At 45.7% G+C, this 71,105-nt stretch overlaps 1 protein-coding gene across 3 annotated transcripts; it reads left to right on the top strand.

Annotated features, from left to right (window-relative positions):
- Window positions 1-17,987: 17,987 nt before the first annotated feature.
- IGF2BP1 (insulin like growth factor 2 mRNA binding protein 1) lies at window positions 17,988-66,372 on the top strand. 3 transcript variants are annotated; one of them, XM_043904264.1, is made up of 16 exons: window positions 17,988-18,449; window positions 19,036-19,545; window positions 20,696-20,756; window positions 43,769-43,817; window positions 44,337-44,388; window positions 50,212-50,275; window positions 51,425-51,706; window positions 52,428-52,562; window positions 53,532-53,654; window positions 54,523-54,658; window positions 55,283-55,405; window positions 55,739-55,858; window positions 56,661-56,735; window positions 57,438-57,569; window positions 57,979-58,092; window positions 59,773-66,372. In XM_043904264.1, the coding sequence occupies exons 2-16, from the start codon at window positions 19,371-19,373 to the stop codon at window positions 59,863-59,865; spliced, it is 1,734 nt and encodes a 577-aa protein (XP_043760199.1). In that variant the 5' UTR covers window positions 17,988-18,449; window positions 19,036-19,370; the 3' UTR covers window positions 59,866-66,372. The 3 variants fall into 3 exon arrangements, with proteins under 3 accessions (XP_043760199.1, XP_043760200.1, XP_043760198.1); XM_043904265.1 differs by having other exon boundaries at window positions 17,988-19,545; window positions 55,742-55,858; XM_043904263.1 differs by having other exon boundaries at window positions 17,988-19,545.
- The last annotated feature ends 4,733 nt before the right edge of the window (window positions 66,373-71,105 follow it).

Below are 71,105 nucleotides of genomic sequence, written 5' to 3'. Positions count from 1 at the left end.
CTTCTGGTACGTTCACGTGTACCATATCACTTCCAAGATTTTGCTTGGCCCAGTCTTCTATACCTTGCTTCTTTCAACGCTGTGAAACGTGTTCCTTCCATGAAGCGTTTTCAGGCACTTCAAATCTGTAAAATCTGCCTGTAAATCTCTGGCTTTTTTGTCTGCTTCTCAGTCACCTGCTTTGTTATGGATCCAACAAAGGTCCGTCTAGTCAAGGCTATGGTTTTTCCAGTGGTCATGTATGGATGTAGAGTTGGACTGTGAAGAAAGCTGAGTGCCGAAGAATTGTTGCTTTTGAACTGTGATGTTGGAAAAGACTCTTGAGAGTCCCTTGGACTGCAAGGAGATCCAACCAGTCCATCCTAAAGGAGATCAGTCCTGGGTGTTCATTGGAAGGATTGATGCTGAAGCTGAAACTTCAATATTTTGGCCACCTCATGCGAAGAGCTGACTCATTGGAAAAGACCCTGATGCTGGGAGGGATTGGGGGCAGGAGGAGAAGGGGACGACAGAGGATGAGATGGCTGGATGGCATCACTGACTCGATGGACATGAATTTGGGTAAACTCTGGGAGCTGATGATGGACAGGGAGGCCTGGCGTGCTGTGGTTCTTGAGGTCGCAAAGAGTCCAACATGACTGAGAAACTGAAATGACTGAACTGATACTTAGAAAATGCATGTTACATTATATCTTGATACATTAGGTATCTTATGCTGTTTATCAAAATACTCCAAATTTTATTAGTTTAAAGCAATGAACATTTATTTCTCACAATTTCTGAGGATCACCGATGTGGGAGAGACTTAGCTGGGTGGTTCTGGCTCAGGGTCTCTCATGTCGACTGAGTTGCAGTCTCAGAAGACTCATCTGGGGCCGAAGGCCACCTTCCAAGTTCACTCCGTGACTGTAGGCTGAAGGCTTTAATTCTTCATCATGTGGATGTCTTCACAAGGCTGCTCACTGTGTGGCTTCTTTCCCCAAGAGGCAGGGCATGCAGCTAAGATGAAAGCCCAAGTGTCTTAAAACCTAAACCTGAAAGCAATATACCACATACCATCAGGTCATCTGTGTGCTATTGGTCACAAGGACCTGCATTAGCACAACGTGGGAGGGACTCCACAAATCCTTGACTAGCAGGAGGCAGGGTCATTGGAGGCCACCTTAGAGACTGGCTATCTTATGCATACTGAAGCAGGCCTTCTTGTCTCTCCTTGCTAGTCTCTGGAACACAGCATTTAGTTGGGTGTACCTTTCCCTTTCTCCCTTGCTTTTCACTTCTCTTCTTTCCACAGCTATTTGTAAAGCCTCTTCAGACAGCCACTTGGCCTTCTTGCATTTCTTTTCTTTGGGATGGTTTTGTTCATTGCCTCCTATGTAATATTACGGACCTCTGTCCACAGTTCTTCAGGCACTCTGTTTACTAGATCTAATCCCTTGAATCTATTGGTCACCTCCAATGCATATTCATAGGGGATATTATTTAAGATGTACCTGACTGGCCTAGTGGTCTCCCCACTTTCTTTAGTTTAAGCCTGAATTTTGCTATGAGGAGCTGATGATCTGCGCCACAGTCAGCTATAGGTCTTGTTTTTGCTGACTGTGTACAGCTTCTCCATTTTTGGCTACAAAGAATGTAATCAATCTGATTTTGATATTGACCATTTGGTGATGTCCATGTGTAAAGTCATCTCTTATATTTTGAAAAAGGGTGTTTGCTGTCACCAGTGTGTTCTCTTGGCAGAATTCTGTTAGCCTTTGCCCTGCTTCATTTTGTACTCCAAGGCCAAACTTGCCTGTTACTCCAGGTATCTCTTGACTTCCTACTTTTGCATTCCAGTCCCCTATGATGAATTTGCTTTTCAGTCACTCAGTCATGTCCAACTCTTTGTGACCTATGGACTGCAACACTCCAGGCCTCCCTGTCCTCACCATCTCCTGGAGTTTACTCAAACTCATGACCATTGAGTTGGTAATGCCATCTAACCATCTCATCCTCTGTCATCCCCTTCTCCTGCCTTCAATCTTCCCCAGCATCAGAGTCTTTTCCAGTAAATCGTCTCTTCACCTCAGGTGGCCCAAGTATTGGAGCTTCAGTTTCAGCATCAGTCCTACCAATTAATATTCAGGGTTGATTTCCTTTAGGATTGACTGGTTTGATCTCCTTGCTATCCAAGGGACTCTCTAGAGTCTTCTCCAGCACCACAGTTCAAAGGCATCAATTCTTCGATGCTCAGCCTTTTTTATTGTCCAACTCTCACAGCCATACATGACTTCTGGAAAAACCATAGCTTCGATTATACGGACCTTTGTAGGCAAAGTAATGTCTCTGCTTTTTAATATGCTGTCTAGTTTTGTCATTGCTTTTCTTCCAAGGAGCAAGTGTCTTTTAATTTCACTGCTGCAGCCACCATCCACTGTGATTGTGGGGACCAAGAATAGGACACCTTTTTTGGTATTAGTTTTTGGAGCTCTTCTAGGTCTTCATAGAACTGATCAACTTCAGCTTCTTCGGCACTGGTGGTTGGGGCATAGACTTGAATTACTGTGATATTGAATGATTTGTCTTGGAAACGAACCAGGATCATTCTGTTGTTTTTAAGGTTGCAGCCAAGTACTGCATTTTGGACTCTTTGATTAATTACGAGGGCTACTCCATTTCTTTTATGTGATTCCTGCCCACAGTAGTAATTATAGTGGTCATCTGAATTAAATTCATCCATTCCCGTCCATTTTAGCTCACTGATTCCTAAGATGTTGATGTTTACACTTGCCATCTCCTGCTTGTAACTGAGGATGGTGACTGCATCCATGAAATTAGAAAACGATTGCTTCTTGGCAGGAAAGCTGTGACAAACCTAGACAGTGTGTTAAAAATCAAAGACATCACTTTGCTGACAAAGGTCTATATAGTCAAGGCTATGGTCTTTCCAGTAGTCGTGTTCTGATATGAGAACTGGACCATAAAGAAGGCAGAGCATCGAAGAATTGATGCTTTCAAACTGTGGTGCTGGAGAAGACTCTTGAGAGTCCCTTGGAAAGCAAGGGGATCAAATCAGTCAATCTTAAAGGAAATCAACCCTGAATACTCTTTGGAAGGACTGATGCTGAAGCTGAAGCTCCAGTACTTTGGCTACCTGATTCGAAAAGCTGACATGTTGGAAAAGACCCTGATGCTGGGAAAGACTGAGGGCAAGAGGGCAAAAGAGGATGAAATGGTTCGACGGCATCACCGATTCAATGGACATGAACTTGGGCAAACTCTGGGAGATGGTGAGGACAGGGAAGCCTGGCGTGCTGCAATCCATGAAGAAGTCAGATATAACTTGGTGACTGAACAACAAGAACATCATATGCATAGTCAGTACTAAAAAAATGTTGACCACCATTGTGGCTGTTATAGAAAATGCTAGATTCATTGTTTCTTTTCTATCATCATAAATTCTGGCTGTTTAATATCTCCTTATCCCTATCTCTCCACTTAACAGAGGACAGATAGCAGAATGAATTGCATTCCAAGAGGGTACTTGCTTGGGTAGGCAGCAAATCCTGCATGGGATGTATTTGCAATAAAAAGTGTTTTAACCTGGTTGTTTATCTGAAATTCAGATTTAACTGAGCATCCTGTGCTGTTACTTGCCAAATGTGGCAACCTGAACTTTCCTAAGATTTTTAAAATCCTAGTGCCTAAATGCCTCAGTGTTCCCAGAGACTCTGTGTGTCATTTGTCTGGAGATTTTTAAAACCTTCTGTTTTGAAATATGTTAAAACTTACAGGGAAGTTGTAAAAATAATATGGAGAACTCCAATATACGCACAGATTCACCAACATTCAACATTTTGCCACTTTTCTTCCATCACTCTATTATCTATCTTTTAAATTGAGAGTGCATTATGCACATTATGCACCTTTACCAGTTAATATTTTCAAGTATATTTCCTACAAACAATGATATTCACTTATCTAACCACAATAAGTACAATTATGGAATGTGAGATATTTAAAGTTGATATAAACATATATCAGTTATTAGAATTTTTTCCAGTTATCCTGCTAACGTCCTTTCAGATATTTCTCCTCCGTTCATAGATCCGGTCCAGGATTGTGTACTGTATTTCATTGTTATGTCTCTTTATTCTTTTAATCAGCTTCTCAGTCTTTGTTTCTTTAATGATACTGACATTTTTAAGAGTATAAATTATGTTATAGACTGTTTCCCCATTTGGTTTTGTCTGGTGTTTCTTCTTCTTTTTTTTTTTCTGATTTCTGATTAGAAAGTGAAGTCGCTCAGTCGTGTCTGACTCTTTGCGACCCCGTGGACTGTAGCCCATCAGGCTCCTCCGTCCATGGGATTCTCCAGGCTAGAATACTTGTCTGGTGTTTCTTCTAGACGAGATTTGGGATATATGTCCTGACCAGAACACTGGAAAATGAAAATGTATGAAAATGAAATGTGTGAAAAGTGAAAATGTTTTTCTCAAGGTATTGCACCTGGAGGAATAAGGTGTCTGCCTTCCCATGACTGATGATAATTTTGATCACCCGAAGTTGGATTTTCCCACTGTACAGTTCCTATTTTTCTCCTTATAACTAATAAGCAATGTACACGGAGACATTTTAGGACAATGCACATACCTGCTTCTTCATCAGAATTCCCCCACCCTCAGACTTATTGAACAACTTTTGATGATTCTTGCATGAACTTATCTCTACTATGATGATGGAAAACGGTTATTTTTCCAATTCACCACTCTTTCCTCAGTGTTGGCATTTTTTTTAACGGCATGGTTGAGGTATAACTGACACATACTTAACCGCACATATTTAAAGTGTACAATGCAGTGTTTTGACATGTGTCTCCTCCCATGAAATCATCACTCCACTTAAGGCAGAGAACATAACTGCTGTCTCCAAAAGTTTCCTTGAGCCCCTCTCTCTTATGACTTACCCCTCCCATCACCAATCTGCTTTCTGTCACTGTAGATTTGTTGGTATTTTCTTGAATTTTATAAGCATGGAATCACACAGTATGTATTCTTTTTGTCTGGCTTGTTTCATTTAGCATACTTGAGATTCAATCACATTGTGGCACAATGTCCATTCTTTTTTATTGCTATGTAATATTCTTCCATCATATGGATATATTAGTTTGTTTATCCATTTATCTGTTGGTGGACATTCAGATTATTTCCAGGTTTTGGCTATTACAAATAAAACTACTGTGAATACCTGTGGACAAGTCTTTGTATGGACATATACTCTTATTTGTATGGACATGTAAAAGAACAATACCTAGGATTGGGGTATATTTGGCTTTTTAAGAAACTGCCAAGATGTTTTTGAAGTGGTTGTAACATTTTGCATTTCTACAAGTTGTATGAAAGTTCTACCATTTTGCCAAAACTGAATTTGGTCAGTTTTAAATTTTAGTCATTTTAATAGATACATTATGATATCTCATTGTGATTTTAATTTGCATTTCTCTAATGGCTGATAATGTTAAGTAGCTTCTTTATGGGTTTATTTGCTATCTGTATATCTACTGTGATGAAAGTGAAGTTGCTCAGTCGTGTCCGACTCTTTGTGACCCCATGGACTAATGTAGCTCACCAGGCTCCTCCATCCATGGGATTCTCCAGGCAAGAATACTGGAATGGGTTGCCATTTCCTTCTCCAGGGGATCTTCCCGACCGAGGGATTGAACCCAGGTCTCTCGCATTGCAGGCAGACGCTTTAACCTCTGAGCCACCAGGGAAGTAATGTCTGCTCAAGTCTTTTGACTATTTGGGAGGAGGGGTGGTTGTTTGTTTCCTTGTTATTGAATTTTGAGAGTTCTTTGGATGCAAATCCTTTGTCAGATATATGATTTACAAAACTTTTCTCTCAGTCTATGATGTGTCTCTTTTTATTTTGCGTTTTTATTTTTCTCTTCCAGTTTAGAGGTATCATTGACATACAGCACTATATATCCAATCAGCACGATGATTGGACTTATACCTACATTGTGAAATTATTACCAGGGTGTTTAGCAGATATCTATGAAAATTTTAAAATGAGAAAAAACATTTTATTATGATGAGACTCTTAGGATTTACTCTCCAAACAACTTTCATATATAGCACACAGCATCGTTGATTATAATATTCATGTTGTACATCATATTCCTAGTGCATATTTACCTTATAACTAGAAGTTTGTAACTTTTGACTGCCTTCACCCTCCCCTCCAATTCACCCTCCCCTCACCCACCATCTCTAGTACTAAAAATCTGACCTTTTTCTATGTTTGTTTGTTCAAAGTATGATTGACCTACAACACTATATTAGTTCCAGGTACACAACATAGTGTTTCTATAGGATAATTACCACTGTGACTTGTCTTTTCATTTTCTTAACAATATCTTTTGAGAAGCAGTTTTTTAAAATTTTGACAAAGGCCACTTTATCAATTAGGCTCTTTTGTGAATTTTGCTTTTAATGTCATACCAAAGCTTTGTCTAACCCAAGGTCACAAAGATTTTTCTCTTAGAAGTCTTATAGTTTTTGGTTTTTCAGTTAATTATATGACTTAAATGATTAGATTTAGGTATATGATTAAGTTAACTTTTGTATATAGGATGGGGTATGAAAGGATATTTATTTTTTGCATATGGATATTTAATTGTTCCAGCATCATTTGTTGAAAAGATTATCCTTTCCCCATTGAGTTTTCTTTACACATTTGTATGAAATACATTGTATGTATACATGGGCTGCATTGGGATTTTTAAAAGCTCCACTGATATAATGGCAAGTGCAAGGACTTATGTCTAAGCATACTTGGGTTAGACTCCTGGTCTATCTGTGGCATAGTTGACCTATAGAATAGAAACAATGATACACCAACCCCAGGGTGTTTACTACATTTTCCATTGTTCTTTCGGCATCTCTTTTTTCCTCTTCTGCTCTCCTCCCAAGCAAAGTACTGGAATTAGGAAAGTTGGTCCTGACTAATGTTTCTCAAATTCTAGAGTCCTCAGATGCAGGACTCTAAGAAGGAAGGAAAGAAGGTGGAATGGGTACAGTGTTATCCATGAGCTATTTTCAGCATGATTCAGTGGGTAAAGAATCTGCCTGCAATGCAGGAGACACAGGAGACATGGGTTCAAACCCTGGGTCGGGAAGATCCTCTGGAGGAGGAAATGGCAACCATTCCAGTATTCTTGCCTGAAAAATCCCAAGGACAGAGGAGCCTTGCGAACTACAATTCAAAAGGTTGCAAAGAGTCAGACATGACTGAGCGACTAAGCATGCATGCACACTAGACATCAAACACAAATTATTCTAGGCACAGCTGTATGGGTAAATTCCAATGCCAAGTCCCTCTGCTTTTGGTGGAAATAGTGTAACCTCTCGCCACTTGTGTAGAAGCTCTGCTTTGTTGTTGAGTCGCTCAGTTGTGTACCGCTCTTTACAACCTTGTGGACTACAGCATGCCAGGCTTCCCTATCCTCCACCATCTTCTGGAGTTTGCTACAACTCGTCCACTGAGTTGATGATGCCATCCAACCATCTCATCCTCTGTTGCCCCCTTCTCCTCATGCCCTCAATCTTTCCCAGCATCAAGGCTTAGCCACTCATTTGTTACCACTTGATCAATGGAATTTTTTGATAAGGCAACATTTTGAAAAATGTCGGGCTTATATATGCAAGCATGTTCAGTCGTGTCTGACTCTTTGCAACCCTGTGGACTATAGCCCCCCCAGACTCCTCTGTCCATGGACTTCTCCAGGAAAGAAAACGAGTGGGTTGCCATTTCCTTCTCCTGGGGATCTTCCCAACCCAGGGATTGAAGCCATGTCTCTTGTGCCTCCTGCATTGCAGGCAGATTCTTTGCTGCTAAGCCACGGGGAATTTCTCAATTGATCAATGGAATTTTTTGATAGGCAAAAGTTTTCAGAATATTGGGCTTATAGGGAAATAATAAAGGAGATCTTAGGTGGTAAAAATAATGAAGCCACTCAGAGAAAGGAAACAACATGGATCCTGCCATGTGGTTTCCAATGTATTGAAGGACATGATCCCTCAGCATAAACTCCCAAGCTAATGAGCAAGAAATAAGCTTCACCCTACGGGTTTCCAGTGATGCAAATGAAATGCATCTGCAAGATCTAGGATAGACTGGGCAGGTGTGAATCTGGGTGCTTGCTTCCTATTATTCACCAGCTGGTCCTAAGTTGCAGCACAGACCATCTCAGTTTATTATGAATACACGTATAATTAATCAGACCTTTAGCTAAAGTCAAGCCACATCCATGATTTGGCTTGTAAAGATATTTTGGGATGATTAGTTTAAATATCCATTTTACTTTTTAAAAAAAGTTTGTTATAAAAATGTAATAGACAGTTGGGAAACCCTGAAAAATATAGCAGAGTAAAGAGAGAGAGAAATGGACAGTGGGGGGAGAGAGAGAAACAGGGAGGGGGAACAGAAAGAAATTCACTGATAGTCTTAAAACCAAAGAGTTATTGTTAGTGGTGATAATATTGAAATGTATAGAAATATCAAATCACTGTGTTCTGCATCAGGAGCTAACATAGCGTTGTAGGTCATTACTTCAAACAAACAAACAAACAGAAACAGAGATCAGATTTGAGGTTACTAGAGATGGGGGCAGTGAGGGGAGGGAGAACTGGATGAAGGTGATCAAAAGTTACCAACTCCAAGTTATCAGATAAATAAGTAGTAGGAATGTAAAGAACAAAATGATTAATATAACACTTCTGTATGTTATATATGACAGTTATTAAGAGAGTAAATTCTGAGTTTTCATCACAAGGAAAAACTATTTATTTCTATTTCTTTAGTTTTGTATCTATATAAGATGATGAATGGTCACTAAACTTACTGTAATCATTTCATGATATACTTAAGTCAACTTATTACACTGTACACAAACTTATATAATGCTGTATATCAACTATAGCTTATTAAAACTGAAAGAAAAAACTATTGTTAACAATAGTTTTCCAAACTTTACTATTAATTTTATTATGAAACATTTATACTTAACAAAAATAATGCAAACTATACACATAGAATTTTAACAATAATAAAACAAATACTTGCAAAGCCATGACTCAGATTAAGAACTAGGACATCCATTCCCAATCTTTGAAGTATCGTATGAGTCTCCCGACATACTGTTTAGTTTTGCATATTTTTTGAACTTAGATAAATGGAACCATAATGTATATATTACTCAGTCTCTGGTTTTTCTTTTTAAAATCAAATTATGAAATTCATCCATGATGACACACATTGCCGAAATTCGTTCATTGTCATTGCTCACTAGTATTCCATTGCATAACTATACCTGGTTTTACTTACCCATTCTCCTATCAGTGAACATTTGTAGGGTTTCTAGGTTTTGTTATTATAAACAATGCTGACGTAAATATTCTTGTACATGTCTCTGGGTCTCCATGTACAAGAGTTTCTGTAAGGTAATTTCTAGTCCTTTATGCACATGCAATTTTTATTTTCAATCATACAGACTACATAAGCACAAATACTGTTTTGCGACATGCATTTTTTTAATAAACTTCCCATAAGTTTTTCTAAACTCTAAACATAATTTTTTTTTGTTTTAACACAAATGTAGTTTTATTTGAATAAGATTTATGCTAGTAACTGAGTTAAGAATTTGTATTCTCAGATAAGATAAAGGAGAAAATTCAAAATTGTAGGACTTATGTATTCAAGGAATGTTATACAAAATACTGACTCCAAATAATCTTCCCAAATTTAACTCTATGACAAATGCTAAAGTATCTCTTTTGGCAGTAAAACTAATATTACTGAGGTTACACTTTGAAATGATATTACCTCTTCTGTACTTAATTAAGGAAACAACATACTCCTGTGGCGTTTCTTTTTTTTTTTTTTTTCTGTGTCGTTTCTTGAGCTGTCTAAGCAGAAAGTACCATGAAGTAGATTTATGCCTCTCTAATCACAGTCATCAGTGATGATCTATGGAATCTCATTTTCATATCACTTAATGAAAAACTGATCAAATAATTTCACAAATTCTTATTTAAAAATTTAGTCTACTTATAACTTTAGTTTTAAACTCAATGTAAATCACAGTTCTCCCTCTACATTGTATGTTCAGGCTTGATCTGGAACTCTTGACAGTTTATTGTGAAGGATGGTAGGAAAGATAAGATATAGGTCAAGCATACAATTTGATAAGCTTTGTCATATGTATAGACGCAGGAAATCACCACCCCAATCAAGAACGTGATTCAGAGTATGTGAGAGCAGGACTTCCCTGGGGGCTCAGATGGTAAGGTGTCTGTCTACAATGCAGGAGACCTGGGTTCGGTCCCTGGGTCGGGAAGAGTCCCTGGAGAAGGAAACGGCAACCCACTCCAGTATTCTTGCCTAGAAAATCCCACGGACGGAGGAACTTGGTGCAGGCTACTGTCCATGGGGTTGCAAAGAGTCGGGCACGACTGAGCGACTTCCCTTTCCTTTCCCTTTAAGAGCAGAGTTGCTGTTTCCAGCACCCTTCCAGTTCTTCCAAACACAAGTCCCACTGGCCTTGTGTGAACATAATTTTTAATGACTACATAATATTTTACTAATAAAGTTACTTGAAGAATTCCGTGTCTTAAAGCATTTATAATATATTGCCAACTGTATTTTCTTGACAGATACGTAACACATCCTTATTCATTACGTTTTTTTTCTTTTTGAAATTTTCATTAAGTTTTTTGCCTTAAAAAATTTTTTTTGGGGGAAGTGGCGCACTGCACAGCATGTGAGATCTTAGTTTCCCACCCAGAGATTGAACCCATGCCCCCTGCAGTGGGAGCAGGGTCCTAACTAGACTGGATCACCAGTCCACTGGACCACCGGGGAATCTACCTTTTTTGCCTTTTTTAATCATGGTAAAATATATATAACATAAAATTTATAATTTTAACCATTTTGTGTAAGATTCAGTGGTATTAAATACATTTACAGTGTTGTCCAATCATTGCACTGTTTGAAGAACTTTCCCGTCCTCTTAAGTTGTAATTCTGCACCCTCAAAACAGTAACTACCCACCTCACCTCCTTCTCCCAAATCTTGGTACTTTCTGTCTCTGAATTCATTCTAGGTATCTCAGGTAAGTGGAGTCATATATTTGTCCTGCTGTATCTGGCTTATTTTATTTAGTGTCATGTTTTTAAGGTTCATCTATATTGTAGCAGTTGTCAGAAATTCATTTCTTTTTAAGGCTGAATAAAACATTTTATATACTGGATTTTTGGTAGTGCAATTTCTTAGTCAAATGGTATGAATTTTTAAAAGTGTTTTTGCTTTAAACTTCTTCTCCTCCACAGTTACATGGAATGTTCTATTTCCCTATATTCTTGCTAGTAAGGAGTATTATAAATTAAAAACCAAAGCATTTTGCTATTTTCATAACTGGCTTAATTTTTTTCTTTAATTCAACCTGCTATTAAAATTTGTTTGCCTTCTCCTTGAGTGTTTATAGTGGTATTGATACCTGTGTGTCCGTGCTCAGTTCTGACTCTTTGCTACCCCATGGACTGTAGTCTGCTAGGCTTCTCTGTCCGTGGAGTTTTTCAGGCAGGAATATTAGAGTGGGTTGAAATTTCCTACTCTAGGAGATCTTTCCTGAACCAGGGATAGAACCTGCATCTCTTGGGTTCTCCCGCATTGGCAGGCAGATTCTTTACCACTGCATCACCTGGGAAGCCTGTATTGATAGCTAGATACTGTACTGATCTGCTATTGTTGGGTGACTATACCAGACTTTCTGAGAATTATCAAGATGGAGGGCTATCCTGGAATGACATTTTTGCTTTGGATGATGGTTAATGGGGAGCCGCCTACATTCCAGAGGAAAGACCCAAAGAGGGATCTTGGCAGGTGTATGTAGATTGGGATTGTCATGCTGGCTGTGTGGCATCAAGGGAGATCAAGATCGTAAAGAGATTGACCAACTCTGTTGGTTGCCAATGACTGCCTGAAACTCTGAGTTGAGAATAACTTCAAGACTATTCCTTTGGCCAGACACGGAAAGAGGATGCTCCACATTGGGCATTGGGCACTGTCATGGCACAAGACTAGGGAGTGAAAAGCCCAGAGATGCCATTTGGTTGCTATTCTTGATGCAGGCCAATCAGTGTTTTGGATGGCTGCATTTACTTGTATTTCAACTGATGACTGTTGAGTATTGTATTTAAAAAAAGAAAAGAGGAGGGGATGGTAGGGGAAATGAAAGGAAGGAAAGAAGGGAGGGAGGAAGGAGGGAGGGAGGGAGGGAGGAAAGAAAGAAAATGCACTTATAAGCTGAATACAGCATTTTATCTGATTACATTGAGTTCATCTTCTCAGGTAGCAGCAAAAGATATATATATATATATATGTCAGACACCTGTTAGCACTGTGTCCCACTCCCTGGGTAATAGTCTTTGCTCTCAAGGATTTGATGCATAAAATGCTAATAACAAAATTAGTTATAAGCAACACAAGACACAGGAAAATGATACAAAGAAGGAAAAGTGTCTAGGGAATGTTCAGACAATATACACTGGGAGTACAGGGGTGAAGGAGCTCTGGGGTCTGAATAACCCTAGAGTTCTCAAAAATTTAACAAGTTTCCCATTTTGGTGTATAAAATAATTCAAGCATCTCTGTGTCCTTCCACTTCACCGGAAATAACAGTTTAAATGACACATCAATGATAGTGGGAGAGGAAGCGGGAAGGAATGAAGAAAAGCATAGAAAGTTTGAATAGGTATACTGATTAAGAAGAGGAAAGGAATGGGTTAAGGGGCAAAAGACTCAGAGAATAATAAAAGGGGGAAGAGAAGTAACAAAGAAAAAAGAAAAATTGAAAAGAGGGTAAAGGTAAAGGGGGAGGAGGAAAGGAATTGGCAGTGTCGGGAGTAGGAGGAAAAATGGAGGAACAAAAGGAGAGGAGGGGGAAGAAAAGGGGGAGGGGTGGGGGGAGGGGCAGGGAGGAAGAGGAAGATAGGAAAAGAGATCCTGAACCTCATTTCAAAGCAATTTAGAAGCAACTCTAATATTTGTTCCCTATACACTTCGTAAGCACATTTTAGAAATGAAAAGAAATTCATAAAAAGTATTCAATCATTTATCACACACATGCTCATCAAATACTTTCAGGTTATGTTTAAAACTGGAAGTTGTGCTAATAATAATTCTTAAAAATTTTTTAGTATTTATGGGAGAAGTGGATGGACCAAAACTCTAGACTGTTAACCCATTAAAACTGAAATAACTTTTAGAACTGTGTCTCAAGTTTAGTTAAACAACCTTTTTTTTTAAAAAAAACAATGTACTGTTAGGCTGGGTCCTTTTTCTTTTATAAAGAAAAAGTTTGTTTTACAAAGACAGATTGAAGTGTTTTTAATGAGTATTTTGCTGATGAACTATCAGTGAAAAGTATATGTATTAATTTTTTCATCTTAAATATATTTTTAAAAGTATCCCTTTTAAGTACTCAGAAATATTTAAACATTCAAAACACCTCCTTAAAAAAAGAGTCCAACTAGAAACAGGAGTAAGGTAAATTAATTTTATCATCAGAAGTAAAATTTTAATGAAGCAAACAAAATTAGTTTGAGTTCCAGATAGAAAAATTCTTTTAGTCTTGAAAAGCATAGAGGTTATGCAGATAAAATCAAATTAACTCCATGCAATTTAATGTTGTAACTTATTCATTTTGAATTAAAATCATTTACTTAGAAGACATGTAGCTTTCAAGTAAAAAATTGTCTTATTACTATTCCCACTTAAATAATATCCATGTATGCATTCCCTCACTTTTGTTGCTTGTTATAATTTGTTTTATTTGGGAAAATAACATTTACCTCAAAAAATAACATTTATTTCCTTGTCTTTTATTCAGTTGTACAATTTTGCCCCAAACATACCAACTATCTATTTGACATTTTGTGCAAAATAAAGACTAAATAAAGTTGTTTATTATCTTTTAACCAAATGATTTTGCAGTAAAAAAAACTTGTGTAATCTGAGGAATGTTATCACCATTTCTTTTACATGTGTGATTAGGGGTTAGTGTGGTGAAGTTTAATTGACTAACAAATTGAATTTGGAAGCATTTATTTTTTAAAAAGTTAATTAAATAAATTATTCTCTCCCTTATCTAAAAGTTTCTACATTGTAAACCTGAGCCAAAACCAAAAGTTAAGCAGTTTTTGTCACACACATTGTGTGACCCACAGAAAATAAATAACTGTTCTTTAAGTTTTTTTCCTCCATGAATCTCTTCTATCTCTGGAATAAACACATTTCTTTTCAAGGCTTTATATACTGAACACTTAAATAATAATTTGACGGAGGGAATCTCCTTTTCTGCTTATAATTCTCTTACATTTTATGAGTTATCTTAATCATATAATTATCCTTATTGACAGGAGAAAATGCTGAATGTGCTTTAATATTGGGACAAATTTACACTTTTTCAAAGTTTGTAGGCATTTAAAAGAACCACACTAAAACTTTAAGTTGCAGGAAGAAATAAAATATCTCAAGACAATAACAATGAAAAACAAGCAAACAACAACAAAATAAACAAAAACCAAGCAAACAAAAGACAAATTCTTTCAAAAACTTTTAAGTCAAAGTGGCCATATGTCAGGAAATGTGCAGTCTTCTTTTTCTGTATTTCATAGAAACCATAAGTTTATTTCAATATTGATCATGATTCATTAGAAAACAAAAATTGTAAAAATACTATTTTAATGTATTTTCCTTTTAAGTGCTTTCCAATTTGTGTCCTCTTTTTTGCTAAGCATGTGAAGTTTTCGAAATAGAAAGCCATTGACAACTTTTAGATTTAAAATGCAATACACATTCTGGGGATTTATCCAAAGGAGTTAATTTAAAAGAGGAAAAAGTTATATGCCCTCAAATACCTAGTCAGCAACACAAACAAAAGTAAAAGATTTGATGTAACTTATACACCTAAGAATAATGATTCATGATTAACACATCTATTAGGCTGAATATAACATTTTGGCTAAAAATGGTCATTATCAAAGCTTGGAAGCAGCATGAGAAAATACTTATGGTGCAAGAGTGAGTAAAAAATCAAGATATACAAATAAGATGACAAAATAAAAAATATAAAACTATTACAAATAAAAAACTATAAAGAAATATTAAAATTAATTTGTGGAAATGCTCATTTTTTCACTTTATATTTAAAATTTTTAAGCTGTATTATCCTCTTAAATTTTTTTTTTTTCTCTCTGCAAGTATTTGTATGTTCGCACTGAAGGAAAATGGATTAGAACCCCCATCTTTAAGATGGAGTCAAGTTTCAGTATTTCTGAATTCAGAAAACTGAATTATGTAACTAGACCAAACACTTCTTCAGGAAAAATAAAGAAGGAGGAAGAGGAGGAGGAGAACAAAAAGTATGGTAATACTTTTAAAAATCATTATTCTTAAAACAATTTACCCTGCAGCTATACTTTTAACTCTCACAAAGTAAATTTAACTTTGTATTGAAGATTAAATTTTCCCATAGAAGTGATGTAGAAAACAAAATGTAACAAATACAATGTTTACTAGTTGTCTTTATTTTTTAAAAAAGCCCAGGAAAAGAATGATGACAAATTATGGCATCCCAAGTCTTCCCACCCCTATTCCTAACCTGGGAGTGAGTCTTGACAAGAAATAACCCCTCTCTCAGGTTAATTTTAGAGCTAGACTCACTCAGAGGGAAGAGATGAAGCACCAATCAACATCATTCAGTCCCCCCAACCTCAGCCTAAAATAGCCAGGTCACTGAGGCAAAACTGATTTGGGGGGCTAAAAAGGTCTGCATCTCACCCAGCTGTCTCTTTCCCCCAGTGTTCTTGCAGCCTCTGACTACACACACAAGCTCTTGGTGGTGGGGGGTGGGGGAGGGTTAGAATTCAGTGAAACAGCTGATTTTTAAAAAGTACCAATCAGTTTACGAGCAGTTGGTAAATTTTTTGTTTAATACATTCATACTTTTTCCTTTGTCATTTGAAAACATCTGAAAAAACTGAGTAATTTCAGCTAACCTTTACACTTCTATTATATTTTTAAATGGAAAAATCAAGCTAAAAGCAAACTGAATAATGTTCAATTATTAACTTAAATTTGTTTCCCTTTGAATTTAGGATAGGAAAATGTGGGTTGCATTTTACAGGCGTTTAGAGAGCTGAATGGAGATTTTTGTGGGGTGTAACTTGCCTTTGTTTTAGGAATAAAGAGATAGAGCAGTGGATATGTTCCCCAGGGAGAAAACCTGAGAGGTGCTTCTATTAATTCCTGAAGATTTAAATTAAATGAGGGAAACAGCACTTAAGGTTTCTGGGACCTGGAATGCCCCTCCAAGTACCCTCTTCCTTGTTCCCCAATATACAGAAAAGGTTTCAGGAAGCTGGGTTCCTATTTAGGGAAAGGCCAAGGAACACAACAGCCTTTCTGAGACCATCTTTTAGCCCTTTCAAAAGTAAACACACAGCACCAAGAAGAGTCCCCGGGCAACAGACCCACACATTCTGGCCAAGATAATTTTTTTCCCCTAGCCTCCTAATTTTCCTCTTAATTTTCTTCGCTCTACAGCTTGTATTAGCTTGCTTTTCACTTAAGAGAAATTATTTATTGAATGCCTACTATGTGGCAGGCAGTGGAAACTCGTTGGTTTGTTTAAAATTGTTTATGTCAAGAGCCAAGTATTAAGAGTCTGAAACGGGTAGGGTCGGAGGAATTGGGGGGTGGAATACAGATATTGCCCACCTTCTTGGATAGAAAACATTTTTTGTCTACTCAGCAACTGATGGCTTATAGTATTCAGATTTCTGTATCCATGGAAAGAAAAAAAAATCACAGAAGTAAAAATTCTACAAACACGTGGCTGGCAAGAACAAAACGCGGATTTGGAGGGTGGGTTTGGAAGGTGGTGGAGATGGAGAAACCGAGTTGGAAGCCCTCCCCCACCCCATTTCTTTTCAGTGCGCGGGGAAAACGGGGTGGGGGACAAAGGTGCAGCGTGCGGTCCTTTAACTCCCGACTTTTGAACGGTGGAAAATCGTCTGCCAGAAGGGCGGTGCGCCGAAGTCGGAGCCGGCTCACTGACTCTGCAAACACCAAATAATAACAAGGAAAAAAAAAAAAAAAAAAAACCCAAGGCATTCATATCGGTGCAGCTAACACGTGTTGCGGAGTCGGCCCGGGCCGCCGGCGACTGAGACAATGGGGTCGGAGACCGGGAAAGGGAGAGTGACCCCCTTCCTCACCTGCCCTCGCAGCACGCGTGCCCCCGACAAAATTATTTCTCCCTCTCGCAGAACCAGGGGCAAACCCCCAGCTTCCGCCCAGTTCGGGGAGACTCTGGCATTACTGGGGGTCCAGCCCCCCTCTTTGCCCTGGTTCGCTGGGTATAGGGGCTCCAGGGTCCCCGCGCCGCGCTCTCCACCACCCGCTGGCGCCGTCCCAGCCCCCGCCGCTGGAAACTCGTTGGCCTCGCTCGCCCCTCGGCCTGGGATCCCGGCTGCGCGTGGACCGCACGCCCGGCTCTGCGCCGCGCACCCGGGACTCCGAGACGCGCGGCCAACCGCCCCCTCCCCCACCGCCGAGACGGGGTGCGACCGCCCACGTGTCGCCCCTCGCCCAGTCGGGTCCGTCCCTCGGGCTCCCGGGGCCAGAGGATCCGGAACGAGTTGGTCAAAGGCGAGGGAAGGGACCAGGGCGGATCCGCTTCCCCCTCCCCAGGCGGGCGGGGGAGGGGCCGCCGCCCCCTCCTCCGAGCTGAGCTCCCGCCCCTCGCTTCCCCGAGCGCCGAGCGGAAATTACCCCCTCCCCCCTCGGGCCTGACCTGGGGACGTGGGCGGGGCTTAGCGCTCGGCGCCCCCGGCCCTCGGCCCTTCTCCCGCCTTCCAGCCAGGATCCAAATCCCGCACCCCAAAAAAGTTCCGAGACCCGAACCCGGAGCTGGGAAAGCTGCCGTCGCTGTCGCGAGAGGGACGGGCGGAGGGGACTCCACCTGTCTGCCCCCGCGTCTGGGAGCGAGAAGGGGATCCTTCGGATCTCCACCCTGTCACTCCCTCCCAGAGACCTCCCCCTTCGGTTAGCCCGGGTCCGCTCGTGCGACCACTCCTCTTCCTTCTCTCCACCCCTCCTTCTCTCTCGGGGTCATCTTGGGCCGGAGCCGCGCTTTCCCCCAGGACCCCGAGACGTTAGAGTTCAACAGCCGAACCCCGGGTGTGAGCCATCCTTTCTCCCGAGGGAATCCCGAAACACGCTTTTCTGCGAATCCCTGGTTTCCAGCCGCGATTCCCCGTGTTTTCCGGCTTCCCAGTCCCGCGCTCGCGGGGCCCCTCAGTCCCGGATTCCCCGAGGCGAGGGAGTCTCCTAGAGCTGGGGTAGGGGAGGCCAAGGACCCCCCAACACACACTTAAAAGATCTAGGGGAAAAGCGCCTTTCTTTTGAAATCACGGGCTCGCGCGACCCCCTCCTGAAGACCCCAGAGTCCTCGTTCTCTTTGTCTCTCTCGGCCGTCCCCCGCCTGTCAGTCGCTAGCAGTTAGCTGGGGTAGGGTGGGCAAACTCCCCCTCACCCCCGACCACTCGAATAAAAAATAACCGCACATTTTACCCAACCTCGTAAGAGGAGGGAGATTTTGGGCTGGACCACCCTCCCCCAGCTAGGGCCGGGGTAGGGGGATGGGTGGGGGGCGGGGCGCCTCCCTAGGGGCCAGATTCTTGCAAAGGGGAGGGGGCAAGTAGAGCTACACGACAGCAGCCCCCTCCTACCCAGCTTACCCGGGGGGTGAGTTGAGAGCCCACCCCACCCCACCCCACCCCGCCCCGGGTGGGAGTTTGGTGGGCTGGGCTGGATTGGAGGGCCCAAGGGCCCTGAGGCGTCGGGGGTCTTCCCCTGCAGGGTGGGTGGGGGCTTTCACCACGTGGCTTTGCCTTTTTTTTTTTTTCCGCTCCATTTTTTTTCAAGTCGATTTTATTTAGAGGCGGCGCCAGGGCGGCCGCGGAGAAACGTGACACACCAGCCCGCTCGGAGGGGTTTCGGACAGAAGGGAAGGAGCCGCGCCGCGTCGTCCGCCTCCCAGCGCGCCGCGGGCACTTCTCCCGGGCCTCCCCGAACTCTCCCGCGACCTCTGCGCGCCCTCCGGCCGCCCTCCCCGCCCCGGCTCCGGACAACTTCAGGGGTGGGGTGCAAAGAAAGTTTGTGTCTGCTGCCGCCGCCTCCCGCCTCGGCCTAGGAGGCTCGCCGCCCGCGCCTGTCAGCTCGGCCTTGCCCGGGACCGTGTCCTGCCCGAGACCGCCACCATGAACAAGCTGTACATCGGCAATCTCAACGAGAGCGTGACCCCCGCGGACTTGGAGAAAGTGTTTGCGGAGCACAAGATCTCCTACAGCGGCCAGTTCTTGGTCAAATCCGGCTATGCCTTCGTGGACTGCCCCGACGAGCACTGGGCGATGAAGGCCATCGAAACTTTCTCGGGTAAGAGTCCACCCCCTCCCCGGAGAAAGCACCGCCTGAACAACGGGGACCTGCTCCTCCTCTTCCCCTGCCCGCCAACTCCTCTCCGCTCCCGGCCTGCGGGGCTCGGCCTGGGTACCGACTTCCACCCACCTCCTCCGACGCCCGCTCGGTCCCCCCTTTGACCCCCTCGTTGGTCCCTCCCAGCCGGAGATGAAGAGCTGGAGGTTTTAGTGAGGTGATCCCCTTACCCCCCCACCGACGGGGCGGGAACCCCCGTTGGCAGAAGGGGGGGAACTCGGCACCAAGACGACCCCCGCGTGGGCGTCCTTCTAAGTCAGGCCCTCGATGTCCGAGGCTGGACGCCCCCCTCCACCCCCCCGCCAGCACTCCCTCCCCTTCCTCCGCCCTAGGCCTTTCCGGGCGGGGAAGGGTCCTCGCTCGGCTCCCGATCTCCAGGGTTTCCGTGGGGACTGCAGCTTTCGGGTTCGACCTGAGAGCAGCGGGGTCCCGCCTCCCGCCCAGGGCCCGGGGCTTGAGCCATTTTGATTTGAAAGTGGGGCGTGAGCTGGGTGGCGCGGCGGCGGCGGCGGGTCGCCATGCTGCTTCCCGAGACCCAGGCTGGGCCGAGAGGCGCGCGCCGCGGCCGCCGGGGACCCTTCCGCGGGGCCCCGCTCCGCTCCCCCGGGCCTCGCCTCCCGGGCCGGTCCCGACAGGTGACCGCCCCGCCACCCGAAGCCCTTCTCCCTGGCTAGGCAGGAAAATAAAGTTTCATTCTGCACCCCACCCCCCACCCCCCGCCACACACTTTAGGAGAAACGGGGAGCCCTTTCTCGGCTCCCTCTCTCCACATCTGGGAGCTGTAAAGGTAGCCGGCCCACCCGGACGCCCTCGCATCTCTCCCAAATCTGGCTCCCAGAGCCGTTCACTAGTCAGCTAGCTTCAGTGAGAGAACAAAACACAAATTCAGAAAACACGATAATGAATTTATAGAGTCCACCATTCCTCCAGCGACCTTCTCATATCCGGCTGCGGAACCCACTACCTGGATTCCTAGGAAGATCTCAAATCCCAGTAACCCCTGAATCACCCTAGTGTCTTTCTCCTTCCTTTTCCCGCCCCCTATCCCCTATCCAAGCCCTCATATTGTCTTTTTCAATTTAATCTGTAGGGAAAGTGGAGCTGCAAGGAAAACGCCTAGAGATTGAACACTCCGTCCCCAAAAAACAAAGGTAGGAACGAGCTGTTCTCTGGGGAGGGGTCAGCCTGGGGACGCTGAGAGGCTGTGTTCAGGGGTCCATCGTGTCTCCAGGGGAAGAAACCCTTTACTGGCCTTCCCACCCCCAACTCCGGATGTTGGGGGCTGGGAGGGAACATTGGCTAAGATCTTGTAATGGGTGGTTTACAGCTTGTAAAAAAAAAAAGCTGAGGCTGGGGTGGACTAGGAGATGTTACTTGGAGAAGTAAAGGGAAAAAAAGATCAATAGGGGAGAAACCTTGTGGAGTTTATTCAAGGTGTGTGGGGCTATTTTTGTAGGGAAGCTAAAAATCTTTTTAAAAGAGTTTAGACTCATGGACATTCAACAACTTTCTAGCAGGCCTGTTTTTTCCACCCTTCTCTCACCATAATTCTTAAGTGAATTGGGAGAGGGGTCCCCTTTGACTTCCTAGGGGAAGTGGAATGAGTTCCTGCCCCCTAAAGAATTCTGTGCTTGTGCTTTATTTATATTTCTGCAACAGGCAAAGGCATAATTTTTTTTCACAGACCCCTACCTCTAGTCCCTCCCCTCAGACATCCACCCCTTCCAACTGGATTTTGCAAATACGCTTTGGCTGTACTATCCTTTCCGAGCCCCCCACCCCCACTCCTTCAGTCCATTGTTACAAGGGGACCATCTGGGGTGAGAGCTTTGTGTTCAGGCTGTGAGCTGGGGCTCTTTGGAGGGTCTAGAACTCCCTGGATGAATGGGGGTGTGTGTGTGTGTGTGTGTGTAAGTGTGTAAGAGAGAGACTGTTCAAATACCTTCCCGTCCTCTCTTTAGCAAAGGGGGTACCTCTCTCATGTTATACCCAAAACTGATTCATGGTTCATATCTTTCATTGAACTCTGGCTGGGAAGTATAAAGGCAGAGTCTTTCTGCAAACCTCACTTTAAACGTGTTGACAGTGCAGAATTTTCTCTCCTGTTGCAGTCCCCAGTAAATCTTTGATCCTTTTCCCCCCTCATTTCAACTGGAAACTTGCTGCATTTCAGGATACTCCCTGGCTTTTTCTGGGTGGGAGGGTGGAGGTGGGTGACTGTGCTTTTTTAGGGCAGTTAAGAGGATCTACCAAGTTTAATGTGAGAAAAATCTGTTCAGTGCTTTAGCTTGAGATATTTAAGTAACAGGGACCTATTGTATCTATAGATGATCAATATGACTTGTAACTATGTTTATAGAGCTTGTGATTTAACCTCCAGTGCTTGAAATACACTGTTATTGGAAAGGCAATTAGGGTTAAGGAATAAAGAGGCAATAAAATCAGAAGAAAGAAAAAAACGTATTATTTATTATTTGGAAGCATTTCATGGAGATGGGAATAAGAGAAGTATGTACACTGACATCAGTAGATTTACTGAGAAGATAGTGGATTTTTGAACTGAAAGCTGAGTGTTTGAAACTTGTTGATGGGAAATAACCAGAATAACTGGAATTCTGAAATATGTGGATTTTTTTTTTTCCTTTTGCTCTAAAGGATGGTTTAAATTTTAAAGGGAATGAAGTGAAAAGCAAGAAAAATAGCAAAATGTGATGAAATGGAACCCAAAACATTTATATTTTAATTTTCATCATGCTCTGTATATTATGGATCTTTTCCCCTAAGCCATCTGCTTGCTTTAAAGCCATTTTTAGGCTGCTGCTTGTTCCCTCCAAAATGTATTACTGAGGGCTTCTTTGAGTTGGGCAAGGGTGGGGTTTGTGAGGACTGGGTACAAAATCTTCCTTTCCACACCCCTGTTCAAACTTTTGTGTATTCTCCCCCTTCCTGAAACAATTTTTGAGCACAAACATTGAGTCAGTTGTGTTTTGTTTCTCTGAGTGGTGGTAAGGCACTTCATTTTTCTAGAATGAATCAATTTTTGAAGTTTTAGGATTTAAAAAAGGCTTGTTTTCCTGAAGTTGGTTTGCTCTATCATTTTGTGTTCTTTGAGGAAGCATGTTGTGGTATGTGTTTTCAGTCTGTCTGAAAAGTATTTCTTCAGTTGGTTTGTTACTGACTTTTTTAGTTTTGTGGATGTACAGAACAGGAACTAGTTAATTAACTATGACTAATGTATTCTAAGCAAAATGAACAATGGTGCATATATATGTGTATATATGTGTATATATATATATATATATATATATATATATATATATATATATGTGGGATGTGTGTGTGTGTATATTGTTTTCACTGTTTAAAAATAGAGGAGAACTCTTCTTGATGTACTGTGTTCCAAATGAACTATGGCTTTAAAGATTTCCAAGAGATTCATAAAAACCTCCCAACCTAGTTCCTGGGGTGTTTTTGTTTTTAGAAGGTGGGGGGTTAGCAAGCAAAAGATACAATATTTTTTAGCAGTTCCCTCTGAGTAACTGATTCTGAAGTATTAGTATATTTTGTTTTAACCTTGTATCTATTTGAGAAATTGTTTGTTCCTTTTTAAGAACTCAAGAGAATGAACACTATACATTTAAACTGAAAACATTAAATTAAATTTTTTAGATGAGTGGCATTAAATTTCTCTTGAGATCACCTTTCCAAATACCCTCTTAGTCAGTGTTGGAATTTTAGTCAAGAGTTTCAGCTTACTGTTGAGAATTTATCAGCTTACTGTTGAGAATTTATATAAATTTACTGTCATGTGTTAAGACAAAGGCGGGAAAGCAAAAGCATTTTAGAAACAATTGTGGAAAGCAATTGTATTTATTTATTATTAAATCTGAGACACTTAAGTAGTGAAGGTAAAAGGGTATCATCCTAATGAGACTTGGGTATTTTGGAAGAAAATTCCTTAAAAGGGAATTAAATTTTTGTTTCATTGACCACTGTGTGTGACTTTTTCTAGAGGAATGTAGCCTAAAGATAGCATACCTCCTGTCAACTGGTGTCATCAAAATAAAAGGTGTTGTTAAGGGACAAAAAAGGAAAGATGTACTCCATTTCTCTAGGTGAAATGTGTTCAAGATGAAGACTTTGATTTTCTTAGGCAGGTTAGTGTTGTTTTCTCTGACTTAAAATGAGGTGGGCTAATTGAACACTTTTTCCCTTGTATTTCTAACTATCAAAAAACACACAAAAAATGGTCTTCCAGCCATATGAAGTGTGAGAACTCTCAGAAGAGTATGTATTAAAACTTTATTCTGATTTTAGGGTTTAATTTTTCAAAGTTGGTTGCTTTAAAAATCTCTATAAAGGGATGGCTTGTGTATAGCAACAAATATTTTTAAGTGATTTGTGGAGACACTAAAGAAATAATTGGATCACTGAATGTATTCAAAACAAGACAAAAATTTTGCCTTCAGGAATGGGTTTGCCTTTAAGGAAAATTGTTCTCATGGGCTTAAATGAATTATAAGAACCAAGGGAATGTCTTAAAAAAAAAAAAAAAACTTCAAAGGAAGAAAAGTACTAGAGTCTTTGCAGGCACTTTTGCCTTAGTGGTTATAGCTGAAAGGTACATTTGACCAGGTCTTCAACAAGTAAGTTGATAGTAGTAATAGTTTGAAACTTCTAGTAAAAAGGTTTTCTTAACTAATAGAAGTTTTTTTTGAGTTTTAAATAAGTTGAAAAAAATCAGTTGATTCTTAATTTTTCTGCACTGTTTGGAGGAAAGGTGGGAATCAATTCACTCTTTCCATTTTAATTGTCACCTAGAAAGTAAATGTTTGTAAATTAATTTTTTTCACTGCTAGAGAAATCTTTAACTTAGCATTTAGTGCTCAGTATTTGAAGATGACTTTCCTAAAGACAGTGGTATAAGACTGTCCTTTGGAAGAGCTGTAGGTTTCCAGAATCCTTGGCTTTCTAACCCAAAGTAGATGAAATTTTATTCCAGTGGTTTCCCAGATGGAGAACTTTTGCGTAAAGAGGTGGAAGAATTGTAATTCCCATCACTAATTTATTCAAAGTATAGTTAACTGCTCCAAATGTAAAATTGTAATGGCATAGACTTTGCTGGAACAAGAGCAAAACATTCTTGTAATTATGTTTTAGAGGTGAAATACATGATGTTAACCATTGGAAGAATCTTGATTCAAAGCTTCAGAGCATCTAATCTTTTAAAATTACCTTAATATATGTCATTTGAATCATACTTTGTGTGTTTGGGTACTTTTAAGCCTTGTTGTTTTGAGCTTATTTATTCCATAATGTGTAACAGTCAGTTGACAAAGATCCCACTGAGATAGGCTTTTGAGTATAAAAAGAATTTTTTAGTATAAAATTTTTGAACCCTAAATTTTTTTTTCAGATCTGATTTAAAGTGAAAAAAGGGAGACCTAAGTGCTATTTGTAGACGTTTAAGGGTTTTTATGATGAAAGATATATATTGGTCATAGGTGTGTTGATTTGTGTGTGTGTAGGGGGGGTGGTGTTGGTGTTGGTCATGTTGTCATTAGAATAAATGTATGAACCAAAGGCGTTTGAAGAACAGACATTTTGCCAACTGTTAGAATTTAAATTACGTCTTGTTCGTTCCCCATCCTCTTAAAAGATTCTTAAATGTGGCTAATGCCTTCCAGAAAGTGCAGCTTAGATTTTGGGATGGGAATGTTTGGGAGAGAAAAGGGGAGGAAAAAAGCAGCAGGGGAGACTGGAAAAATCAGACGAGTTAGTCCTGGGTTGGAAATTCCAGACGGGGAAAAAAAAGAAAGAGAGATGGGGGTTGGGGTGGATTGCCCGCTTCCCTTTTAAAGAGGAGCGGCCGGAGGCGCACAGCGACCGACGGGAGAGGGGCTCTCAGACACCAGGTTTAGAAGACGGTGTTAGATTCAGCCCAGGGCAAGGCGATTTTTGCTTTCGGAGTTGCCTGCCTTCCCTTCGCTTTTTCAAAAAAGCAGAGAAAGTCGAGGCGGCGCTGGAGGCGCTTCCTGGAGAGCCCGCGCCGGCCCCGCTGCCCTAACCCTTCCCCGCCCGCCGCAGCCCCAGCCCAGCCCCGGCCTCGCAATCTCTGCCCGCTCCGCGCAGGGGCCCCCGCCTGCCTCTGAGCCAGCCCCTGCCCGGGAACAGCCGCAGGCCTGGGTCTCCGAGGAGGGCTTCCTTTCCCAGGGTCCCCGAGACCCCTGGCTGCGACGCGTCGGCCCACAGCCTCGTCTTGGTCCTGGGAGCCCCCAGATCCCAAACCTCGCCGCGGCTTACCCGGCCTTCCACACTAAGAGAGGTCCCAGGCCCCATGGTGCAGACCTTCCAGCGCCCGCGCTGCCTCAAGACATTTCCATTCTAAGGCAAAAGCTAAAGGCTGGTGGGTGAATGTGGAGTGAAGAGGCAGAGGAGACAGGAAAAGAGCGGGTCAGGGGAAAGTAAGAGGATGAGAGAGGTGGAGAGAAAATGGAAGTGCCTCTAGCTGCTGCCCTATCCCATAGACCTGAGGCCCTTAGCCATGGGGCATAGAACCTTGGAGAGTTAACAGGGTGGGATAATATTTAATCTTTAGTAGATGGACTGTGTGTCCCCACGTCCCAAAGGCTGACTGAAACAATAACAAAGGGGGTAATAGTAACCAGAGGGTCTACCATGGGTTTTATTCAGTTGTAAATGATTGACAACAGGTCTTTCAGTCGGCCACTGGCGAGGCTGTGGAGATCTTTCTCAGGGTCTCCACCAGTGTTTGACTCCATGTTAACGTCAGATTTGCATACCATTTCCACCTGTGTCCAGTCCACACCTTTTTAAATGTCTGTCAAAAGAAATAAGAAAAGGTCTGTCCTTGAAAAAAGGTGGAATTAAAATGTATGCTTTTTTTTGGTAATTGATTTGATTTGGCTGAAAAACAATCATCCAGGAGAGCGCCTGTGATGGCAGCACAAACAGGGAGATATCCAGTCCTCGGTTTGTTAACTGCGTTCTAGTAGAAGAACCTGGAGTTTGTTCACAGGGGCTCTGTACTTTTTAGTAGGTCCAAGGGGTCATCCTAGTATTGAACAAGCAGAGTCAGCTTTGGAAGACCTGCTTCTCCTTTGCAGCCAGTAGGTTTGCAATAAAGAGGCATGGAGTGAAGGAAGAAGAGGCTTGAACAAGCTTTCACCCTAAATGCAGACTGCTGAAATAAGATGTGTGTTGATTATGGGTAAATCACAGGAGAAGAGTAGGTCTGGACCTCATCATTTTAATATAGTTGGAGAAAACTTGATTGCGAAACGCTGAAATGTAACTGTATACAGAACAAACACCACCAGAAACGCAGTCCTAGTGCAGAAGTCCAGGCTTCCAGAATCTGATGTTCTGGTCATGTGGCAGAGAGCAGAGAGCATGGTGAGCCACCAGCAAACTGCTTTTGTATGAAATACAGAGCAAATAACTGGAAGAGTACAAAAAGAATTTTTCACTAGATTGTCCAGATATTTTCAAAACCCCTAAGGACAAGTCTGATTTATTAGACAAGTGGCATTTTGGTGGCTAAAGGCATATATAAGTGACTGGTCAGGATGGGTGGGAACTTTGTTCATAGTTTGGCCGGGGGGTTGTGGAGAACACCTCTGTTAGAGAGGAGACGGAAGAAGTGAAGGATCCCTTTTCATTTTCTCTTTTCCCTCTACACCATATCTGTTTTGTGGATGTTAGTCAATCCTCTCAACATTTCCTTAGGAAAAGTGGGTTAAGGAAGACTTCATTTTTACTCATTTTGAGTTAGTTTCAGTTTTTAAAAATTAGTTTTTCATCCAGATGTTTTGGCCACTTGGAATGGAAAATGTTAAGTTTGAGTGAAGTTTGATTGGATGGTTTAATTTAGTTAATTGGATATAGTTAGAATCTTTAAGAGGAGAAATGAGAGAATTTAGAAATTTTTAAAAGATTGTTTTGTGTAAAGGTTGTTTATGGAGTCTGAGTTCTTTGGCAACAGGAGCAGGGAGGACAGGAATCATTTTCTCGAGGCTCAAGGAGAGAGGAAGCACTATTATTAGGTCAGAGACTCATGACCTTCCCTAGGTCCCTACTTCAGTCCTACAGGAGTGTGGACACCTTTCCAGGTGTCTCCAGAGATCTTTGAAGAGTTTTGGAGTCAGGCAATGACTGGGAAACTGGAAACGTTAATTAATCTCCTTGAGCCACCATTACCTTAACTGTAAACTGGTGCTACCACACATGAGCTGTTCCTATTCTTTGTTTTCGATATGGACTTGTGCCTCCTGTCTTTGGACTGGGTGAAACCATTGGGCTATTTTCCTAAGGCAGTAGGTAGGGTGTTCAAGTCCACTTCTGTGAATATGGTGTGCATTTTATGTGGAACAATGATGGATAGGCATATTGAAGGGGATTTGTGTGTAGGATGCTTTTGATAACCTGTGTGCTAAAAGGAAAGGCCACCTTTTGGGAGATAGAGATGAAGCTCACCAGGGCAACTGCCAAGAACCCCTAGATATGGGCCCTACCATTGTCTCTTAGCTATCCTTTTAGGAGAATAGAGCATATTTTCCATTGTTGGTGCCCTCAGCCTGGACCAGGTTCCTCACTGAAATTTTACTCTGGTGCTACTGTCAAAGGTGCTTGTAGGTAGGGAAACTGGTGAGGGGAGAGCTCCCCTAATTCTGCAGATGAGGTAGGTGCTGTGAGAATTCCAGGTGAAGGGGACTCTTAAGTCCTCTAGAAGGTCTGAGGAAGGAAGAAATAAGCAGCTTCCCCTCCCTGGTAGGAGATGGGCATGTTTGTCTGCTCTTACTTACGCTAACAAAGTAGGCATTCAGGAGCTGGGGGTCCCTTGGGTTCAGAGGTAGTGACTGCATCCATGGCTCCCCTCTGTGTGCCCGCTTAGATGGCAAAGCCGTGGTGGTCTCAGTTTGTTTCCCTGGTCTGGAAATAGTCTCCAAAGGTGTACTCCGGATCCACCTTCTTGTCCACTTCCTTTCTTCAGACCTTTCTGCTCAAAAGGTACAAACATACTTACCCACAGACTTAGAGCGCCTTTCCACATCTCAGTCCAGAGAGTGAGGATTGACTCTTCTCTTAGTGGGGTGGGGAGGGGTAGGGCTTTAAATCCGGATGTGGTTTTTGGCCATTTAACAGACTTGTGACTTTAATCAGTTAATATAAAGGGTTTTACAATTAGTTTATGTGGAATGATGTGTGTTGCCTCTTTTCTGGAGTGGCATTTGGGATTGCTTGGGGCTTGTCAACTTTCCATTAGGTACTCTTGAGGAGGAGAAAATGAGGGGAGACAGGAACTAAAGTGGGGGCTGTTGGGTGGAGTAAACTTGTTGGGGCTATCTATTCAGAATTAGACATTTATGCCACTTCCTCCTCCAGGTCTCTAAGTTGCTTGGGAGGAGAAGTCCAACTGTAATAGAGAGCAGTTGCCTTGGCAGGATTTGGAGACGGAACCCTAAATTAAAGGGCAAAGACGATCCTTCACAGACGTGGCTGTTGGTGGCTGCAGCCAGTTTGTTCTGAGCGAGGACTGGATGTAAATAAGATGTTGGCTGGGGAGACAGCAGGGTTCAGAAGAATAATCTTTTCACTTCTTTTCTGGAGTGTCCACTCCAGCAACTTTTTATTTAATGTGGAAGAAGGGAAAATCTAGCTGGCTGAAGTTTCATTTTGTATAGAGGGGTTTCCTCCCAATGTTTATTACCATTTTGATTCAAAGCTGCTTCTGCTGACTTTTTAGAATAGGCTGGAATGATATAAGTCTAGAATAAGCTGTGGGAGGCAGGAGGGGGGATAAAATGATTTCACAAACCTCACAACCTTACAGATCTCTCTGATCATCTTTGTTTCACTTTCCCACCCTTGCCCCTGACCATCTTGGGTAGTTTTCTTTAAACTTCTTTTTTTTGGCTGTGCCCCTTGGTGTGTGGGATCTTAGTTCCTTAACCAGGGATGGAACACCTGCCCTGTGCATCGAAAGTGTAGAGTCTTAACCACTGGACCTCTAGGGAATTCCCTGAAATTTTAACTAGAAGAAGAATAATGCCTGTCTAGGCCCAAGTTCCTCTCTTCTCCTCTGAAACACCACACGGTCAGCCACTTTAGTCTGAGTGTGTGGGGGTCTTGCCACTCGGTCATCAGCCATTTTAGGGGATGAAGTGGGGTGTAATTTTAAAAATACATACTTACAACTAAATCATATAAGAAAATATTTAACTAGACATCTGATGTTTGCATATTGCTCCAAAGCTTGGTAACTCTATTCATGCAAGTATGCATGCATGCACTTATTTTTATCTATTCAGAGCTGCTATTGACATGCCCTCTGCCAGGTACCAGAAATACAAAGAACAAGATGTAATACAAAGACAGACCTTAGTCTTTAGTGTGGAGATGCAAGGAAATGCACTTTATCAGATCATTTTTCTCCTGGAGCTTTTAGGTTTCCTCCTCTATCCTTGTTTTTTTTTTTTTTTTGATAAGCTGTGTGGCATAGTAAAAATAATTAACTTTAAATTTAAAAATTAAATCTTTATATTAAAAATTAAAATTAGTAAGCAATAATTAAAACAATTTCATGAAGTAAAATATATAGAGCATAAAATTGCGCATTTTTAAGTGCACAGTACAGGTGTACTACGAATATTCACATTGGTGTGCAGCCATCCTCTCCACTTATCTCTAGAAATCCTTTCATCTTGCAAGATTGAAACTCTGTACCCCATAAACAGTAACACCCCATTCCTACCTCCCTCCAGCCGTATTTGCATCATCGGTTTTGATTTTCTTACATGGTGGCCACCTCCCCATTTTATATAAAATGGGAGTCTTTGCCTGACCCTTCTCCTGAATTAAACATTTGATTATTCATTGGTTTTTATCTAGCATTATTTGGTCTTTTTCAGGGCAGGGAATGGAGACATAGGGAGAAGGAGCTGCACAAAAAAGGTGCAAGATAACATTCCTGCCCCCCAGCATTTTCACTTTAGATCCAAGAAAAGCTGTGGGACCACAGAAGCCAAGAGACTGCAATGGGAGGCACACAACCTCAGGAACTAGCAGGAGGTAGGCTTTGAGTGAGTGTAAGCTGTGTTTCGGAGGATGGGCAGAAAAAATAAGAGTGGATTTGGGAGAAAACTGTGGGCAGGCAGCGAGATGTTTGTGGGGTGATAACTCTTTTGGAAGACAGTGGTGGTATCCCAGTGGGGAGAGCAGAGCCCCCCTCCAGGTAGATACTGAATATGTCACTGTTATTTCTCCTATTGAACATCTTTGTGCTGTAGCTCAAAAGATGAGTGCCTTTTGCAATGATAAGCATTTATTGAATATCTACTCAGATGTAGGCATTGTTCCTTCATTGACTTCTAAGAACCCTGCAGGCATTAGTCTTCACGCCACAGAAGGAGCTGAACCTCTAAGTGGTTATGGTAGCTTAGCCAAGGCAGTACCTTGAATATGGAGTGCTGGGATTCAAACGTAGACCTTTGTACCTTCAAGGCTGAGCTCTCTTAGAAGGTGGGAGCAGCTGATCCTTTAAGAGAAGTTGAATGTTTTTTGGGGGGAGAGCATAAGGTTAGCGAATAAAAACATGCCTGACATTTTTTCCCGTGTTCTGAGCCTCCTGACTCTGTAGATGTTTTATACCTGCTTTACATTGTATTTTCATCATTGGGATTTTCAGGCAATCTTGACTGGTTGAGGAAAACTAAGAACGTTCTCCCTATGTCTGGGCAGCTGTGATAGGAAGTGGGAATTCTTCTCTGAATGAAAAACCTACGGAAAGGGAGCCAAATGAATTGGAGAAGGACTTGAGTGGTTTAGGGTTCAGATGTCCATCTCAGCTTGCCCTCTGGCCAGATGTGGGTACACTTTGGGATCTGGGGTCAGTATGTTCTTGGGCCTCCTGCCATCTGAAACCTTCCCATCTCCAAACCCTGAAAATAAACTGGGTTTGTATGTAAGTTCTAAGAGCTCCCATCCTTTGGCATTCTTGGAGGTGCCAGGACTGGAGCTTTGGGCTGATGTTTTTTTTTTTTTTTTCCCTTTCCTTTTTTTTTTTTTTTTTAAGTTTCTATAAGAAATATTTATAGACTCCATGGTCAGAATAATATTTGTACCCCTTTGTATCAGAGTTGCTGCTGCTGCTAAGTCGCTTCAGTCGTGTCTGACTGTGCGACCCCATGGACTGCAGCCCACCAGGCCCCTCCGTCCGTGGGATTTTCCAAGCAAGAGTACTGGAGTGGGTTGCCATTGCCTTCTCCGTCCCTTTCCTTTTTTTTCTTTCCCTTTTCCTTTTGTTTAGGTTCAAACCTGGGGAAAATGGGAGGCTGGGGGGAAGGGCAGGGCCCAAGTGGCTTCCCCTCCCACCCTGCCTCCTCCTAGCAGGAAAGGACAAAGAGTTCACCTTTGTTACAAGCCTACAGAATCATAATTCATAGCTCATACACGTTTTTGAGGAGCGAGAACCCAGTTACCTTTTCCTGATGAGCAGGAGCAGGCTTCATGGTGTGGTGACACTTGCGGGCCAGTGTCAACTTGGGACTAGGCACTTAACCTCTGAGCCTGTTTTTGAGCTGCAGAATGAAAATAAAAATATTCTCAATATTCTGTCATTTAGAGGCTCAAATCAACCTCTTGTGTTCTAGGCTCATAGGAGAGTGTGGATTGTAAACCTTACAGTGTTAGTGGATCAGTTGTGTCCGCCTCTTTGCTAAAGTACTGTGTAAACGTGAGTTATTAATAAGACTATCATTAACTGATGACACCCCAAGAGGGCGGACAAAAGAATGTCATTCGCACCCCTAGACAAATGCTCTACTCTGCATGGAGGTGTGACTCTTTGATTATAAATTTTCTATAGTGGCTCCCAGAACGCCCTGGGAGGAGGGTCTTTTTTTCTCGAGGCCCGGAAGGCCTCTTGGTTCCGCGCCCCCAGCCCACCCCACTCCCAGGCCTCAGTTCCTGCCTTCTCAGTGGGAGGCCTCCCGGCCCGGGTCCTGCCTCCTCCCACAGCCCAGCCGAGGTCTCTAAGGAATGCCGCCTCCCGGGCCATTTTCTCCCCTCCTGCTTCTGCGGCCCCACTTCCAGCCCCCTACCCCCAACCGGTTCCCACTTAAATGCTTGCAGGCCTGTTTGCAGGCGGGAAGCCCCCTCCCCCACAGGACCACCTCAGTCACAGCCCTGACCACAGGGAGGTCGGGTCTGGATTTACTAAAGGACCCCAGAGGGGGAGCCTGCCCCTCGCTGGCTGCCTGGCTCGCTGATGGGGTCGGGTTTCGGCCGGTGGCTCTGGAGAGAGAGACAAAGGGCAAAGTCCTGGTCCCCACCCCCACCCGGCAGCCCCCGGCGGCTGTCCCCTCCCCCTCCGGGCCCTGCGCGGGGAGCCCGGGGCCCCCTGGGCCGGGTGGGACCGGCTGTGGCGAGTCGGGAAGCCGAGGGGGTTCTGGCGGCAGAACGTTCTAGACCGCGGGCCCCCGCGGGCCCCGGGCACACCCTCTGTCCCCCTCCTTGTGCTCTGCCAACTCGGCCCACCCAGCAGCCGGGTTGGGGGGCTGAGCGCTCGGCTTCCCCCGGGTGAGGTGAGAGGGGCTGGGGGAAGGGGCCGGCCCACGTGGGGCACAGGCCCGGCGACGCCAGCCCGGCCGCTCAGCTGCTCGGCCCTTCTCAATTGCCCGTTCATGAGGACTCCCCTCCTCCCCCCCAGCTGCTGCCAGCCCTCCCCCACCCTCAGCTGCTGCCGCCCTTCCCAGGCACCTCTTTCTCCATTGCCTTGCCGCGCCTGCTCCCCGTTGTCCTCACCGCCCTGGGTCCCTTGGGCTCTTAGAGCCCTTGCCCCTGCTCCTGGCCCAGGATGAGGAGAACCATCTCGCATGACGCTGATGGGACGCCCTGGCAGAGTCTGGGACTGGGGAGAAAGGCCTTTGCAGAGAGGGCATGTGGCTCCCGCACAAGCCGGGGCAGAGGAGAATTGTTTTGATGCACTACCCACTAGGAAGAAACAAACAGCAGTTCCTGAAGTTTTTGACCACCAACAGGTCTGTGTTGGCAGCTGGAGGAGAGAATTCCTTGAGATTGTTAACCTCCTGTTGGAGGAACACAACCAGAGCGCCTTCCCACCAACAGGGTGAATTGTATTTTTCAACGTCCACTGGCATACATTCCCATCCTTTCACAGGAACACTAGCAATTCCAAGAAGCACCCGAGTGACACCAAGGTCTTTCTTTCTCAGTGCAAACTGTGAGTTGCAGAAGAAGAGAAGAAGGTTTCTCTTAAGACTGGTCTAGTTTCCATTTCTTTGCTTCTCTGCCTCAAAATCTTAGCCTGGAGCTTTGCTTCAGAGCTTGCTGGTCCCTCATGAGGGGAGGACCCCCCTGCCGTCCCCTTGTTTCATTTCTAAGGCACACCCTGGCAGTGCTTTCCCCTGAGTGGCAGCTCCACCTTCAGCCAGGTCTCTGGCCCTTGAGGCCAGACCTTTTGGCTCTGAAGCTACTTGGAGAGATGCTGGTATCTCCACTGAGGGGATGAAAGCTAAATCAATCTCCATGAGGTCTTTCTAGCCTCCTCTACCTTTCCCTCAGTCAGAGTGTATTAGCCTCCGCCACTCTGAGGGAAGATCCTGGAAACACTTCCCGCTACCAGCCAGAGAATGAAGGTGTGCAGTGTCCCCAGTGGTTCATTTCTTACCCACAGCGTCGCTCCCTCCACCCGCAGGGACGCGCTGCTTCCAATGGGCACCTCTCCTGCTTGTCTCCATGCATTCGGCTTAGTGCATGGCTCCTTCACACCTCACACTTCACACTGTAGAGCTGAGGAGGCCAACTCTGGCTCTAGGTAGCCCTCAGGTGAAAGAGCATGGATTCTAGGCAGAGAGAGCACTGTGGAGGGGGGGAGTGGCACTTGGCCCAGGCCGACTTGGAATTTGTCTCGAAAGAGCTCCACTGTCTCAGCTTCTGTTTTGGCTTCCTCTGGCGCTGCCCAGATGGGCAAGGAAAAAAAAAAAGTGGGCTCTCTAGTCAAACCATGTATTTCCGAGATGAGTAAATTGAGCAAAGGATTTATTTCTCCTTTGCCTGCTCTCCAACACCAGGTAGCGCCTTCCCAACTGCCTGTCACCTTTGCACTCCTGCCTATCCCAAACCAAAATGAAATTTTGTAAGACAATATTTGGTGACTATACTTTTTCTCTGCTAACAAATCTCTCTGACAATCATCCAGCCGTATTATAGTGTAGTTAGCTCTTCTGCAAGTTAAATCCTGTGCCCAAATTGGAGCCGCATGCAATAAAAGCCAGTTGGCACGCACTTAGCCATACAGAATATGGGCATTTTTCCTGCTGCTGACATTGGGGCTATACAAGCTTCTGCTGTGTTAACACTTCTTGTCAGAGAGAAAGAACCGAAGTTTGGTGAGATGAGCAGAAACCAGCCTGGGAGGAGAGCTGAGTTCTAGTCCTACCTCAGTTTCCAAGTCTCTTTCCTTTTCCTGTGCCTTGGTTTCTCCTATAAAATGAGGGTGACTATTTAGGATTCTGTTAGACCTCAGTGTCTACATCTGATTTCCTCTGTGTAGGAATCTGATTTTCTTCAACTGGGACTTCCTGTTGCTGGGTTAATGATGTGTGTGTGTCCTTGGTCATCTGAGAAGCCTGATGAATCCCTGTCGTCTTCCCTGATTCCATGCAGACCAGGAGCACTTTAAACAAAGCACAAGAGCCTTCCAAAGAGGGAATACGATTCGTCCCAGAGTTTCTCCCCAGAATTTGCTTCCTTTCCTCAGCATTAGCTCAGGAGCACACACGGAGCACGCGGGCCGGTGTGTGCGCTGCATACCTTTAAAAGACCATGCTGGAGGGACCAGGGGTACGTTCCAGTGCTGTCCCTGCTGTCCAGTTCCCCCAATACTTTGACCCCTTGGTGGTGGCATCTGCTCTGCCTGGTCCTGCATCTTCCAGCAGGTCCGTGTTTTCCTCTCCAGCCCCTACCCTGCCCGTCAACCCACCCGGCTGCCTGCCTGTCTGGCTGCCCTACCTCTGGATCAGCCTGGCACAGAGCCCTGGGCATTGGGCCAGCTTCTCCTCCCCTCCCCAGCCCCGCCCCCTTTCTCAGCTACTGCCATCCTTGGAGCGTGCCAGGTCCGCCCCCTTCAGAAGCTTTCCTCCACAATTATTTTTTTCTCCACCTCTCCACTCTACAGGGATAAGGAGGCAGGGTGGGGAGGAAGGACTGGGTCAATGGTGATCTTATGGAAGGGGCAGAGGTTGGCACATTAGGACATCTTTTATGTGTGATTTTTCAGTTGGGCAAAGCAACTGGGATGGAAGCCAGCTTTGGGAGGGGGGCGGTCCCTCTTCTCTGGTGTCAGCTGCATGGGACTCTCTTGTTGAGGAGTCGACAATATCACCCACTTCTGAAGGGTTACTGTGCCCAGTCCACCTCCTCAACGCAGTTAACCTCGTCTGTTCCCTTCTCCCATCCCTAACCAAGCTAGGGTGTCCTGCTGGACTGTAAACTGAAAGCAGAAGGCTTGCCTAGCTTCCTCATCCCTCCATGCCCTGTACTGCAGTACCCTGCCTTGCACTGTCCAATAGAAATGTGAGGCAAGGCACATATGTAAGTGTAAATTTTCTAATAGCCACATTGAGAAGAAACTGAAAAAAAAAATTAAATTTATTTTTGGCTCTGCCGGGTCTTCATTGCTTTTCCAGGGCTTCCTCATTTCGGTGGCTTCTCTTGTGTGTAACATGGCCTCACTGGTTGTGGTTCACGGGCTTAGTTGCTCCGAGTAGTGAGGAATCCGCCTGGACAGGGATCGAACTCACGTCCCGTGCATTGGCAGGTGTTGAGCTCATATCCCCTGCATTGGCAGGTGGATTCTTAACCACTGGAACAGCAGGGAAGTTCAAAAAAGTTAAATTAATGTAGAAGGTTAACTCAACAATTATTTTTAAAATTTATTCAAAGATTATTGTCAGCATGCAATCTGTATAAACTTACTTTTACTGCTTTATTATTAATTTTTGGGGATACTACCTTCCCTGGTTGCTTGGCAGTGAAGAATCCACCTGCAATGCAGGAGACCCCGATTTGGTCCCTGGGTCAGGAAGATCCCCTGGAGAAGGAAATGGCAACCCACCCCAGTATTCTTTGCTTGGGAAATCCTATGGACAGAGGGGTCTGCTGGGTTGCAGGGTCAGAAAGAGTCAGACATGACTGAGTGACTGATCATGATGAGCATGAAGTCTTAGGAACCCAATGTGTAATTTATTTTCCTGTGAGAGCCTGTTCCAATTCATATGATAAGTTTTCATTGGACGCATTTGATCTGTATTTAGAGTTCATAAAATTTAGAGAAGAAAAAGTTAAATTATATAAAACCTTTATTTTAAAGAAAAAATTCAGTTGCTAATTTGAAGTGCTCAGTTAGCCACATGTGATTAGACTAATGGCTACTGCAGTGTGGACAACACAGGTTCAGTGCATAGCAGGTGCCAAGAAAGTCTGGAATGAATGACTCCAGCAGCTGGACACCAGAAACCTTAAGAAAGTGGTAGTGACCTTGACTGCTGATTAGAATGAAAAGAATATGGTGTCACTGCAAGTTTGAAAAATCTTAATTAGTTGCTCACTCTTCTAAAATAGCCAATAACCCCAACCGCATCACCAGGCAAGCTTCGTTTTCTAATTGCCTTGGGCTTGTTTCTTCCCACGTTTTGGAGGAGGTGCCTGGAGGCTGGAGTGAATGTGGGTATCACTGGGGATGAAGTTAAGTGTGGGTGTGTGGGAGAGTGTCTTAACTTTGGGCTATGGATGGATTCCAAAGCTTTCATTAACCCATGAAATCTTTAAATTGTGTGCAGAAAGTTTGCATCTTTCTGGTGAAGAGTGTTCTTACCTTTTATCATATTTCCTAATGGGAATCTCCAGGGGAAAAATTGGTTCACAACCACTTATGTAGACCATTAAGACACAGAAAATCACTCTTATAATTAAAAAAGTGTAGGAACTTTTAAAATTAGTGGTCCAGTGGTTAGAACTTCATGCTCCCAGTGCAGAGTGGCCTGGGTTTGATCCCTGATCAGGGAACTAAGATCCCGCCTTCCACCGCAAAGATGCCACAGTGAAGATCCTGCACGCCACAACTAAATAAATATTTGGCACAGCCAAATACATTTTAAAAAAAGAAAGTGTATTACTGTAGGTGGACAGGGTTGATCTCTTATCTGGGAACACAAGATCCAGGTTTGGATCCCAGATTTGGCCCCTGGACCAAATAAAATAAAGTAAAATAAATTACACATTGGGTTCCTAAGACTTCATGCTCATCATGATCAGTCACTCAGTCATGTCTGACTCTTTCTGACCCTGCAACCCAGCAGACCCCTCTGTCCGTAGGATTTCCCAGGCAAAGAATACTGGGGTGGGTTGCCATTTCCTTCTCCAGGGGATCTTCCTGACCCGGGGACCAAATCCGGGATCCCTATGGACTGGTAAGTGGGGACCAAATCTCTGATCCAAATCTGGATCAGACCAAATGGACTGATCCTAACCCTTGTTTCTGTGATGTGAGGCACTGAGGTCTGGAGAGTTGCAGGCCTGACTTGCTCAAGAGCATGCAGCCTGCTAGTCAGAGAACCATGACCTGGGGGAGAGGTGGAGATGAGGGTCTAATCTGGAGAATCTGACTTAATCCTAGTTCTCTGGAGAGATGAAAGCCTTGGTTTGATTCTGATAGGAGGCTCTGGGGGTTGGGGCCCCAAGCCTGAACAGTTTTCCAAAACCTATTATTGCCTCTTTCCCCACAACTGGCTTGCTCCACCTTGGTGTAAAGGGAGGCTTTTCTCTAGGGCAAGATGAGGTCTCGAGCATAATTGAAGGTGGCATCCTACTCTCTGCAAATGGGGGTGGAAGGAGGAAGGAGGTGGTTTGTCTGCAGGGGTTAGAACAAGAACACTTCCCGGGGCAGGCAGCTTTTAGCTGTTCTCCCGAAGACCCAAAGACTTCCCAGGGCGTGTTCTGTCCAGGTGTGCATCCTGCCGTCTGGGGAGGCCCCCTTCTGAAAGGGTCCTACGTGTGCATCTGCCTGTCTCTCTACTGGACCTCAGCCCCGTCCTCCCTGCCCCCATGAGGCAGCTCACCAGGGCCTGGATTCTTGCTAATAAAAACAAAAGAAGAAAACTTCATTGGCTTCGACTCATTAATTTTGAATCTGTGATGACATTAAAATTGGGTGAGCTAGAATTACCTTTTTTTAAAAAGTTTTTGTTATGGAAAAAAATATTTTGAAAAGTAGAAAGGATAATTAAATAATTCCCCCGCGTACCCATCACCAAAAATTACCAAATCATATTCAATCTGTATTAATTTTCCCCCTGGTTACTTTAAAGTGAACCTAGACATGACATCTTATCTGTAACTATTTCAGTATGTATTTCTGAAAAATCAGTATTCTATCATTTTGGCCATGCCCTGAGGCTTGTGGAATCTTAGCTCCCCTACCAGGGATTGAACCCTTGACCTCTGCTGAGTCCTAACTGCTGGTGTGAGTGTCTGACTCTTTGCCACCCCATGGGCTGTGGCCCGCCAGGCTTCTCTGTCCATGGGATTTTCCAGGCAAGAATACTGGAGTGGGTTGCTATATCCTACTCCAGGGGATCTTCCCAACCCGGGGATTGAACCTGTGTCTCTTGCATCTCCTGCATTGGCAGGTGAAATCTTTACCATTTTGCCATCTGGAAACCCTCTAGCCACTGGACTGCCAGGGAATTCCCTGACTTTTTTTTTAAGAATCTAATTTTTATCTCATTTTTTTTTTAAATGGTACAAATGAACCTATATATGAAACAAATAGACTCACAGATACCAAAAACAAACAAATGGTTACCAAAGCCTGTTATAATATTATCAAATATATAGTCAGTGTTCAAAAACCATAGAATCACTTTTCAACTAGCTATGGAAATATGTGTCTTAAGAAGTTACAGGAGTTGGAATAGGAGCTTGCTCCGTCCACTCCACGCATCGACCTGGTATTGAAGTACTTCCAGGAATGGTGTACTCCCCCCCTTCGGGGGGGAATAAAAAAAAAAAAGAAGTTACAGGTGGGGTGTTTTGGCTTCCTGGAGAGCAGTACCCACTCAGCATGTCTGCTCTTCACTCTGATGCTTGAACTCTATGAGTATTTTAAATGTGTCCTCAAGCCAAACCTTTCCTGTATTTTGGCAAAGACTTTTGTTTCCTTTCTGTCATCAAAAAGGCAGCACAAGGGGGCAAGCCTGGAAGAGCCTGGAACCAGACAGCCCCTGTGTTTCAGTACTGACTCTGACTCTGGGTATCTGACTTGGCAGATACTTAACCCCTCAATCTCAGGGCCTTGGTCTGTAAAGTGGAGCCATGGTTACCATGGGCATGGATAGTGGGAGGCTTCTTGGAGGTGTAGAATCTGCACCTGGCGTCTGGTAAGCTCTCCTTAAATGTTAGTGTCTTCCTTAATGAACTGTTTTCCTTCCCATTCAAGGTCAATGACATGGGACCAGAGCTCCCTGCCCTGGGGGAGCTTCCAGTCATACTTCCCGGTGCCCAGCTCCTGTTATTCCCAAATCTCTTGTTTTCCTACTTATCTCCTTAGCTGTTGCTCAGATGCGCTCTCCCTCTTGTCTCTCCTGGAATCTCCCCTGGGCTCAAATGAGGTCACTTGATCCCTGTGGCCCTCCTGTCCCCTGCTTGCCCCTAACCACATCAGAAAGGAACATCCCCTATGATTGCTCTGTGTCTGGGGAGCTGCTCCGGGCCCTGCTGGCTAGGGCAGGCAGAGAGGGTGAGAAGCCACAGGGTGTTGGCATCCAGGGAAATAATTTGACTTGTGCAACCATTGCCTTCATCGCCAGGGGCTGGAGGCTTCACTCTTTCACCTCACAGGTGTATCAGCTCCAGGATGGGTGGTGGCTCTTGAACCTCTGGGAGTTCTCTTGCTTTTCTGAACCGTGGGTATTGGGTATTAGGGGCCTGCTCAGTGTGCGGTGCCCCGTGGCCTGTAGTGAGAGGCTCCCCTCTAAGCTAGTGGAAGCCTGTCTCTCAGTGGAGCGCTGGATTGGGGCCCTTGGTTGTCACAGGAGGTGGGGGTGTGGGCTGCGGTATTTCCCGCTAGTTTCCCATCAGCGCAGAAGCCTAACCATTTTACTATCACAGGTAGCCACTCCGTGTCAGACTTGCAACCTCTTCCCAGGCTGGTCTCCTGGGGACTGGAACTGGGGCTGGGACTGAGCACCCAGACTGCGCACCATGACTTAGCAGGCCCTGCCCATTCCAGGTCCTCACAGAAGCCCTGGCTGTTTTCCATAGGAGGACACTAAGGTACTGAGTAAAGAAGTCAGGGCTTCTTAGCTTCCATCCTGACCCTCCAAGCCCTCAGCACCCTGCCCTGGCCCAGCTTGTACTGGGCAACCGGAAATGCCTGTAGGGTGAACGAGTTAGCCATGGGTTCCTGGAGGGGGGTTGAGTACTGGGTCCAGTTCTCAACATGGCCCCATGTGCTTTGGGCCGGAAAGAAATTAGGTGGCACCATACGTAATACAAACCAGGCCAAGGGCTTAAAAGACAAAAGTTCTTGATCTCTGTGTTTTTGTCAAGGTTTGCCTTGCTGGCCAGGTTCGAAGGCCAGAAGTGGCCTGGCGTGGGTTCCCAGGATTGGGTGTGTGTGCCCTGCAGAGGTGGGTGAGCCGCGCCTGTTGGGGGTGGGGGAGGGCTGCAGGATGTCTTTTCTTTCATTGGTTGGGTATCCCTGCCCTCCTCCCCCCTCCTTCTCCTGGAACATTCCAGACATTCCAGACTGCCATTGCTTTCAGGATATGGATTAACATCCCAAACTGAGATTTGATTTCACCTCCCCATCCCCTCCCAACTCTTCCCTACCCTGAAAAGAAAGCCCCTAAAAGAGGGAGTTTGAAGTAAGAAGAGGGTATTTTTTTTTTTTTTGAAGAGGGTATTTTTGACCCTTGACCTGAGATTATAGTAAGGGACCGTCCTGAAAGAGTGCTCTTCAAACTAAACTTCCGTAGGGGGCTGCTTTAAGCCCTTACTGGTTTGAATTTCAGGCTGGCAGCCGCCCATCCCCTTGTGGTCCTTCCAGAAGCATTTGCTTGAGGGAGGTCATCCCTCAGCTTGGGTGACCCCTGTCACTAGCATTAAGGTAGATCAGTGTTCTCAGTCTTCTCATGGTGTAAATCACCTCTTCAGTTTGCCAAGAGTTTGATTTTCCTCTTGTGAAGGCTCCTGCTTTTTCTTTGCCCATTTCATCACAAAATGAGTTGTTTATGGGAAATCCCATATGGCGTGTCATGCAGATACCATGAAGCTCACTCTTGGCCATTGAATTGGATCCCAAGAAGCTGGCCTGGTGTGGGACCCGAGGACCTGGAAGTGGAATTGTTTCTGATGCTTGTTCTTTTCTCCTACTATGATCTAACCTCCTTAGATCAGGTTCATGAACCAAACCAAAGTAAAGAGCCATTATGTCACATTTCCCTTAAGTTATTTCAACCCCAGAAGAGATTTCATTAATATGTTTCATTGATAAAGACTCTCTACCCTAAAAACTGCAGAACTAGAAGGGCTCTTAAAGATACTTCTGTTTCTGTTCTACGTCTAAAGACTTGGTCACGGGTGAAATGAGTGAACTGGCAGAGAGCCAAGATCAAAACATTTACAGTTAAGAGTTTAGCATCCCTTCCCTTGCTGTCATGTGTGTGTAGGGTTTTGTTTTTTTATATTTTCTTGGCCATGCCACATGGCACGTGGGATCTTCATTCCCCCACCAGGGATGGAACCCATGCCCCTTGCATTGGAAGCATGGAGTCTGGACCACCAAGGAAGTCCCGCTCTCCTGTGTTTTGAGCATGCTTTCCCCCTAACTTGGCAAGAACTGACTTGGCCCTTTTGCATGTCAGCCAGGAACACGGGGCCTAAAGCTTGAGTGGCTTAGTCAGGACAGCCAGTCAGGGGCAGTTGAAGGGCTAGAACTGGACTTTCTTGCTTCCTGCTCTCATTTTTCCCTCGTGCCCCCAGAATTTCGTTGGACCTTGTCCCAAAACTGAGAGTTTTGTAATCGAGGATACACAAAGACAAGTGACAATTGACCAATGCAGATCAAGTCAATTGAAATGTTTTAAGCCCGGGGATTAGGGCATTGATTTGGGTGGTGAGCAATTAATTGCCCTGGGAATCAACCTCGAACCTGAAAGCCTTCCTCAGGGAAAATTACATTTTTAAGAGGCATTTGAAAGATGGGAAGAAGGAACTATAATAACCTGGGAGGAGGGAAGGGGGTGGTCACGATGCTGGATTGTGTGTGTGTGTGTTAATCACTTCACCTTAGTATCTACACGTGTGTCTATTATTACATTTTAAGTACGATGCTTACTCCAAACCCTTTGCTAAGCTCTTGATAATATTATCTAACATCACTTTATACCTCCCCGTGAATAGGTATTATCCCTGTTTTACAAAGGAGAAAACTGAGCCTCCAGTTAAATAACCTTTTAAAGATCAGTGCTAAGTGGAGCACAAGTTTAAATCTGTATCTGCACAAAGAAAGAGCTTAGCTACTGCCAACTCTCGTACTGTAATTTGTTTGTGTATGTTTCCCCTAATAAATTGTGAGCAGCTTGAGGCCAGGCACTTTGTTTTGTTTATCAGTTGTGTCCCCAGCATGTAGAACAAAGTCATCCAGCATGAAGTAGACACCGATTAAAAAGGTATCAGGTGAATGATTCAGGTAATAATTCGCGTAGCTAGCTCTGTTTTCCTAGAGTCTGAAACACAGTGGGTGGTAACGGATGGTTACTGAGTACAATATAACTAGTGAGGAACCTAAGAGAGATGAACAAAGCAGATATGATTGGGGGGAATTTTGTTATCCTAGTGCTTAGGGCACCTGGTTTTGGCTTTCCTATCTGTGGTCGCACTGTATTTCACTCTCTAAAAAGGCCAAATTTCCATTCCCAAAGGTTATCATTCTTAGACTCCAAGGCTTTGGTGTTGAGTAGAAGGTAGGAAGATAGACTGGAACGAGGACTAAAACCTGCAAGATCACAGGCCCCTAAAGTATCCAGAGCTGTCACTGATGTTTTCTCTCTAATTTCAGGAGTCGAAAAATACAGATCCGAAATATTCCACCCCAGCTTCGATGGGAAGTAAGTGATTAGGGGAAACTGTTAGTGGGGTCATGGAGACTGGGAGGGAAGTCTTGGTTAGCCTGAGGTGGCAGAGATGACTGGGAGGGTCCTGGGGGCTTGGTGCTAGGCCAGAGATGCTGGGGGAGGGGCTGGGGGGGGGTGGGCAGTTGGATTGCATCCTCAACCTAAGACTTCCAGCATGAGTTCTTGGGCATTCCCTCTGGTGAGAGGCAACAGGGAGGCGGGAAAGGGTATCCCCTGAACCCCAAGCTTAGTGATGACAGAGGACTGGCTGGAGACCCAGGTGCCACAGGTCTGCTTCCAAAAAGGACCTTAAGTTCTTTTTTGAGCTGAAGTACATTCTGTGAAGAAATTCTGATGGATTACCACCAGCATTAGTACCTGAGAAAGGGCAGACCAAGCAGGTAACATGTTCAGTCCCCACCGGAGGCTTTCCCAGTGCTTTGGGGTGAGTGGTGTGCCCAGTGATGACTTGGGGTACTCAGGGCAGCCGTACTCACTCCCTCCTACTCTCAGGTACTGGACAGCTTGCTGGCTCAGTATGGTACAGTGGAGAACTGCGAGCAAGGTAAGAGTGGATAGGGGCGGCGGGGCAGTGGGGTAGGGGTAGATGGATGTTGGAGGAGTTGCGGGGTGGGGCGGAAGGACGGAAATCTGCTCTGCTTCGTTTTCTGGTACCACATCTCTCTGGAGCACCAAACAAAGACAGCCAGAGGGTACTGTGAAGGGAGGTAAGGTGGAGTGTCCCAGTTTTGGCTCTGCTACTTCTCTGGAACTGGCTTCTCCTCTGGTTAATAAGAGAATCAACAAAGTCACTCGTTCCCAGAATGGGGTCTCCCTGGCCCAGCCAAGGTAGTAACAGGTTCCCAAGATTTTAGAAATAGGTTCAGAATGGAAGCTTTGCATGCAAGCTAAGTAAATCTGTAGCCATTTTACTTAAAAAGCTTCATAACTCTTGGTTTTTGTCTGAAATAATCAACAGGTTGTGTTTTTTGAGGGGAGGGTGGGCGGATGTCTTTGGTTAATATAAAAAAAAAAAAAAACTTTTGCACATATTGATGGGCAGGCAAAATCTTTCTCAAGACTGCGCCCACGGGAACTTCCGTGGTGGTCCAGTGGCTAAGACTCCGTCTCCCAATGCAGGGGGCTTGGGTTCGATCCCTAGTTGAGGAACTAGATCCCACATGCCACAGATTACACCTGGCGCAGCCAAAAAAAAAAATAGTAGGCCTACAGAAGGAGAAATGATAAAAAGAATTCTAGATCATGAAAAGTTTGCTATGATTTTTGAAGTTTCTCCATTGGTTAAGATTATAAGTTATTTTCAGAGGAAATGAGCTAAAATAAAATTTGGAGGACTTCCCTGGTGGTCCAGTGGTTAAAGAGTCCACCTGCCAATGCAGGGAATGTGGGTTTCATCTGGTCTGGGAAGAGGGAAGATGCCACATGCCATGGGGCATGGTGCAGCAAAGCCCCAGGTGCCACAAATGCTGAAGCTGGCTGTCTAGAGCCCTTGAGCTGCAACTACTGAAGCCCTTGCGCCTCTGGCCCATGCTCTGCAACAAAAGGAGCCACAGCAGTGAGAAGCCCACCTACTGTAATGGAGAGTAGTCCCTTTTCGATGCAATTAGAAAAAAGCCCGTGTGTAGCAGTGAAGACCCGGCTCAGCCAAAAGTAAATGAATGAATGAATAAAAATTTGAAGTGGTTTGGGCTGGAGATAAAGTAGAGCTTGGTCATTAGGCAGACAAAATGGTTTGAGTTTGCAGATCTTTAAGAAACCTGGACGAGACAAAATATTCATCTCCAAATTCTTTGTGGAAAGGGGCAAGCTGTAAATCATTACAAATGATTAAAATCCTCGCCTGCACAAAGATCTGAGGTGCTGAATCAGTCGAACAGGTTCTCTTCTGCTCTGACTCTGGAGTTTGTTTTTATTATAAGCACCAGGACATACCCGGAAGCACTGATAGCCATTGCTCAGTCCCTGATAACCATTGTCCAGTCCTGCTTACGTCTTAGACTGATGACTCAGTTACTCCTGGACAGACAGCAGTGGCTTGGGAGCACATTGGAGAGCTCACTGGGGGTGCCCAGCAGGGGTCACTGCTAGTTCAGAGGCTCAGCAGAGAACCATAACACACCGAATCTGGGGGCGATGCCTGCTCCCTGGAGAAAACAGAATGGGAAATGTTTGCTTTTGTAACAATAAACTCTTCGTCTGCGCAAATGCCACTTACTAAGCAATGCCCTTTCTGTCCACCCTACGAGAAATTATACCCCTAACCACCACCTCCTTTTCCCTGATTTGTATTTCTCCATAGCACTCAACCCCTTCTGCTTTTTTTCAGGGAGAACATGAATTTATCTTTTTTTATTGAAGTATGGTTGTTTTATAATAGTTTCAGTTACACACCATAGTGATTCAGTATTTTTCAGGATTATACTCCATTCAATGTTGTTACAAGATAATGTCTATAATTCCCTGTGCTATGCAATATATTTTTGTCCTTTGACTGCTTTGTTTACTTATTTATTTATTGGCTTGTGGGATCTTAGTTTCCTGACCAGAGATCCAACCCAGTCCCTTGGCAGTGAAAGTGCTGGGTCCCAACCTCAGGATTGCCAGGGAATTCCTATCATTTTACTTTATACATAGTAGTTTGTATCTGTCAGTTCCGTACCCCCTACCCCCATACCCTTGATGTCCCTCCCTCCTTTTTAGTAATCACTAGTTTGTCTTCTGTATCTGTGTTTCTGTTTTGCATGTATATTCGTCTGTATTTTTTAGATTTCCTATATGGGTGATATCACACAGTATTTGTCTTTTTTTGACATTCCACTAAGCATAATGTGCTCTTGGTCCATTCACATCTCTGAAAATGGCAAGATTTAATTTTTTTTCATGGTTGAGTAATGGTCCATCACTTCATGGCAAATAGATGGGGAAACAGTGGAAACAGTGGCTGACTTGATTTTTCCTGGGCTCCAAAATCACTGCAGATGGTGATTGCAGCCATGAAATTAAAAGATGCTTACTCCTTGGAAGGAAAGTTATGACCAACCTAGATAGCATGTTAAAAAGCAGAGACATAACTTTGCCAACAAAGGTCCATCTAGTCAAGGCTATGGTTTTTCCAGTGGTCATATATGGATGTGAGTGCTGGACTATAAAGAAAGCTGAGTGCCGAAGAATTGATGCTTTTGAACTGTGGTGTTGGAGAAGACTCTTGAGAGTCCCTTGGACTGCGAGGAGATCCAACCAGTCCATCCTAAAAGAGATCAGTCCTGGGTATTCATTGGAAGGACTGATGTTGAAGCTGAAACTCCAGTACTTTGGCCACCTGATGCGAAGAGCTGACTCATTGGAAAAGAACCTGATGCTGGGAAAGATTGAGAGCAGGAGGAGGAAGGGACGACAGAGGATGAGATGGTTGGATGGCATCACCGACTCAGTGAACATGGGTTTGGGTAAACTCTGAGAGTTGGTGATGGACAGGGAGGCCTGGCATGCTGCGGTTCATGGGGTCGCAAAGAGTAGGACACGACTGAGTGACTGAACTGAACTGAATAGTCCATTATCTTAGCATCTTTTCACAGTCTTTGCTTATTATACTTTTTGCTTTCTCTTCTTACTAGTATGTTTAAGCTCCATGAGAGCAGAGGTTTTGTTGGTTTGATTCACTCCTGTATTTCCACTTAACTGGTAGAAGATTCTTGCAGAATCTTCCTCTCCATTGGGATGGGAGAGCTCTACTGACAGGCCAGAGGGGCTGAGAGTGGTCTGCACTGCAGTTTTGTGGCGATGAGTGCCTTTGGTGTTGTGGGGGGAGGGGTGGATTTTTTTTTTTTTTTGTCCAAGTCCCCCATGCCAGGGCTGAGCAGGTCTCAGTTCAGTCCAGTTGCTCAATCTTGTCAGACTCTTTGTGACCCCATGGACTGCAGCACGCCAGGCTTCCCTGTCCATCACCAACTCCCAGAACTTGCTCAAACTCATGTCCAGCGAGTCCGTGATGCCATCCAACCATCTCATCCTCTATTGTCCCCTTTTCCTCCTGCCTTCAATCTTTCCCAGCATCAGGCTCTTTTCCAATGAGTCAGTTCTTCATATCAGGTGGCCAAAGTATTGGAGCTTCAGCATCAGTCCTTCCAATGAATATTTAGAACTGATTTCCTTTAGGTTTGACTGGTTTGATCTCCTTGCAGTCCAAGGGACTTTCAAGAGTCTTCTCCAACACCGCAATTCAAAAACATCAATTCTTCGGTGCTCAGGTTTCTTTATGGTCCACCTCTCACATCCATACATGACCACTGGAAAAACCATAGCTTTGACTAGACGGACCTTTGTTGGCAAAGTAATGTCTCTGCTTTTTAATATGCTATCTAGGTTGGTCATAGCTTTTTTCCCAAGGGGCATGCGTCTTTGAATTTCATGGGTGCAGTCACCATCTGCAGTGATTTTTAAGCCTAAGAAAGAGCCCTGCTTTCTTGAGCACGTCTGCTGCTGCTGCTAAGTCGCTTCAGTTGTGTCTGATGCTGTGCGACCCCGTAGACGGCAGCCTAACAGGCTCCCGTGTCCCTGGGATTCTCCAGGCAAGACCACTGGAGTGGGTTGCCATTTCCTCCTCCAATGCGTGAAAGTGAAGTCACTCAGTCGTGTCCAACTCCTAGCGACCCCATGGACTGCAGCCCAGCAGGCTCCTCCATCCATGGGATTCTCTAGGCACGTCTGAAAGTTTAGTCGCTCAGTTGTGTCCAACTCTTTGCGACCCCATGGACTGTAGCCCACCAGGCTCCTCCGTCCATGGGATTTTCCAGGCAAGAGTACTGGAATGGGTTGCCATTTCCTTCTCCAGAGGATATTCCTGACCCAGGAATCGAACCCAGGTCTCCCACATTGTAGGCAGACGCTTTACTGTCTGAGCTACCAGGGTACTTGGTTCAGCTCAGTCGCTCGGTTCAGTTCAGTTCAGTTCAGTTGCTCAGTCGTGTCCGACTCTTTGCAACCCCATGAACCGCAGCGCGCCAGGCCTCCCTGTCCATCACCAACTCCCGGAGTTTACTCAAACTCATGTCGATTGAGTCGGTGATGCCATCCAACCATCTCATCCTGTGTTGTCCCCTTCTCCTGCTCTCAATCTTTCCCAGCATCAGGGTCTTTTCCAGTGAGTCAGCTCTTCGCATCAGGTGGCCAAAGTACTGGAGTTTCAGCTTCAACATCAGTCCTTCCAATGAATACCCAGGACTGATCTCTTTTAGGATGGACTGGTTGGATCTCCTCGCAGTCCAAGGGACTCTCAAGAGTCTTCTCCAACACCACAGTTCAAAAGCATCAACTTTTCGGCGCTCAGCTTTCCTGGCGCTCAGCTTTCCAGCTCTCATATCCATACATGACCACTGGAAAAACCATAGCCTTGACTAGACGGACCTTTGTTGGCAAAGTAATGTATCTGCTTTTTTTTTTTTCCATTTATTTTTATTAGTTGGAGGCTAATTACTTTGCATTTTCTTTTATGTCTTGCTTTTTAATATGCTGTCTAGGTTGGTCATAACTTTCCTTCCAAGGAGTAAGCATCTTTTAATTTCATGGCTGCAATCACCATCTGCAGTGATTTTGGAGCCCAAAAAACAAAGTCTGACACTGTTTCCACTGTTTCCCATCTATTTCCCATAAAGTGATGGGACCAGATGCCATGATCTTAGTTTTCTGAATGTCTAGGGGACCCAAAAATCACAAGACATTGACACATAAAGCAGAGGTTAATTTTATTAATTGAAAATGGGGGAAGAGTATGTGGCCAGATCACATGGAACTCTTAACATCCAACCCAAGTCCGTTCCCAGAACCTGCCCCCCAGACTCCATGGCAGCCGCTCCTGTCAGCTTCCTCAGCTCGGTGCTGACATACTTGCATTTGATCAGTGAATCCTCTCGGGCGCTGTAAAGTGGGTACAGGTGTTTTCTCAGGTCTCTTCAGGGAGGTCCTTACAGACGTTTTCTTGGCCTGATCTCACTCTGTGTGTGATTTTTAACTAGTTTAAATTTCTTTCTAAGAATAAATTTATTTCCAGATTCGGGTGTGTGTGAATGTGTGTTCTCTCTGCTGCATAACTGCTGATATGTTGACTGCACATCCGTTTGTATGCCTGGCTCTCTTGAGGGCTGGCAGGGAAATCGAAGGAAGGCATATTAAAGTTAAAGGAAAATGATAGGCTAATGTCAATTTTCCAGGAGTTGTGATGAAAGGGGCCTGTAGGGGAAATGTTCTGCTTTGTCTTTCAAGGATTTCCTTCCTGACTGCATGGCCCTCAAAGATGAGCCTTTAAAGAACATCATTGGTGCCATCTCCAGGACTCACTGCTCTAACCCTGATCTCTGGTTTGCTCCCCCAGTGAACACCGAGAGCGAGACGGCAGTGGTCAATGTCACCTATTCCAACCGGGAACAGACCAGGCAGTGAGTGGACCCAGAAGTGGGATAGGGAGGGTCTTTGTGGTTGTTGGGAGCCAGGTGCCCCTGCTTTGACAAGGATGGGGTGTGGATGGGCCCCAGTCCCCGCCTAACCTCTCATTTTGTTGCAACCAGTGCCAGACTCTTTGTCTTTTGGTTCAGGAATCTCAAAGGTTCAGAAACCTCCCTGGGATTGATAGGATAAGCTTTGAAGGGAGAGACCCATAGAAGTCCCCTGAGAAGGTGGGAAATCCTCTTTAGAAGATGCTGACTTTTGATAGGTCTCTGGTTGCAGAACCATAGGGTCCTTTGCTGTGTTGATGGCGCCATCTAGTGGTGATGAGAAGGAACTGAGACCTAAAAGATTTGTGATGTGGCAGAAGCAGACATTTTATTAATGTCTCAGGAATCACCTTGAGTCCCATCACATCCACAATTTCTGGCTCCCTAGCTGTTTGGTTGAGTCACCCTGCCCCACCCCATTGGTACTGATAGACTTCATTTATATTCTGTTATGGGCCTTTTGCCACATTTTGCTTTCGATGGTTTTCTTGTTCCTTCAACATGTTGCCTCTATCCCATTTGTTTTCTCCAACCTAGTTTAGAACTGTACCACTTTCTCAAACCTTCGGTTTTCTTTCAGGTGTCTGCTGTGCTCAGAATTTTCTGGAGGTCCCTGCGGCCAATCTATGGGCCTTAACTTGGTTTTAAGTCCACACTTGCTTACTTCCTAATGCATATTGTTGGTCTGTTAACATTTCTAACCAGCATCAGCCCAGGGAATGGATGGCGCATGGCCCCTCCCTTCGGTGTTCACTAGTCCTGGTTTGCAGACATTCCAGATAGACTTAAACTTGTGCAAGCCATTCTGTTTCCACTTCTTCTATTTCCATGGAGTTTACTTGGAAACTTGAAATTAACAAGCCAATCCCCAAATTCAACGGAATTAGCTTATTTTTGCTATACTACCTTATTTGATGTCTTATTTAGACAGGTGGTGTCTCTAAGGTGGAGGTGGGAATGTGGGCAGGAGGTCATGTCCCTTTCTTCTGGAATGTTCCATGTTGTAACCCAACTGAGTGCTTTATACCTGGAGAGCATTTGGTGTGATTGGCATGGATTGGAGTGACCGGTAGATTTTCTGTCTGTCCTCAGAGCCATCTTGAAGCTGAATGGCCACCAGCTAGAGAACCACGCCTTGAAGGTCTCCTACATTCCTGATGAGCAGATCACACAGGGTCCTGAGAACGGGCGCCGAGGAGGCTTTGGCTCTCGGGGTCAGCCCCGCCAGGGCTCCCCTGTGGCAGCTGGGGCCCCAGCCAAACAGCAGCAAGTGGACATCCCCCTGCGGCTCCTGGTGCCCACCCAATATGTGGGCGCCATCATTGGCAAGGAGGGGGCCACCATCCGCAACATCACAAAACAGACCCAGTCCAAGTGAGTCTTGGCCGCAGGGGAGGTAGAGGTGGGGCCAGGAAACAGTGGTTGGTGCCCAGGAGGCGAGGTCCCTCCTAGAAACACACGGAGGGGGTTTCAGCTCAACTTTACCTCTTAGGAAATGTTGGGAGATAGAATAAGCCTGGGATGTGCCATTTGGTGGCAATGGCTGGGCCACACACTAGTTGTAAGAAGCGTTTCTTTGTAGAACTTTTCATGGAGCAAAACTAGTCTTGGGAAGAAAGCCTCTCCTTGGTGCTCTGTGACCTCAACACTGATTATCGGTGGCAGCAGGACAGGCCAGTCAGGGACCTCAGTGAGAGGGCGTAGTCCTGACCTGTCTCCCATTGCACACAGCCACTGCTCTTCTCTAATCTTTATAGCCGATCTGTGGAACAGAGCAGGTCATTTTGTGTTCTGATTCATAATGCACCCTTTTATCATTTGCTTTTAATTTGACACAGTGTACCTTCCCTTTATAGTGGTTTCAAGGGGGAAACGCAGCTTCAGAGCTGAGGGCTGTTGATCCCCAGCCCTGGATTCCCGAGAGATGCCATCGTTCTCGGCTGCCGCCTCCTGACTGAGACAGAATCCATAGCAACAGGCTGCCCTTCTCTTGCCTGTCTCAGTTCCGCACTTGGCCTTGTTCCAAGAAGAGCAGGCCTGTACTTTGGGTTGAGGAGCTTCACCAGGGACAGCTAACCATCCATGTGCTTGTTAGGATCGACGTGCACAGGAAGGAGAATGCCGGTGCTGCCGAGAAGGCCATCAGTGTCCACTCGACCCCTGAGGGCTGCTCTTCTGCTTGTAAGATGATCCTGGAGATTATGCACAAGGAGGCCAAGGACACCAAAACGTAAGGCGCTAGCTTCTCTGGGCACTGCCGCCTCCTCAACTCCTAACACAGACAAATAGGGGACACAGAAATTGTACAACAGGGTGAAAGCTGAAAAATGAATCCTCCTCCTGGTAAATAAGGCCCCATGTATCCTAGCAGTGCTGTGCCCTCGTAGGCACGTGCACATGTATGTATATGCATGTGTTTTAGCACAAATAGGATCATCATGAACATGCTGTTGTACAGTCTGTTTTTTTCATTGTCGTGCATCAGTACACAGGCTCACCTTGTTCTTTATTAGCTGCATAGAACTCTGTGAAAGAAATTGCACAAACGTGTCTGACTCTTTGCCGTCCCATGGACTGTAGCCTGCCAGGCTCCTCTGTTCTTGGGATTCTCCAGGCAAGACTACTGGAGTGGGTTGCCATTCCCTTCTCCAGGGGCTCTTCCCGACCCTGGGATCAAAACCGGATCCTCCTGCATTGCAGGTAGATTCTTTACCAACTGAGCCACTAACCCAAAGGTACATAGAATTCTATGAAAGTGAAAGTTGCTCAGTCATGTCCAACTCTTTGCGACCGCATGGACTATACAGTCCGTGTAATTCTCTAGACCAGAATACTGGAGTGGGTAGCCTTTCCCTTCTCCAGCAGATCTTCCTGACCCAGGAATCAAACCAGGGTCTCCTGCATTGCAGGCATATTCTTTACCAACTGAGCTAAATTCTATAGTATGCCCCCTTGAGAGTATACACTTGGATGAGTTTTTAATACGAGTATATTTACAGAAACCATCACCAGTTAAGGAACACACCCATCACCCATAGTGACCTTGAGCCTTTGCCATCTGTCGCTACTTCCCATTTCTCTCCCACTGATCTTCATGGTTTTGTTTGAAAACACGATTTGGTTCTGGCGTTTGTCCCGGAAACCCCCATCTGCAGCGGCCTGCCATCTAAGGAGCTCTTGTCCCTCACTTCTTCCCAAGGGCTGACGAGGTTCCCCTGAAGATCCTGGCCCATAATAACTTTGTTGGGCGTCTCATTGGCAAGGAAGGGCGCAACCTGAAGAAGGTGGAGCAGGACACAGAGACAAAAATCACCATTTCCTCGTAAGGCACTTTCCTCTCCCTCTGCGAGTGGGATACCTGGGCCCCCAGGGTGGCATAGTTCATTATCCATCCTTAGCACCTGCCCCATAAGTCGGATACAGTTTCTGCTTATTGAAGGATAGATAAAGCAGCGATGAAGAGTATTTATCTGTAAGGGCTGGAGTCCTTCCATCACCGCTGTGGGAGGGAGGGCTGTGGTTAGGGTGTTGCCTCTTCAGTCCTCGGCAGCTGCATCCTGTCTCTCTCGCTCTGCATCTTGGGGAGAGAGCCTGCTGCCAGGGGCCAGTACGGGGGAGTGTTCCCGGCACACTGCCAGGCCACGGGGAGAGGACGGACCCAGATCCTTTCCTGAGCCTTGAGCAGGTGCTCTGTGTGATGGCCTGCTTCTCAGGACGGATCCGTTAGCCCTTCTGTGAACACTGTGTCTCTTGACTTTGTGAAGAGACTTAGTTAAGTCGCTCAGTCGTGTCTGACTCTTTGCGATCCCATGGACTGCAGCCCACCAGGCTCCTCCGTCCGTGGGATTCTCCAGGCAAGAACACTGGAGTAGGTTGCCATTTCCCTCTCCCTGTGAGCAAATTACCTGCTCTGCTTCAGAAAGGCACAGAAGATGGATTGTCTAGCACCACTGGGGAAGTTTCCAGTCAGGAGCACCCTCCTTGCTTACCAGTCTGTGCCGAATGTCCTCACCTCCCTGTAGGGAAACCTTGCCCTAGGGACGAGCTGAAGGCCAGAGACAGAGCTATTCATATTTGCCCCAAACTAAACATCATGTGGAAACAGCGTGGCTGTGATGTCCTCAGCCAGGCTCTTTTCCTGGTCCTGGCCTGTCAGCGGAAGCTTGATGCTGCTCTGCTCCCTGCCCCAGGCTGCAGGATCTCACCCTCTATAACCCCGAGAGGACCATCACTGTGAAGGGCGCCATCGAGAACTGCTGCAGGGCCGAGCAGGAGATCATGAAGAAAGTGCGGGAAGCCTATGAGAATGACGTGGCTGCCATGAGCGTGAGTGTCAGAAGCCTCTGAGCCGGAGCCGTAGCAGAAGTGGGTCTCCAAGTGGATGGGTGTTCACATGCTGGGGTCGTGGGAACATTGACTTTGCTTTTGGACCTCAAGATTGATCAGTCCTTTTAGCACTGAATTAATAGGGGTTTTTCATTTGATTCCTGGGTGCAAGTGGGGATCCAGTCTTGGGCTTTGAGGTCTGTGGTTCCCTCTGTAAACTTCGTGTTTATGTACACTTTAGTGGGGGAGAGGGTTCCTAGTTTTCATCTGGTTTTTAAAGATGAGTGAGGATGTGGGTCACATGACCAAAAATGTGAGTCCTAGAAGTCAGAGACCCATCTTCCCCACCTTGTCGCCTGAGGTCTGCCTCCATCAGAGGGGAGGGACTGCTGGAGAAGAAGGACGTCTGAGGGTCTAAAACGGTGTCCCTTCACCTCAGAGGTGGGAACCCTCGTGTTCATGTGAGAGTTGTGAATACCAGAGGGGCAGGCAGGTTTGGGGCAAAAGCATGCCATTCTCCTGTTTTGGCCCATTCACCCTCCTGTTCAGCCAGCACCATGGACAGGAGCTACCAGGCCCCATCCGAATGAGCCAACCTCTTTCTCTTTGTCTTCTTTTCCTCAGCTGCAGTCACATCTCATCCCCGGCCTGAACCTGGCCGCTGTAGGTCTTTTTCCAGCCTCCTCCAGTGCAGTGCCACCGCCTCCCAGCAGCGTCACCGGAGCTGCGCCTTACAGCTCCTTTATGGTAGGTGCAGGGGACCCTGAGCTGTCCGTGAGCTCACTTCGGGCCCAGCTCCTTGTGGGAGCCTGATACTTGGCAATTTACAGGGCGAGGGACGGGCTCCCAGCCACTAGCGCTAGCTGTCCGGAGCAGTGCCGGCAGCACTCTTCCTCTTCGTCTGGCCCAGCTTCCGTTTGTCCCTGTGGGGCATGGGGAGAGCTGCAGAGCATGTCGCCCAGGCTGGTGTCTGGGTGCTGCACCCCTTCCTCATTGACGGTGCAGGGCAGGGCCACGGAGGGGCTTCTGGGCTGTGCCCCGTGACTGGAGCTGCATTAATGACATACCCTGTCTTGGCAGCAGGCTCCAGAGCAGGAGATGGTGCAGGTGTTCATTCCCGCCCAGGCGGTGGGCGCCATCATCGGCAAGAAGGGGCAGCACATCAAACAGCTCTCCCGCTTCGCCAGCGCCTCCATTAAGGTGACCAGCTCTGTTCTCCTTCTGGTTCCCGGGGTGTGAGGGCGCTCTGCTCCCATCACCCTCTCCTTTGGTTCTCAGACACCCCATCTGCCTAGTGTTAGGGCTCTCTCCTGTGGGGTCCCAGTTCCTTTTGCTTTCGACTTCGCTTTCAGACTAAGAGAGGAAGTGGTATCATAGCACAGGAGAGCTTCAGTTCAGGCAAGACTGACTGGGTTCAGTCGCAGTTTTTGAGCTATAGTACCCGAGCCTTCCTTTCCCCGTCAGCATAGTAGTGATCAGAATACTCTGAAATGATGCAGCCAAAGCCCCCAGCTCAGTGCTTGAGGCACAGTGGTTGCTCGGTAAATTTTAGCCATCTTTCCACCTTCCCTGGTCAGGGAGAACCTGTCACAGTGAAGGAATGCTTTGTTAAATTTCACAAATCTAAAGCCATTGGTTTCAGTGGTCTGAAAGGTTTTGGTCAAATGCAGTGTATGTTCCCTGGTGAATAAGGGCTCCCAGAAATTCTCTGGGAGGCCAGTCCATTCCCCTCTACCACCACCACCACCAGTGGTCCCTCTTGGCAGGACTCAACTAAACTCTCCTGGGTGGTGAGCAGGGAGTCCCTACTTAGAACACGTCAAGAAACAAAGGCACTTGTGTCCTCGTAAGATTTTTGGCACAGGGGCGATAGCCTTGGGTCCGGGGTCTTTGTTCTTCACCCCCCAGGCCATCAGAAGTGGGGAGTGGAAGCAGGGTATTGGTAGGGTTCTGGAGGAGGGGGCGATAGAGCGCTTATCTGTGACCAGTGTTTGCTTTGTAGATTGCTCCTCCTGAAACTCCAGACTCCAAAGTTCGTATGGTCATCATCACTGGACCCCCAGAAGCCCAATTCAAGGTTCTGGTCTTTATTGTTTTTTCGAGTAGGACCCAGGGGAATCAATCAAGTTTGTGTCAGAGTGCAAATCTGCATCAGATTTTAAGCTTCCCTGTAAATTCGGGGCTGCCCAGCTGCTTTCAGACTGACATTTAACTTGCATTCTAACGCCTTCCCCCTCTGCTTCCTGAAAGTGAATAGGCACACGGAAAAGAAGGCCATCTCCTTGCCCTCTGCTGTAGTGACTAAGGAAGGCTCTTCTCTCCTTTATGTCCCTACTACGTTCCTAGGTTCTCGGACTTCTGACAGACAGCTAAAGAGCTGATAGAGTAGCTTATTCTGATCTAGGGAGGGCTGGAGACGGGGGACAGCCCTAGGCTGCGTGCAGTGACAGCAGCCTGCCGCTGAGTGACCCTCCAACCGCCACTCAGGCCATTCCCTACTTGTCCGAGTCCATGCAAGCCTCCCAGACCCCTTAGGTCTGGTTTGTAGTTTAGGTACTGTATTCGTCTGGGGAGTTACGTATTCATATTCAGTTACTTTGCCCAGGCCTCCCAGTGTTACAAGTGAGCAGAAGGAGTGTTGACAGGTTAGTGCTGTGGACCTTTCCTGTCACCTGTCCTAGGTGGTGATCCACCCCGCACGAGGGGGTGGGGCTTGGGGAGCTTCCCTTTTGTCACATATATGTGTACTGCCAATGTAACAATGACCTCCTTTTCTCAGGCTCAGGGAAGAATTTATGGAAAACTCAAGGAGGAGAACTTTTTTGGTCCCAAGGAAGAAGTAAAGCTGGAGACCCATATCCGGGTGCCAGCGTCAGCAGCCGGCCGGGTCATTGGCAAAGGTGGCAAGACGGTGAGCCATGAGGGTCAGGCTGAAAGCTCTGGATGTTGGTCCCTGAACCTGACAGCTCTGCCCTGGCCCCCTACTTCCCCACCCTGAGTGATCTCTGAGTGTGAATCACTTAGTTGTGACTGACTCTCTGCAACCCCATGTAGCCTGCCAGGCTCCTCTGTCCATGAGATTCTCCAGACAAAGACTGCTGGAGTGGGTAGCCATTCCACTTCCAGGGATGCTCAACCTTAGTACTTGCACTTTGCCCCTTTACTTGATTCTGCTCTCCAAGCTCAGCTCCTGAATCCTCCAGTTTCTACCAGCTAGTGACTAAACCTCTTGCCCCTCCCTCCACTGCCATCCGTGTTTGACACTGTCAGCACCCAAGCACCTCTCTGACCTGTCCTCCTGCTCCCACCCCTGCCCCCAGGTGAATGAGCTACAAAATTTGACAGCAGCTGAGGTGGTGGTGCCAAGAGACCAGACTCCTGATGAGAATGACCAGGTCATCGTCAAGATCATCGGGCATTTCTATGCCAGCCAGGTACATATGGCACTCCCCCATCACAGGAGGGTGGCAGGAACCTGGGGATCAGAGGAGCAGGATTCTGCCTGCCTCTGGCCTGGGTCACTCTTCTCTTCCAGGTGTAGGGTGTGATGTGTAGATATCTTATTCCCTCTTAAGACTGTAAGGACAGTGATTTGACTTACTTTCGTAGGTATATGTTATGTACAGTGACTATTAATGTTACGTGCTGTATGTGATATGTTGATAGTCTTCACTGTCGTCTAATCACAGTCCTTCTCTTTTGCACTGGAGAAGAGAAATGTGTCTTGGCCACTGCCCAGTCTGGTTTGTGGGGTAACACCATGGGTTGCCCTTTTCCAGTGCATTTCCTTCCTCTTTCCCAGAACCACTGCTCCATCCTGCTTCCAGTTCTTCCAGCCTCCTGGTCTCATCCTGGCACTCACCGTCCATTTCTGTGCTGCTTCCAGTGAGCCCGTCAGCAGTGCCCAGCATTGGGACTGACCCCATAGTCTAGAAAGGAGGGCAAATATCAGATTCAGATTACAGGGTGATTGAAACGACTGGGGTTTTCCTAAAACCTCCGATTGTTGAAGCTGGAAGGCTGTGAAGGCTATTGGATACCACCCCTTCCATTCCCAGAGGATAAGCCTGTCACAGCAGGTTTTGGCCCATCTGAGGCTGCTCATGAAATCAAGGGCCAAACAGGAACCCAGACCCCAGTGTGGCATGGCGGCTTTCTCTGACAGTCCTTTGGGAACAATTAATAGCCACAAAAACTATCTTAAGATTTGTGGGTGCTCCTGCTACACCAAGCACCATTCTATGTGGTGTCTCTTAACTCATGTCGTCCTCATAACAACCTCATGGTACAAATGAGGAACATGAGGTTAAGAGAGTAAATGATGTATTCAGGGATGCAGAAGAGCCAGGATGTATTAAATACTGAAGGGGGGGTATGTTTTGTTGGTTAGAATGAGAACTAAATGAAAAACTTTATAAAACATTAAGCACAGGGCTGACAGGAGGCATTAACATATAAAAATGTCAACTCCACATTCGTTCCCCAACTTAGACCAACTTTTCTCTTTAACCAGGAAAATCAGTCACTCATCTTATGGAAAGCAGACATTCTGGTATATTTCTGTCAAGTGAATCACAGTGGACAGTTGGTTTCCCTCACAAAACCTTTGTTCATAGGGAAGAAATTTTTAACAAGGAAAGAGTTAAAGATACCGGTCCTTTGTTTTCTCCACTTTCACGGTGGAGCTTACTTCACTACCTTTCGGTTATCCCATTTCATCCCCTTTCCCTGGATATTTACATGCATAGTGGAGTTGTGATTGGTGAAAAGGCCTCCTGATTTTTGATCTTCTGACAACACATACTCCTGGAAACTTAGGGAGTTCCCCCTTGAGTTGAGAAACATGTGTCAGCTTGGTCATGTTTTAAATTCTGATGAGTGACTTTATACTGCTTTTCTCCTCCACTCCCCTATATGAATCGAGTGGGTGCTCAGGGTCTGCTCAGAGGCAAAGAAACTTTCTGTCACTCTAACCCTCAGCCCTCTCTTACCTTTCTTCTAAGTCCCGTGTGATCTGTTTGTTGCCAGGATCCAGACCCCGGTGGCCTGTCTCACCAGTCGGGCTGTCTCTCCCCACCTTTGAAGATCCTCACTCTCACGTGTTCTTTCTGCAGATGGCTCAGCGGAAGATACGAGACATCTTGGCCCAAGTCAAACAGCTGCACCAAAAGGGACAGAGTAACCAGGCCCAGGCCCGGAGGAAGTGACCAGCCCCTTCACGTCGACCCCCATCATGTCGGCTGAAGGACAACAGGCCGAAATCGAGAGCATGATCTCCCCAGCAGGCCTGAGAATGAGCGGGAATCAGGGACACTTGGGCCGGGATGTAGATCAGGTTTGCCCACGTGCTTGAGAAAGTTGTTCCAGTGAGGAACCCTGATCTCTCAGCCCCAAACACCCAACCAATTGGCCCAACACTGCCCACCCCTGAGGGTGTCACCTTGGAAATTCTAGCTCAGGGTGCTTTTAAACGTGGATTGTTTTAAGTTCTCCAGGTCCCATCGAGAGGGTGGGTCAGACCCCAGTGGGAAGAGAAATAAAATTTCCTTCAGGTTTTTAAAACATGCAGAGGGGTGTTTTAATCAATCTCAAAGGATGATTTACTTCTTGACCCTAAAGCCCTTCCAGCCTTCTCCTCCTTGGTTCATTGATTAAAATACCTCTATTCTCGTGCCCTGACATCACCTCTTCCTGTATTCACACTGATTAGCTCATCTTTCTGCTACTGGCAAAAGTGGGAACCAGTGCATTGCTTTGTGTATATTATTGACTCGAAGGGAGAAGACGCATCGGCATCTGTAGATTAATTCCGATCCCTTCCTAACCAACCTATAGGAATAGCGAGGAATAAAGAATGGGAGAGACAGATGATTAAAATAAATAGTAATCCACGTTTAAAAGGAGTGCCCTTGTGGCTGATGGATTCCAGATCACCACCTTGAGAAACTGGTGCAGTTCAAATTGCCCGCGTGGTCGGGGCTTCCCCACCAAGACTCCTGCCCCGTTCGTGTCCCTCTAACCGTGAGAGTCCCACGCCATGTCCAGGAGCACATGGGTGGTGCCAACTGCTCAGTGGGACAGGGGCTGACCACTGTGCTGTCCCTGATTCCTGCCATTCTCAGGCAGATTTTATATTTTTTTAGTCTATTTTAATGATTGGATACGAGCACTGGGAAGGGGACCCTAACTCCCCTTGATAAAGTCTCAGTTCCATGGAGGACTTGAGTGGCCCCAAAGGCTGCCACTGTGCCCTCACCCCGGCCCACGTGCTCGCATAAGGGCTGGTTCCCAGAAGCGGGGGTTGCGGGGCACTCCCCCACCACGGCACTGTTCCCTTGGTGGTGGTGGGATGTGCAACCCGCCCCTGAGCTCCTGAAAAAGCTGAAGTCCATCATTTGGCATCTATTACGAATATTCAGTAAATCGGAGAGTATTTGCTTCTGTGTTTATCCTAGAGGCGTATTTAACTGATGGTTTCTGCCTGCACGAGTCGTTGGCTTGATGTTATGTGTGCCTAAAAGAAACAAAATTCAAAATACCAGCAGCATTATGCACAAAAGGGTAAACAAGCTTAATTTATTAATTTTCCAGGCTCAAGTAAGGTCCCATTTTAAGTTCAGCCCTCGTGGAAGACAGCAGCCGTCAGTTAAATGAGGTTTGGCCTCCCCTCCTCGTGTGCTGATCGTCAGCGCAGATTAGCCGGGTGGTGCACTTTAGCTACCTTGGACAATGCTATCCAGTGTGCTGGGAAGGGAGGAAGGCCTCTGCGTGTGGAAGAGCCCACGCTCGGGACTCCCCTCCTTGCAACATTGCAACAACAGTACCAACCAGACAACCATGACATGTGGGCGGAGTCAGTCAGGTAATGCTGTGCGCAAAGTAAACTACCTCAAGGTATGAAGTTACCTCAGCAATTACTTTCCTTTTTGTTCCCCCCACCTCTTTTTTTTTTTTTTAATCTTTTTTTCTTTGCGGCTTGCTGATATTTTATATAAAAAAGAAAAGCAAAGCAAAAGAGAAGCTGATAGTCTTGAATATTTTATTTTTTTAATGAAAAGAAAAAAAAAACGAGAAAGTTATGTTTCATAATTTCTTACAACATGAGCCAGTGTAACTCTTTTAGGAAGTCTCTATGGAGAACAGGCCCTGTGGGAAAGGCAGCCGGTGCTGCCCCTTGGAGGGAGGCTGGGCCCAGAGGGAAGGCCCACGTGTGAGAGAGCCCAGGGTCAGACTCTGATCTCTAAGCCACCCACCTCTCCCGGGAAAATCTTGCCTGATGAGATTGACAGGCCCAGCAGAGCTGTGGCCCCAAGGGCGAAGCAACAGCCTCCAGCAGCTGGCCTGTGGTCTCCCCTCCCCCCTTTGGTTAAAGGGCACCCCGGCTTTTTCCCACCAGTGGTGCTGTTGAGATATTTTAAAAGTATTGCCTCCGTTTTATCGAGGAGAGAAATAATAACTAAAAAAACAAACCCTTAAAAAAATGTACACTTCTCTAAAAATATGGGAGCCAAGATTCCATTGGTGGAAGAGACAAAGCCACCCTCTCACCCGCAGAGAGGTCCACCTGGTTTGTCATTGCAGTGCTTTTCATTTATTGTGACTGTTATTTCATTTTAGTCCCATCTTGCCATTTTTGGTCTTTATCAGTAGACCAAGGGACAAACAGATAACTGGCCCTTCTGTCTCCTCATCTTCTTTCAATTGATGTGATTGATTCTAACAGCGGGCCCACACTTATAAATCCTTGATTTAGGGTGGTGGGTGGCAAGGAGGGGCAAGGGATTTGGGAATGTAGCTGGGGACAGGTTCCTGCCTCATTGGTGTCTTGTTACTTTCTTCCCATGACGTTCCTTTATAGACCCCCAGAACTGTCTGCCCCAAAGAGGAGGAAGCAGGAAAGCCTTTAGAGATGATACCAGGCCAGTTTAATTAAGCTTCCCACCTGTCCAAACCACAGAAAAGGGTCTCCCAACTTGTATTTCTGGCTCTATATGCTTTATTCCAAAATGAAGCAGATAACATTCAGACATCGGCCATTTAGTGATTTAAGGTGAATTTCCAGCAGCAAGCATGCTTTGATATCTGGTTCAAACTGCCATCAGAATAAAACCCCCACAGTACCTGAAATGGGATTGTTGCAGTGTTCAGTTTGCTTGGGATCCTGCTCCCATCACACCTGCAGCCCACATCCTTTCCCTCTGGCTGGTTCAGCTCCCAGAAGAGACCAGGAGTGTGGCAAGGGACTGTCAAACCTGGATTCGGCATGGCTGATATTTGCCCAGCAGGAAAATTGTGCAAGTTACGCTACCGGAAAGCAAAGGAATATGGTTTGGTGGTTAAGGTTTAGCAGGATAAAGGGCTTGTCTTGGTGGTTCCACCTTTGACCTCTGGGCCAGGTCTTGGGGCAACTCCGCCCCCTGCACATCACCTCCATTTCCCCATCCTTGGTGAGAAAACAAGTTAATGTGAAATGCACTTGAGAGATTTGGATGATCTGAAAACAGTGACTTTAAAAAAAAACAACTTCTGTGCTCTGATATGTGTGTGAGCTACATATATATTTTAAAGAAAAGACCATCACTTTTAGGGTGTATTTTTTAATTCTGTGGAACACGTGAAAAAACCAAAATGGTTTGATTCCCTGACTTTGAAGCTGCGTCTGACGGTGACACCCAGTGGCCCTTGAGGGTCTGGCTGCCTTTTGCGGTTTGGGTTGCGGACTTGGCTCCCGGAGGGGTCTGGGGAGGAGAGCGCCGTTTTTAGGGACAGGGAGTTCATCTCCTTCTTCTCTTTTCCTGCGCTCCTCCCGGTCCTTTCTCAGTCTTTTTTTTCCTTTACCCTGAGCTCTCCACTTCTGGGAGCAGTGGGGGCTGTTCTGTTAAGTTATGCCTCACGATTGGCAGAAGAGACCCCATGTAGAACCCGAGAACCCTGGAGGGGAGCGCTCCAGTTGGTTCTGTGTGTCCATTTTCCCCTGTGCCAAAGACAGGCTGTGAGAGACGCCATCTCTGAATCAAAGCAATAACCATCCTTTGAACCCAAACCTGGGCTGTCTGAGAGGGGGAGAGGTCCCGGGAACTGTATGGGCTAAAAGATCCGGCCCTTCCCTTCTGAGGCTCCTGGGGGACGTGGGGGCGGTGTGTGCCAAGGCACAGGGAGCTGAGAAGGGGTCCAGTGGCTCCGGTTGCACTTTGGGGAAGGAGGGGGGTTGGGGGCTCCTCCCAGTGAGGCTGCGCTCCATCCCCCGCCCCCACTGCAGAGACAGCACTGCGAGTTCTCTTCAGGCCTGGCAGACTGGCAACGAGGAGGGGCCTCAGTTAGCTCTGCAGGGTGCCTTCCCCTCCTCCCACCCCAGACATACTCTCTGCCACACTGGGAACAGCGGTGCTGCGTAACTACCTCACAGAGCCCCCCAGGGACCGCCCGAGCTCCTGCCTCTAGTCCACCTTCCCTCCTTTCTCTCACTCAAGGGTAGGAGGTCCCCCTTCCCCTTGAAGTGTTGACGCGGAGATCCTAGAGGCTTTGATGTTCAAAACATGCCAATTTGTTGAAAACCGGTGGGAGGAAAACAGCACAGCCTGCCCCAGTAACTGCAGGAAGATGGAAGAAGGATCCTCGGTGCCAGGGGACATAAAGCCATTTCCCTTCCAAACTCTTGGTGATTTAGAGGCAGGGCTTTTCTCTTGTATTCAGACTTAGGGCAACACCAGCTGAAAACTGCAGTTTCTTTCTTTTGGATACATAAGACTTCTCTCTTGGGGTACAGGACAGGGAGGAGGCCTCATGACTGAAGGCGGATTCAGAGGGTGAGGGCTGGAGCCCCAGCCCTGACCCTCAGCCCTGTGCACCTCCTTGGGGGCACAGTCTGATGGCGCCGTTACTGGTGCCTTAGTCTGGTTGAATCTGGATGGACGAGACAAAAGAATTTTTTTCTGAAATGAAATAGCAGGAAGCTCCTCGGGGCATGTGTTTTGAGTAACCACAGATGATGGATGCTACGAGTATAAATGGATTAACTACCTCAATCCTCACAGTGAGATTAGAACCGAGGGCTGGGACTGGTGAGTAAGGGGGTAGATCCCAGCCAGGAGGAGTGAGCTGAGGCTTATGCCACAGAAGGTTTGTCCTTGAGGAATGGGCGTGCCTGCTAGATAACTCATTGGTTGGGTTGAGAGGACTGGTCATTAGGCCCCCGCCTTTCTGCCTTCCTCGCCCCGGGGACCCTTGCTTCACCTCTTCCCTGCAGCCTGCCGTGCTCTCACCTGCCATATCTTGTTGGACCAGAGGGGGAAGAGAGGACAGGCCTCCTGTCTTCTACCAGAGGAGGCTGCCAGGAGGTGAGATGTGGGGCCTGGCCTGGGACCCGCCACTCAGCCCCACAGCCAGGAAGCCTGGGGAAGCCGGAGCTAAGTCGTCTTCAACAGGGTTTCTTTGAGATTCTCCACCTCCTCTACCCCTTCCCAGTCTTCACAGGGACGGTGGGCTCTGGAGAGGTGGAGCAGGATCCCTTATCCTGAGAGGCCGAGGGCCTGGTCCTCTGGTCTTCAGGAGCCTTTGTAGTCGGGGAGTTCCACTGGGCGATCCCAGCCCCTCCCCACCCTCTAATGGACCTCCTCATAGAAGCCCCATTTCACTTTTGTTTTATCTACCTCTTAGCAAGACAATAGAGATAAATTAGGTAGTGGCAACTCCACTTGCTTAGATTAGGGGGGGAAAAAGATTTCTTTTTCCAAAGGAAAAAAAAAATATTACCTTAAAAATACTTTCCAAAAAATTAAAAAAAAAAAAAAAAGCCAAAAAAAAAAAAAAGTTCTTAAGAGGGAGACATTTTCCAGTGACCGCTGGATTGTTTTAATTCCCTAAACTTTTCTCTTTTTTTTCCCCCACAAATAAGTTTCACTCTTCGGCAATTTTCTCCACCTGGTCTGAGATAATGTGCTATTCTAACAGGTACAGCTTTCGCAGTCTGCCCCCCTGGCTTGCCCCACCCTGCACCTCATTCCTGTCGGTGAGTTCCTATCTGTGCTCTCCCTGTTGCTTCTTAGCCGGGTGACTTCACTCAGCCCCACGGAACGAAGGCTTTGTGTGTGTGGCGGTGCTGAAGTCTGGACTCACCATTTCAACCTGTGGAGGTTGGGGGGGGGGCGGGGGGCACTTGTAACCCTTTTGTGTCAAGTTTCTATAACCTACTGCAGTGTAAAGGTGTTCAAAATGAATTTCAGCAGATAATGAGTTAGCAGGAGGAATAAACATTCTCTACCACCACTTGAATCCTCCCCTTACTCCAACATGTTGATCCTGATCCCAGGAACCAGAATAAGAGAGTCCCTTCTGAGGCAAAGTGAATTGCGTTCAGTCCTGAGACATCACTTAGGAAAGTGGAAAATTATTTTTATGAATGCAAAACTTGGTGGGGACTGGAGTGGGGGACTTGTGCCTGTGATTGTGTGACCCTGTTCTGTAACTGTGGCCACTTTGGAAGTTGTACTTTGCTGGGAATCGGCCAGCTGTCACCACCAAATTTTGATTGTACCCTTTCTCCCACCCTTTAATCTGCTCTGTGCTTGGTCTGGGAAGATGGGGCGGCTGGCTCAGACTTTTGGAGTTTGTTCTTTTGCTGGATGAGCACTCCAGTTTTCTTTCCCATGAAAGTTGTTTCTGCTACAAATCACTTGATTCCGTTGTTTCAATTTCAAAATAAAAGGAAACTTATATTGAAAGCTGTGAGAGAGTGTATGTCTCGGAGGGTTTGGGGGATCTGGTTGCTGAGATGGTCAGACTTCTGGGGTTGGAGCTTTGGTCTCCAGGGACCAGAGCCACTCAGGTTCGAAGTAGGCATTTTTCTTATATTTACAGGATAGTAAAAGAAGAGTGGCTTTTAAATGGTGCCTTGTTCTTAATTCCCTTGGCATATTGGTATAAGGCCTTCACTATTAAAAATGTCGAGTAATGTCTGCAAAGGAATTACAGCTGCTCTTCCTGATACCTACTGTAAGAAAAACAATGCCAATGGCCTTGATGGGGGAGGGTTCCTGGAAGGGAGCTCGGTCACCATCTACTGTGACCTTGCCCTCTCTTTTTTTCCTTTTTGAAAACTAGATGAGTGGAGGGACAGCCTTGTGCAAGACAGCCTGGACCCTGACTTGGCTCTCCTGATTCTTGGTCCAGCCTTTTCCTTAAAAGAGGAACAACTCCCCATTTAAAGTGTCATTCCAGGTTATCTTGGGCTTAAGGTAAAGAATCTGCCTGCAGTGCAGGAGACTGGGGTTCCATCCCTGGGTTGGAAAGATCCCTTGGAGAAGGGAATGGCTACTCATTCCAGTATTCTTGGCTGGAGAATACCATGGACTGAGGAGCTTGGTCGGCAATAGTCCACAGGGTCTCAAAGAGTCAGACATTACTGAGTGACTCAGCATGCACGCAGGTTATCTTTTGAGTGGACAGATGTGGCTACCCTTAGAAGTCGGGTAGAATGAACACACTAAGAACTGTTCCTCCCCCTGTTTTAAGCAGCCCCAGATACTGAGCACATCAGTGAGACCTTGACTTCCACAGGGGACAGTGGGAAATATTTATTAAGTACACTGACACCACACCTACCCTCGTCCTCTGCGCAGTGACTCTGGATGGGATGGGATAAGGTTGGACTAGTTTTAGTATTGCTGTTATAGTGCCTTCCCAAATAATTGGGTAGATGTTGGGGCATGATTCTCAAGCCTTAGGGGAAGCTTTATATAGCAGTGAGTGACTGAAAGTTGCTAAGTTGTGTCCGACTCTCTGTGACCCCATGGACTATACAGTCCATGGAATTCTCCAGGCCAGACGACTGGAGTGGGTAGCCTATCCCTTCTCCAGGGGATCTTCCTGACCCAGGATTTGAACCGGAGTCTCCTGCATTACAGGCGGATTCTTTGCCAACTGAACTATGAGGGAAGCCCAAGCAGAGTAGTATTTATTTGTTCTCTGACTTGTTTCAGGAATAATTAAGGTAGGAAAGGGAAAAAGAAAAAAGAGCTTTAGGGAATTTCCCGCCAGTTGAGTGGTTAGGACTTAGTGCTTTCACTGCCTGGGCCCAGGTTCAATCCTTGGTTGTGGAACAAAGATTCTACAAGCCACATGTAGCACAGCGCCCCCCCCCCCCCGCCCCCAACCAAAAGAATAATTAAGGTGGTTTAACATGGGAATAAAACCCTGTGGATATTTCCTAATGGTGGCTAATATTTGTTGTGATAAATATTGTGCTTGTTAAGGCATTAAAGTCTATTTGAGGTATTATTTATTTAACCCTGACAATAATCCATGGGAAATAGATGGGGAAACGGTGGAAACAGTGTCAGACTTTATTTTTTGGGGTTCCAAAATCACTGCAGATGGTGATTGCAGCCGTGAAATTAAGATGCTTACTCATTGGAAGGAAAGTTATGACCAACCTAGACAGCATATTAAAAAGCAGAGACATTACTTTGCCAACAAAGGTCCGTCTAGTCCAGGCTATGGTTTTTCCAGTGGTCATGTATAGATGGGAGAGTTGGACTGTGAAGAAAGCTGAGCGCCAAAGAATTGTTGCTTTTGAACTGTGGTGTTGGAGAAGACTCTTGAGAGTCTCTTGGACTGCAAGATCCAACCAGTCCATCCTAAAGGAGATCAGTCCTGGCTGTTCATTGGAAGGACTGATGCTGAAGCTGAAACTCCAATACTTTGGCCACCTCATGTGAAGAGTTGACTGATTGGAAAAGACCCTGATGCTGGGAGGGATTGGGGGCAGGAGGAGAAGGGGACGACAGAGGATGAGATGGCTGGATGGCATCACCGACTCGATGGGCATGAGTTTGAGTAAACTCTGGGAGTTGGTGATGGACAGGGAGGCCTGGTGTGCTGCGATTCATGGGGTCGCAAAGAGTCGGACACGACTGAGCAACTGAACTGAACTGACAACAATCCTAAAGTAAATGTTATTCCTATCTTACAAATGAAGCAGTTGAAGTTTAGAGAGGTTATTAGAGTCACATAGACATTTTATTTGGGAAACTATCTTTCATAAGGCTCACTGGCACCTCTGCAAGAGAAATCTTCATTGGTGAATATGAGACAAGATGAAAGTTTTACTGGAAAGCCTTTTTCTTCTTTTCGCCATCCATGTAAGTAATTAACTATACATTTCTTTCTGTCTTTTCTGGTCAGATCAGTCAGACCTTGGCCTCGCCCTGCTTTGTCATGGATACCTGAGTGTGACAAATTTGGTGCCCAGCATGGGGCTCATAAAGTGCCCTTGAAAGAAGTCTGGAAGGGGGTGGGAGGGAGGTTCAGGAGGAAGGGGCCATATGTATACTTACGGCTGACTCACGTTGTATGGCAGAAAGCAACAATACATTGTAAGGCAGTTACCTTCCAATTAAAAAAAAAAAGACTGGAGTATGTGTGGGCCAGGATAGAGAATAATGTATGTGCCCCAAGATCTGGTAATTCAGTGGTGGGCAAGAGGGTAAAGGTCCTTCTATTCAGGGGCTGCGTGCTTCATGGGACAGGACTTCCAGGGATCTGATAGCTATTGCCACTTGATACAACATTGGAGGTCAAGGAGCTGGAGGTAGGATTGGTGCTTTCAGGTGTTAAAAGTGAGTTTGAGGCTGAATTAATGGCCACTTAAAAGCCAAAGTAAGTGCAAAGCTGCTTCTTGGTGCAAGTTGTTCACTCAGCTTTCAACTACTGCCCTACCTGTGTTTCCATGAGAAAGCACCTACTAGAGTTTGGGCAAAAAGTGAAGAGAGGAAAAAAAAACAAAAGTAACTTTGTAGGTGAAGGGTCCAACCCATTCATTCTATAAATGTGTAGTTGGTATTGAAATGTGTCACCTGTTTGAATTGTGACTGCATGAAGTATTAGAAAATTCCTCTGGTGTCCAAAATTTTCACTCTACTGATGTCTTGTGTGGCAAGTTAAATGTCTCCTTCTGAGTGGCCTTGGATGCCTGCCAGTGGTGGCAACCACAACCCATGAGCTTCATTGAGATGCAGACATGCTTACCAAGTCAAGCGTCTTAAAACAATGATTTTCTCTGTCAAGAAAAAACTGCTTTTTTTTCTTTTTTAAGTGAAACAAGAAACTCTATGTTCCTAATTCTAAACTTGTAACTCTTATCAAAAGTTGGTCAAAGTTGGCCTATTCACAGGGGTGGGGTAGTTGCTCTGGGTCTTCATTGCTGCATGCAAGGCTTTCTCTAGTCACAGTGTATAAGCTTATTATGGAGCTCTAATGGTGTGATAACTCACCTAGAGCCAGACATCCTGGAGTGTGAAGTCAAGTGGGCCTTAGGAAGCATCACTACAAGTGAAGCTAGTGGAGGTGATGGAATTCCAGCTGAGGTATTTCAAATCCTTTGCTGTTAAAGTACTCACTATGTCAGCAAATATGGAACACTCAGCAATGGGCACAGGACTGGAAAAGGTCAGTTTTCATTCCAATCCCAAAGAAAGGCACTGCCAAAGAATGTTCAAACTAGCACACAATTGCACTCATCTCACACGCTAGCAAAGTAGTGCTCAAAATTCTCCAAATTAGGCTTCAACAGTATGTGAACCGAGAAGTTCCAGATTTTCAAGCTGGGTTTAGTAAAGGCAGAGGAACAGGAGATCAAATTGCCAACATCCGTTGGATCATAGAAAATGTAAGACAATTCCAGAAAAGCATCTACTTCTGTTTCATTGACTACACTAAAGCCTTTGACTGTGTGGATGGATCACAACGAGCTGTGGAATATTCTTCAAGAGATGGGAATACCAGACCACCTTACCTGCTTCCTGAAAAATCTGTATGCAGGTCAAGAAGCAGCAGTTAGAACTGGACATGGAACAATGGAACATGGAACAACAATTTCGTTCCAAATTGGGAAAGGAGTTCGTCAAGGCTGTATACTGTCACATTGCTTATTTAACTTTTTGCAGAGTACATCATGTGAAATGCTGAACTGGATGAAGCATGAGCTGGAATCAAGATTGCAGGGAGAAATATAAATAACCTCAGATATGCAGATGACACCACTGTTATGGCAGAAAGCGAAGAGGAACTAAAGAGCCTTTGATGAAAGAGGAGAGGGAAAAAGCTGGGTTAAAACTCAACATTCAAAAAACGAAGATCATGGCATCTGATCCCATCACTTCATGGCAAATAGGTGGGGAAACAATGGAAACAGTGACAGACTTTCTTTTCTTGGGCTCCAAACTCACTGCAGATGGTGATTGCAGCCATGAAATTAAAAGACGCTTGCTCCTTGGAAGAAAAGCTATGACCAACCTAGATAGCATATTAAAAAACAGAGACAATATTTTGCCAACAAAAGTCCTCTAGTCAAAGCTATGGTTTTTCCAGTAGTCATGTATGGATGTGAGAGGTGAACCATAAAGAAAGCTGAGCATTAAAGAATTGATGCTTTTGAACTGTGGTGTTGGAG

The sequence above is a fragment of the Cervus elaphus genome, chromosome 5, assembly GCF_910594005.1.
Source record: "Cervus elaphus chromosome 5, mCerEla1.1, whole genome shotgun sequence".
Classification (NCBI taxonomy): Eukaryota; Metazoa; Chordata; class Mammalia; order Artiodactyla; family Cervidae; genus Cervus; species Cervus elaphus.
The sequence above is the reverse complement of the archived record's forward strand: the minus strand, read 5'-3'. Positions and strand labels throughout refer to the sequence as shown.

What these genes read in the sequence shown, in the direction of transcription:
- IGF2BP1 (XM_043904264.1), top strand. Translation starts at nt 19,371, where the DNA reads ATGAACAAGCTGTACATCGGCAATCTCAACGAGAGCGTGACCCCCGCG. An exon ending in CACCCCAGCTTCGATGGGAA is followed by an intron (nt 43,818 to 44,336) that starts GTAAGTGATTAG and finishes TCCTACTCTCAG; the next exon opens with GTACTGGACAGCTTGCTGGC. An exon ending in AGTGGAGAACTGCGAGCAAG is followed by an intron (nt 44,389 to 50,211) that starts GTAAGAGTGGAT and finishes TTGCTCCCCCAG; the next exon opens with TGAACACCGAGAGCGAGACG.